This window comes from Quercus suber, unplaced genomic scaffold (assembly GCF_002906115.3).
Source record: "Quercus suber isolate HL8 unplaced genomic scaffold, Cork oak 2.0 scaffold_695, whole genome shotgun sequence".
Taxonomy (NCBI): domain Eukaryota; kingdom Viridiplantae; phylum Streptophyta; class Magnoliopsida; order Fagales; family Fagaceae; genus Quercus; species Quercus suber.
Genome location: NW_027070136.1, coordinates 269,637 through 341,725, shown reverse-complemented (window position 1 = coordinate 341,725; position 72,089 = coordinate 269,637). Strand labels below are relative to the sequence as shown.

General features: G+C 34.0%; 2 protein-coding genes and 1 long non-coding RNA gene across 4 annotated transcripts; 2 read left to right on the top strand and 1 right to left on the bottom strand.

Annotated features, from left to right (window-relative positions):
* Window positions 1–1,952: 1,952 nt before the first annotated feature.
* Window positions 1,953–2,423, bottom strand: LOC112040240 (uncharacterized). Its single transcript, XM_024066306.1, has one exon. The coding sequence runs from the start codon at window positions 2,421–2,423 to the stop codon at window positions 1,953–1,955; it is 471 nt and encodes a 156-aa protein (XP_023922074.1).
* A 29,718-nt stretch (window positions 2,424–32,141) lies between these two features.
* LOC112033541 (probable LRR receptor-like serine/threonine-protein kinase At3g47570) lies at window positions 32,142–36,999 on the top strand. Of its 2 annotated transcripts, XM_024066315.2 has the most exons (4): window positions 32,142–32,693; window positions 32,823–32,912; window positions 33,642–35,126; window positions 36,341–36,999. In XM_024066315.2, the coding sequence occupies exons 1-4, from the start codon at window positions 32,189–32,191 to the stop codon at window positions 36,694–36,696; spliced, it is 2,436 nt and encodes an 811-aa protein (XP_023922083.1). In that variant the 5' UTR covers window positions 32,142–32,188; the 3' UTR covers window positions 36,697–36,999. The 2 variants fall into 2 exon arrangements, with proteins under 2 accessions (XP_023922083.1, XP_023922082.1); XM_024066314.2 differs by having other exon boundaries at window positions 32,142–32,912.
* Window positions 37,000–59,776: 22,777 nt separating this feature from the next.
* On the top strand, window positions 59,777–63,711 carry LOC112033530 (uncharacterized). The gene is made up of 3 exons (XR_002885256.2): window positions 59,777–59,943; window positions 60,394–60,468; window positions 60,950–63,711. It is a non-coding gene; the product is annotated as an uncharacterized LOC112033530 (long non-coding RNA).
* The last annotated feature ends 8,378 nt before the right edge of the window (window positions 63,712–72,089 follow it).

The following is a 72,089-nucleotide window of genomic DNA, read 5'->3' as shown; positions in this document are numbered from 1 at the left end:
CATTCGTTGCGTTGGAATAAAGTAGCAGTATCTTTCAACAGTTTCCTTAGCAAAGTATTAGATGACCTAACTAACTATACAACTAGACCCTATTCTGCGTTGGAGGGTGGACTTCCTTCATTGTTCACTTCCGTAGAAGGTATCTCTATTTCTTGTTACAGAGACACCCCTTGGTCTAAGGAAGAACTTTCTTTTGTTGCTTGTACTTTTCCTTCTCATTTTTAGGCTTGCTCTTAAGATGTGTATGAAACTCAAACCTACAACCCCCATAGGTTTGCCTGCCAACTTAGTTTTGACCAAGGCATTCTGGGACATCTTTCTATCTCAGCTTTGCCTGCTGTGGTAGGTTCTTTAGCCTTTAAGAAGTAAAATCTCATCAAGATTTTAGTATCAAGCCTTGAGATTCCCTTCACTTCCCCTACCAGAAATGAACTTCCTTCTCCCAAGTTCAAGTCATGGTGATCAGACATCAAAGAACGTGTTAGGAATTTTAGGGAGAGTGGTGCCCAATGAATGGACGTTCCACCTATCTTTTAGGGAGACTTGACTTTGAAGCCACTTCCAAAAGCCAAACCTTCAAGCACTAAGAGAAAGAAGAATGTGAAAACCCCTTCTAGTAAGAAGCCCAAGGTATATTCTTTTCTCTATAGTGACTGTTTCTTGTAACCTCTTCTTTTATCCCTAAACTCAAGTAACATTTCTTCTTTTCTCTATTTTTGACCTTTGACAGGTTACATGCTTTGTTCCTCAGGCTCACCCCAAAGCTAAAGTCACTTCTTCAAACCCAAAGGTTTCTGTACAAGAAGTGACTTGCAATGAAGAGACAGAGTCTAACACTAAAATGGAGGATTCAAATCGGGTGTACACCGAAAATCCTCAAGATAAAGAAGACTTAACAGAAGCTACTTCCAAGGAACAAGAGGGTGAAAGCACTTCGATAGCATCTGATCCATTGCTCTCATTGGTTTCTCCCAATCTAAGAGTAACTTGTTCTCTATTACTCTCCAAATATCCCAAAACCATGAGGGATACTAGCAAGTGGACCCTGGCACTTAGAGGCTTTCTCTTACAGCAATTTGAGTCTATCATATCCCAACTGCAATGAAAGGGTAAAAAGGAATGTCTGGCTCTCCCCCTCACCAATTTCCTTTCCACATTGAGTGAGGCTGAGAGCCTAAGTCAATGTTGGTTGGTTAAAGAGCTGTGTAACTGCATTGAGGGGCTTAAAAAAGGCATGACCTTCTGTTCATACTTCCTTGTCCTCATTTCCTGAATTTAAAGTTAAAGAGAACTCGTGTATTAACAAAGCAAAGGAAGCAGAATCAGCGTTACAGTTTCATGTCACTTCAATCACTCAGCTCCAGGAATCAATCAACAAACTTCAAGTGGAATTGTCATCCCAACAAGAAGCAAGTCCTGCCCTTCAAACTCAAATAGAAGGTGTCACCGCAGAACATAAATCTCTAAGAGAAGTGATTGAGAAGTTGGAAAGCGAGCTAGGAGCTCTGAGCAATCCAGACTTCTCCCTTGAAAATTTTAGTTTTCACACAAACATTCTCTAATTTTCAAGTGGTAATATATTTTTTTTTGGTCTTGAAAGGCCATGGGGTTGTACTCTAACTTTACCATGCCTTATTTCACCAACAATTTAGACTTTGCATGCATATTATGAACACCATCATATGAGATAACTGCATATAAGTCTTTGTTTATAATAGTATGGGTTTTGCAAAACACAAAATCATTGTTTTTAACACAATGGCCACAAAAAAAAAAAAGTTTTTACAAGGCTAAGCATGATATTTCTTAAGGTGAGCTCTGTTAACGGGGCTATACGCCTTTATACCTGCTTAATCCTTCAGCCAATAATGTCTTGTTGCATGTGCTTCCTCTATTATGTATGGTCCTTCCCATTTTGGAGAAAACTTATGCTTGACAGCTCCAACAACTCCTCATACATGTGGAGCAGCTTTCCAAACAAGTTCTCCCTCTTGAAACTTTCTTTCTTTGACTTGGCCTTCATGCCTAGCCTTCATGTTAGCTTGATAAAGATGGTTATGAGATGTAGCGTTGTCGCGCATTTTCTCTATAATTTCCAAAGTGTCTTCTCTGGGTATTCCTGCAATCTCTGCCAACTTCACTGCTAGCCTTACTAAATCTATTGGGATAACAGCCTCTGTGCCATAGACTAAGGAAAAGGTTGAAACTCCTGTAGCTTGTGATTTGGTCGTTCTATGAGCGCATAGAGCTGTAGGAAGCTTCTCCTTCCACCTTTTTCCATTCTCCTTAGTCATTTTTCCCAATATCTTCAGCAATATTTTGTTGGAGGCCTCAGCTTGACCATTTCCCTTAGGATAATAAGGTGTAAATGTCGTGTGAGAAATGGAGTACCAATTTGTTAAATGGTGCACATTCTTGTTCATGAATGGTGTACCGTTGTCAGAAATAATTTTGTTGGGTACCCCAAAATGACATATTATATTCTCCCTTAAATTAGCCACTGAGCTACTTGTTACCTTCTTTAAAGACACAACTTTTACCCACTTGGTGAATAGCACAATGACTACTAGTATCCATGTACATCCTTCAGGGGGGGGGGGGGTTTATAGGTCCTATAAAATCCAGCCCCTAGCTGTGGAATAGATATGGAGCCATAGTTGGATGAAGACTCTAATGGCTAGTGTGTATTTCATCTTCCCGCCTTTGGCATTCTTAAGACTTCCTTGCGAAGTCTTGAGCATCCCTTTTCATTGTGGGTGAGTAATATCCTTCGTGCAAAGCCATTTGCCACAGCTTTCTCCCACCTGGATGTCCTGCTGGTTCTCTTTCATACAGGTTTGAAAGAACGCCATTGACTTCTTTAGCAGGAATACATACCATCCATCTCCCTTGGAAACTTCTTTTAAACAATTTTCCATCTACTACTCTAAATCTGGTCACATATCTTTCCAACTTCTCCCTTTGTACATGATCAGTAGGCAAAATACCTTGTAAAAGGTACCTTAAGTATGGTTCTTGCCAATCTTTTCCCAGCAACTCGCCATTAAGCACTTTTGCTTGATCTAGAGGAATAACAGAACAAGTTTTATAGCTTTGTTGTTCTTCCTTATCATCATTGGCCATCTCTGACCAGAAGACTCCTAGCCTTGGCAATCTTCTATAGAGGCTAACATCAAGATTTACACCATAAACATCATAAGTGTGTGAAGTTTACTTTACAAGTGGTATTATTAAGGACATGAAGATTGATCCAAGAAACAAGAGAAGAAAAGTAGTTTCAGTAATTCTCGACACTAGTTTTGACACTAGCATTTGTTGAGAATTAATGAAGAAGCTCGACACAAGCTCGAACTATCGAGCTGACGGATTTCAAAATATAGCCAACAACGTTTTATTCAAAGAGGCTATTTGTTTATAGGTTTGTATAATCCTAATAGGACTACGAAAGCCTAAGGTTTGTGTAAACCTAACAGGAATGGGTGAGCTATTTAAAAGGCCCATTAAGCTCCTATTTAAATAAAGAGGTGGAGAAAGAAAACCCTAATCCTAGAAAACTTCATAAGGTTTTCTTTCTAAAACCTTAGCCTCCTCTTACAAAAAAGAGATATTGTTGCATTTCTTGTACGCCTTTAGCTTCTGTAACCAAGTAAAGTCTCTAGCACCAACATTGAAGATCTTATTAGTGTTTTTATGTGAAGATGTTGCAAATCAACTACCATAATCAAAGGGTTGCTGTAGAGTTAGTCACATACTAGGAACTGTGCAAAGGAAGAAGTTTTCTACCAGATCAAGTCCAATTGGGGATCGGAGTAAAGGTTCAACTGTAGGTTGGTATTTTGGGATAGGTCTGGTAGTGGTAAAATTCCTTATACTTGTAACTGCTTGTTCTTGATTAGTGGATTCTTGGGAGTGGTGACCTGAAAATCTCCCGGTGGGAGTTTTTTCCTAGCAAGAAGTTTTTCCCATTTGTTAACAAATCACCGTGTCATTTAATTATTGCTGCATTTAGTTTATTTGGTGATTTGTTAGTACCTTCACAATTTGCTTGTAATTTGACCTAATTAATCAACTTGTGAAATTGAATTAATTAACCAGGGTCAATTTATAACCCAACAAGTGGTATCAGAGCGGGCACACTCTGATTAGGTTTTAATCTCTACTATGTGATCTATTGACCCTTGTTGTCATGGAAATTGTTGATTGTTTTGATTTGCATGATCTTGTGTTGAATGATGATGATGATATTCAAGATGCCTATTGTAAGCTTTATAAATTTTGTATGAAATCTCTTAAAAGTTCTACAAAATTAAAGGCTAAATTTAAGAAGGCCAAACTTGAAAAAGATTAATTGATTGCAAAATTGGATGAAGCCAATAATTTGAATGAGAATTTAAAAAATCAATTTTCATCTCAAGTGGACAAAATTAAGAGTTTGGAAGAGTAACTAGTTGAATCTAAAACTAAATTTGAAAAATTAACTAGTGCCAAACTTATTGTTAAGCCTAACTTAAAATAAAAAAGATTTTTATATTCCTCCATTTAAAAGGAATAATGAAGAGTTGAAGCCTAATATTGCTAGGATAGACAAAGGTAAAAAAAAAAAATCTGATGTTAACGTTAAAGTTTCTAAACCTATGTCTAAAACTCTTCCTAGGATTAAAGAAAAATCTGGATTTGTCCCCACTTGTCATCATTGTCATATTATTTGTCATATTAGGCCAAATTGTCCTAAATTAAAGTCTTTATTTGTTGGGATTTGTGCCCTAGAATTCTATTGTATGATGCTATGTATTATATTATTTATGACATTATATATGACATGATGTATGACTTAATATTGTGATTAATAAAGTTGTTTTATTATCATCTAAAATAATGGTAACATGAATATTCGGACATTATCATATAGTCCATGAGTGCATAGTATGTGAGTTATGTGATTTAGTCACAGAAGATATAAGTCACAAGATCTTTATAAACTCAGAATTTGGTTCGTAATCAGTGATGAAATTGGGCATTTCATCTGCGAAGACTATAACATATCAACTAAGATGATTTGTCTTGATCACGGAAGTGGTAACTTCTAGTTGATATGTTGATATGTTTTAAGAGTTAAGACATATTGAACAGGACTGCTGTGAGATTTATTATTCTCTTAAAGACTGTCAATAGAATAATAAATCTCATGACTTATATTTGCATAAACTCTTAATCCTAAGAGAATAATGGACCTAATCATGAAGTGTAGGTTACTTTGATATATCAGGGGTGAGATCTAAAGTAACGGTCAAAACCTCAGTATGTTGGGCAGCCACATTTAGTGTTTATAGAACATATATTCTTAAGATGGAATTCATAGTCTCTTAACGGAGATACAAAATATTCCCTTGAGATAAGTTTAGTAGGTTTGTTATTCAGAAAGTTAGGCTTAACCACTTTAGTAAGACTAAAGTATATATTTATGAAATTGGATTTCATAAATATATGATGAATAATATTAAAAGATTAAACCGGGTACTCAAGGATTAAGATGTAGTAATTCACAAAGTGGCAGTCTTCATTCATGATTTTGTGTTACTACGAATATTTTATGAAGGGGTTGCATGTACAATAAAGTCTTGGGATATAATTTATTAATAAGGCCTAGAGTGCAACTATATTTATATAGTGGTATTAAATATAGTTAATGGTAACTTTGGATTTGTCAAAAGTTGACGAAAAAGCCCAGGCCCATTGGAGCTAGAGTCTTATTTGTTCCCTTTTGGTCCCACTCCAAGCCGCACACTAAAGCCTAATTGGAAAGGCCCAAAAGGCTAGCCCAATTAGATAATCAGTTATGTAGAGAGAAACATACAGAATTTTATGTACAATGAAATAGAATGTATGTGAGGAAAAGACTCTCTTTTTGATTCTCTCTAGAACACACACATATAATTGATTGAGAGACCACACATCTTGGGCATCAAGTGAAATTGGAGTGAGGATTAAAAGTATTCCCAAGTGCTTCTGATTTTCGGTTTTGAATTTCATCATACCAAGGTACACTCTCTTATTCTCTAATTCTGAAACTTATATGGCACATGTTAACAATTGCGAATGAAGTAGATTTGTTAAATTTTTCCGCTGCGCATGCTATTTTCCTACATTATCAACCTCCAAGGTTAGACCTCCTTCTAGTAGTTCTAAAACTACTCATATTTGTCACCATTGTGGTGCTTCCGGTCACACTCGCCTTAATTGTCAAATAGGTCTCATCCTTTTTCTAAAGGCTTTGTACCTATTCTTGGTGATTTATTAAAAGCTTTAAGCTTTTTAACTCAATTTCAAGGGAATTCAAATTCTTCTATATCCTTTAGTGATCATACTAGGACACGTGCCTTTTAATCTTCACGGTCAAAGACTCGTGCTATGTGGGTGATATCCTAAGACTTAATTGTCTTTTTGTTTGTCCTCTGCTTTAAATCTTTCTATCTAAATTAGGACTTTTATGCTTGATTTCTTATTTGCTTTTGGAATTATACTTTCATGCATTGCATTGTTTTTGCATTTATTTATTTTCACCTGTGCATTTTTTCTATTTCTTTTATTGCTTTAAAAAAATGAAAAAAAAACAAAAATAGTGTGTATTTGTGTATACTGGTACTTGTGTACCTTAAATGGTCAATGAAACAAGGTTTCTTAATTTTGTATCTTTTTTAGCTTGGATGAGCATTTTCATGCACAACTAAGCAATGTTAGCTTCGTGGCTTTTTGTTTGATTTGTATGATTTGGTTAATCTTTTATCATTCATATCTTTATCACTCTTTTTGACAGGAAGGACTAGAAAATCCTACAAGAAAGGCATAAATAACCATCTCACTACTAAAACTTGTCAATCATAAACATCTGTGTGCAATTCATAAAAGTCATGCTCGGTAAGGTGTAGCACTTACGCAGCAAGAAAATGATATTCGATTAAAAATATAAGGGTATTTCTTTTCTCTCTTATATGCATATGCATGGTATGCTTCATTATGCTCAAAAGAAAAATATGCAAAGAACATGAAAAAAGCAAAAAGAATCAAAATACTTTTATATATGGTTGCAAGTGTGTTTCTAGGAGATGTAGGAGTTATATGATGTACCTCAAATGTGATGTTCCCCATCAAGCAATTATGATTGTGTGTGAATGTTCTTGATTCTCTTATATCATTATTTTTATATGATGAGACACTTATGATTTCTTGCAAAAGTTTCACACACAAAATGCAAATTATTTGCTACTCTTGATAAAGTGTACTGGTACAATGTGATTTGGCCATCTAAAGTTACTCTTGTACTAGTGTGAGTATAATTCTTTTTTAAACAAAATTTGCGTTTTTTCTTTAAAATTAATTTGAGCATTTTGGAGTTTTGCATTGTTCTTTCACATGTTTAAACTTTTTTTTAATCTGGGTTGATTAATGGTGTTGATTTTTTTCATGTTTTGTGCATCTCGATACCTTTTGACACCACCTCAATACATTGAGCCTATTTTCTCACCATTCTATTTGCTTGATACTAGTGTTGATCTATCAACATCTTCCTCGAAACCTCCCTCGATACCTCCCGATAGATCGAGCTCCTCTTGCATGAATTTCATATGTTTTCATGTTTTGCATTTCTATTGTTCCCTTTGTGTCCATTGCATCTTATTTTCATGTTTTTTCATGTAGGTCCGTGGTTCCTTGTTCTCCCTATTCCCTCTGTGTAATCAATTGGGGAGACTATTAGTTTAATTTTCTCTCATAGTTGAGCTTGTGGTTTTGTCATTGATTGCCAAAGGGGGAGATTGTTAGGGTTATATTTTCTATGTATTGGCTTCTCCTTTGACAAAATATACTTTACTTGTAATTGGATAGATCTAAGTTGGGTTTAATATATCAACAAGTATGTTAAGTTTACTTTACAAATGGTATCTATTGAGATTTAATGAAGAAGCTCAACACAAGCTTGATCTATTGAGCTGACAGATTTTAGAATCTAGCCAACAATGTTTTATTCTAAAAGGCTATCTGTTTATGGGTTTGTATAATCCTAATAGGACTAGGAATGCCCAAGGTTTGTGTAAACTTAACAAGAATAGGGGAGCTATTTAAAAGGCCCATCATGCTTCTATTTAAATAAGGAGATGGAGAAAGAAAACCCTAACCCTAAAAAGTTTCATACGCTTTTCTTTTTGAAACCTTAGCCTCCTTCTACAGAAAAAGAGATATTGTTGCATTTCATGTACTCCTTTGCTGCATTTCTTGATGTTTCTATGTGAAGTTACAACAAATTAACTACAACAATCAAAGGGTTGCTGCGGAGTTTGTCACATATTGGGATCCGGGCAAAGGAAGAAGTCTTATACAAGATCAAGTCCAATTGCGGATTGGAGCAAAGGTTCAACTGTAGGTTGGTATTTTGGGATATGCCTAGTAGTAGTAAGATTCTTTATACTTGTAACTACTTGTTCTTGATTAGTAGATTCCTAGGAGTGGTGAATTGAAAATCACCCGTGGGGTTTTTGCCTTGCAAGAGGTTTTCCTCATTTGTTAACATACCACTGTATCATTTAATTTCCACTGCATTAAGTTTATTTGATGATTTGTTGGTAGCCCCACAATTTGCATGTAATTTAACATAATTAATCAGTTTGAGTAATTGAATTAATTAACTGGGGTCAATCTATAACCCAATAGAGATAAGTTGTTTGGGCCGGACTCGACCCAATATGTTTGGGCTTCATCACTGACCACCACTCCATAGTGGTTTCAGCCTTCAATACTCTACTTATCTCTATCTGAAACTCAAACTCCAATCTTAGCCTTTCTCTCTCTCTCTCTCTCTCTCTCTCTCTCTCTCTAGAGACCTTGATTTCATCGATCCAAAGGAAATGGAGCTTTCGAGCTCTACTGTCACTGGTTTTACGTTGTGCCACTACCAAAACTGATCTTAACATCTCTCTTTAACTTGGATTAAATCGATATCAGCCTCTCTCAATCTCTAACCCAGATCAAACCCATAAAACCAAGATCCAAAATCCTTTGAGAGAAAAAGTTTCGGTCATCAGTTGACACATAAAGAGAGAGAGAGAGAGAGAGAGAGAGAGAGATACCAAAATTAGAAAATGCAAGTGTGGCTGTGTGGGGATTTTTGGTGATTTTTGTGAGAGAGAGATACCAAAACCAATCTCAGCCTCTCATTTTTGTGATTTTTGGTTTTTAATATTGTTTTTTTTTAATTTTTTTTAATTTAGTTGTTAGAATTAAGAAATTAATATTTTATATTTAGAAACTAATGTGGATTTGATGTGGCGTTTTTTGAATGCTAAATAAAAAATTTTATTATTATTTTAATGGCCACGGTAACATTTACTGTGCCAACAAAGCACTTCGTCTTCCACGTAGACTATTTCCATTAGTGAGATGATGGTAAGGACATAAATGAAACCGCTTTTATTTATTTATTTTTATTTTTTAATTTTAGGGACTAAATGTGGTAAAATTAAAATGTATGGACCAAAATAGAAATATGATCAAAATGTAGAGAGAAAAAAAGTGTTTCCACTTTTATTAAAACTAGTAAGTTGCTCGTGCGATGCACGTATAATTTTGTAATATTTTTATATAAGACGGTTTTGGATAGTGTTGTACATATATTATAAAAAAAAGTAAACTAAATTAGAGTAAATAAACATATACATTTTTAGATATTAAAAATTAATTTAGTAGTTTCACTGCATATTTATAGCCTTGTCAAGGTAAGATTATTATTATTATTATTTTTTATATTTTAAATCATAAAACCAAAAATAAATGCAAAGGAGTAACGGCACCATGAAAATCAACTAATTTGTGTTGTGTTCACATATTTAATACTATGAAATAAAAGTATGTCTAACTCTCTCATTGTCTTCCACTCATCGATAGTGCGACGTTAAAACATGATGTGGGCAAGTGTGTATGCATGGTAGAATATGGCTTTACATTGCATACCAAGTATTCTCTCTACTTATATACCCAAAACAAAAATTATCCAATCAAATAACCCAATCCTAAATCATATTTAATCTCCTAATTTAAAAAGAAAATAAAAATACCCATAGAGGTTTCAGAGTCTTAATGGTGGTGGGAGGCCAATATGACAGGGGCGACAACCCCTTAGATTTCTCTTTCTCTCTCTTTCAAATGTTTTGTTAGTCTCAGGTCTTTTATTTTGGTAATATGTAGTGAAACAATATGTTTTATTTAACAATCCACAACATTTTTGTGTCTCTCTATCTCTCTCCAAAGCGTTATCTGGTTATTTATTACTATTAGTCCTTAATTATTATTTTTTTGCTTTTTTTTTTTTTAAAAAAAATATTAAAAAGGTGGGTCTGCTAAAAGACATGAAAAAGAAAGAGAGGTGTGATGTAAGCTTAGGCAATAAATGAGAGAATAATGAGATAACAGTAAAATAAGTTAATGTAAACTTTTTGAGTAACAGTAAAAAAAAACTTAATGAAAGAGGTTAAAAAATGCTAAATGCAAAATTAGAACGTCACTTGGCAAGACCTCATTCACTCCCGCATGAGATCTCTACTTATATATATATATATATATATTGATGATTATTCCTTTATAACTCCTAATTACTAATCAGCATGAGTCTCAAAAAATTTTGTGATAGGACTTTATCATACGTACAAAATAAGCATAGATTTTTTTTTTTTTTAAATTTTTTTTTATCTTTATTTATTTTTTAAAAAGGATTATTATTGTGTTCATCCTTATAAGAATTTAAGCACAAATTAAATTTTCATTATTTTTGACAAATTTTCTTTGATTCCTTTATAATTTATATATTGTGTTGGTTTAAATGATTTTTTTCTCAAGCTTTTAGAGGATGGACTTTAGATAAGATGTTCAACTTTTATACGCCAAGCATTGATTGTAAGTCTTGTACATGGAACAAATTGAGATAAGAAATTAAGAATATGGTCCATTTTGGTCGGCCTTGGATTGATTTGTCTAGACATCAATTTTCTCTCTTGCCAAAAGTCTAGGATCATTAAAATGGAATAGGTCCCTTACTGACCTAACCAATTGAAATAGGATGAAATTTCTTCCCATCCACACTAAACGTTGTGTACACTCCAATTTTTTTTTGTGTCTCATAATGATACGTTGTGGAAAGGTGTCATCCAAGTCTAACATGATTGAGAGTTATAGTTGAGACTATGGCCTAGAAGCTTTACCATTCGATAATTTGCTAGAAAAATTAAACAGTCATTTGATGTAACAGGAGACTTGGAATTTGACACTGTATACACTGGGGTTTGTTCTTGATGTTGTGAAATTGCTGTAGGTATTAAAAACTCTAGTTTGATTAGTTGGCAAGTCATGTTCTTTAAGAGTGAAAAGTCTACAATGGAAAACTTTTATGTTTCTACAATAAATGTTTTGGAGAGAAAATTGTTAGCCCCCCATCCCATTGCGACCCCCCTATTTATACAAAGGAAAAAAGGTCCAATACTACTGAGTATGACTTAGTTACATGGAATTTTTGTTCAATTGTGCCTAGATTTCTTTTAAAAATTTAATTATAGTTTAAACTCTAATTTGGTAATTTTTATATGATTTTTGTGGTTTAATTTTGATATAATTTCTTATGAGTGCTAAATGCAAGAGGTAAAAAAACTTAATAAAAGAGGTAAAAAAATGTTAAATGCAAAATTAGAGCCCCACTTGGCAAGACCTCATACATTTCCGTATGAGGTCTCTGCTTTTATATATATATTGATATTAAAGATACAAACTGATGTGTAACTATAACATATAAGCTATTTTAAAGAAAAACTTATAGGTAAATTTTAAGTTAAGAATGTATTCATATTTAAAATGTAAACGTAAAACACCAAAATATTTTGAAAAAAAAAAAAAACAACCAATTTTCACTACCGACGTCTCTTCAGTGACCAGCCACCCAAGCAAGCTGGACCGTCCATCTTCAGTGACGTTCTACCAAAAAGTCAAAAACTACCCAGATCTTTCTTTCTTGAAGCGCGAAATTCTTTTATTTTATTGATAAGATTTGGATCTTTTTTTTTGGGGGGGGTAGATTTGGATCTTTTGGGGGGGGGGGGGGTAGATTGTGAGCAGAGGAGCACACACACACACACACACAAATACATACACACACTCATATATATATTTTATAAAAAGAAAATGAAAGAAAGAAAAAAAAAAAAGAATCAAAGTTTTTTGTAGTATGGTGTGCAGGTTGTTAGGTTCTAAAGACTTAGGATTTAATGTATTTAGAACTCTAATTTGTATTGTTGGCAAACTATGATCAAAACAGGTTGTTTAGTCTTGTTTAGACTTGCTTAAAGTTGTATTATTTATGTAAAGTTGGAACAAGATGATGTAGGAATTAATAGTGCTTCTCGGCCTGGTTCGATCGATCGAAGCTTAGGCTCGATCAATCGAAAATCAGGTCAGATGCGTTTTTTCTGCAGAATTCCAACTCAGCCCTAACTCCTAAAACATTTAGGATTTTATGTTTTTGCCCTAGGTATATAAGGCAAACCCTAGCCACGTTTTAGAGGTGGCTTATATTGCTGTTTTGTGTAAATCTTTTGTGAGATCTAGAGGAGCTTGCCTTTACACAAAGCTTAGGGTTTTCAAGGAGGAGATGTTAGCTACACCTTGATGATCAACTCAGTTGTTGCCATTGGAGCTTAAAGATACACAAGCGAGTGTGCTTGTCTTGCTGGAGAATCCAAGAAAGAAGGAGTCCGTGGTCTCGAAGCTTGCACGTGGTCATGTCAATAAGTTCTACTGGTGGGTAGCAATAAGAAGTCAAGCGTGGGGGCTTGTAAGTCTTATTGTATGAACTTCGATTCTTTCAAGATAGTGGATTCAAGTTTACCTTGAGGATAGCTAGGTTAAATCCTCCTTAGATTTTTACCGTGTGGTTTCCTGGTTCATCATATTTTTGTGTTATTTATATTTTCGCTGCTATATACTTGATATGATTGTTTGATTGTGATAACCTAGATTTGCATAATTTGACTAAGTTAATCACTTGACTAATTAACTAGGTTAATTCGGTTGTGTTAAGGGGTCTAAAAACCATTCACAGGTGAAGGAAGATTTTTTATGGACAACGAAGAAAGTTTTTGTAATTCAAAATGGCCATTATTCATTGGCTTCTAAGAAACCCACCACTTCTTCATTATCACCATCATCTCCTTTTTCTTTCTCTGGTGCTTGTCTAAGTGTAGGTGACTGGAGATTAGAGCTTGAAGCAATACTGACGGTGAGAAAAAGGAATTGACACTAAACAAAAAGATTAGTATTTTAATAAAAAGAAACGCCACACCAATTAAAAAGATGTTATGTCAATGTATATCAAATAAAAAGATGTCACGTCAATGGTCTGTTGGCCACATAGACATTAACACTAACAAAAGTTAATATAAAGATTAACATTGTTCATTTTTTAAACTTGAGAGACTAATAGTATTCACTTGAAACTTAAGGGACCAGATGTACTCACAGGGTAAACTTCAGGGACCAATAATATAGTTTTCCCTAAATTATATTACTCTTTATCATCATTTCAGTATCTTTCAATTTCTTTAGGACTAGATAATATTTATGATCACATTGAAAGTGTAAAATTAAATTTTTTATCTCACTAGTTAGGGTGTAGCCTAGTGATGGGAGGTCTGGAATAAAATATTAACCTAGATATTTTAGGTTGGAATCCCTACTAGTAGTTCTCCTAGCACTTTCACTAAAACCATAATAACCAATGTGCATATCTTTTGATCCTTACATGTTTTGCCAAACTTAATCCTTAAATACTAAAAATCAAATTCCAGAACTTATTAGAAACATTGGATTGGAGAGTGGGACACCCAAAAATTTATCAAAACAATGTCTTAGTAAACCAATACATATGTGATAGGAGCCCAATCCATACTTTATGCTCTGTATTAAGCAAAATAAGGCCAAATAGTGCAACCAAGCCCAAACCATTATGTGCATTTTTAGGTTCTATATGTATAGGATAATTGGCAAACACATGAACACAAACTTGTCTAGATATAGATCAGCGTCTATAAGATAGATAGACAATGCTCAAGATGCTGTAAGTCAGAATACAAAACAGGGAAGCTGTAGATGTAAGAAATTGAACAATGACAGTTTTGATCAATCGAAGCTCTTGTTTGACTGATAAAAACACAATTCTGCAAATTTTAAATTCATCCCATTAAGCCCATCAAGTGATTAGGGTTTCAATCCAGATTCACTAAGTATATAAAGAAAACCTCAATGCACATTTTTCAAGACTTGGAGAGCTACTCTTTTGATATCTGAGAGGTTCTGTGCCTGCTACTCTTTCAAGCATCTATCATAGATAACATTCACACTTTTGGAACCGGTGGAATCAAGTACAACCCAAGCTTCAACTATCAAGTGTACTGTAGATCTAAAGCATGAATTGGAGGTTCATATTGGAATAGATCCATATTAGAGAAGTTTGTGGGATTCAGAGCTAAGTTTGTTAACTCTAGTTAGGTTTACTATGAATTAAATATTGTAATTCTAAAATTTTATCTTATAGCGGATTGTTCTTCTTGGGATTGGTCCCCCAAGTTTTTTCCTTTGGAACAAGTTATTTCATAAGATTTCCATGGTCATCATATCATTTTGTTATTTACTTTTCTACTATGCACGATATGTTTGATTTTTTTTTTTTTTTTTTTAAAACCTAAAGCTTGCATAATTGACCTAATTAATAACTTGGCCTAAATTGGTCAAATCACAGTTTGTCTCAGGAGTCTAAATCTAACATACATTCAAGCCTAGCCTATGTACCATGTGCAACCAAGTCAAAAGCCAAGTGAAGACACATGTGCAAGGCATGTGCGAAAGTGGTAACATGATTATGTGAGGAAAGCAGGCAAGAGAGCTAAAGAATGATTGTCATTAAGTAGTTAGCTAGAGCAACTTTGAAGGTAGTTTAGGCTAATCTTGAGCGTATCTTGATTAAGGCTTTGTAAAAGAGCATGAGTAGGGGTGTACAGTGAACCCGCAAACCTGCCAAAATCAACCCGATCCAACTCAACCTACTGGGTTGGGTTTGTTTTAAGGGTTGGTGGGTTGTGTTGGGTTATGATTTTTTTTTAATAATGGGTCGGGTTGGATTCGGGTCATAAGATTCATATATCCGCCTAACCTAACCCGACTCACCTATATTTAATATACATTTAAAATTTTAAAAAATATATTAAAAATATATATTACACAATTTTGTTATTTACTTTTTTGTCCATCTTCCTAAATAAAACCTAAACCTTAAGTTCTTCTCATATAGTTTGTGTTTGTTTGGTGTTATGCTCATGATTATTTGGTTATAAATTTGTTATTATTTGTGGTGGTGTTGTTCTAATGTTTAATAATAATAATAATTAAAAAAAATTGTCCAACCCATGGGTCCAACCTGATTTACGTGAGTTGGGTTGATTCATGCACACCACTAAGCACGAGTATGAAGGGAACTGTGTACTTGTAATTGCTTATTATGAGAATATTAAGCAATTTCTCTAGATTCTCTTGGAGGTCTGGCTACCTTAAATTTTTCCATCCTTTTCTAATGTATAAAGCTTTTGACCAAACGCTTTGACTACAATCACAATTATAAATTTATATATCTTTTAACCAGGGACGGACCTAATTTTCAAGCTAGGGGAGCCGGTGTATAAGCAAAAAAAAAAAAAAAAAAAAAAAAAAAAAAAAAAAAAAAATTCATATATTATTAAAAATTTATCAACCAAGACAAATACATAAAATCATTGCTTCTTAATACATTAGATGCAATCATCTACCAACAATGACAATACACACACACACACACACACACACACACACACATAATAATATTTTTTTCTTAATAAAATTTGAATCAAACAATGCAAAATAGAAAAAAAAAAAAAAGAAAAAAAAAAGAAGGGAGGTATCAATTTTACACATTCTACCTCCAAAATCACCCACATTAGTCAAACTAAAAATATGTTAATTTGCAAAGTTGCTACAGTAACTATGTAAATTTACACCGACATTACTCACTTTGCATATAGTTTTATTTATTTATTTTCTTTATGTATTCTAAGGTTGGAGAAAGAGAGTGGATGATAGTTATTGTGTGTGAAGAAAGAGAAACAATTAAAAAAATCAAGAAAAATTGTTATTTTAATGTAATGTAGTGTAAAATAGACAATCTGATGTGAAATATTTTAAAAATGAGTATATAAAATAAAATGTGGTGGTGTTGTTCTAATGTTTAATAATAATAATAATTAAAAAAAATTGTCCAATCCATGGGTCCAACCCGATTTACGTGAGTTGGGTTGGACCCCTATGATGGGTTGGGTTGGGTTGGATTTTTTTTAATCCACCATTGTGGATTAGGTTAGAAAAACTCCTAACCGATCCAACCAGATTCATGCACACCACTAAGCACGAGTATGAAGGGAACTGTGTACTTGTAATTGCTTATTATGAGAATATTAAGCAATTTCTCTAGATTCTCTAGGAGGTCTGGCTACCTTAAATTTTGCCATCCTTTTCTAATGTATAAAGCTTTTGACCAAACGCTTTGACTACAACCACAATTATAAATTTATATATCTTTTAACCAGGGATGGACCTAATTTTCAAGTTAGGGGAGCCGGTGTATAAGGAAAAAAAAAAAATTCATATATTATTAAAAATTTATCAACCAAGACAAATACATAAAATCATTGCTTCTTAATACATTAGATGCAATCATCTACCAACAATGACAACACACACACACACACACACAAAATAATATTTTTTTCTTTATAAAATTTGAATCAAACAATGCAAAATAGAAAAAAAGAAAAAAAAAAAAAGGTATCAATTTTACCCATTCAACCTCCAAAATCACCCACATTAGTCAAACTAAAAATATGTTAATTTGCAAAGTTGCTACAGTAACTATGTAAATTTACACCGACATTACTCACTTTGCATATAGTTTTATTTATTTATTTTCTTTATGTATTCCAAGGTTGGAGAAAGAGAGTGGATGATAGTTATTGTGTGTGAAGAAAGAGAAACAATTAAAAAAATCAAGAAAAATTGTTATTTTAATGTAATGTAGTGTAAAATAGACAATTTGATGTGAAGTATTTTAAAAATGAGTATATAAAATAAAAAATAAAAAATTAGGTTCTTATGTTAAAATAGACAAAAATTTTTGCATGAGCTGATATGAATGCTCTTATATTGGTTTGGCTAGGATTTTAAAATTTTTTTTTTTTTAAGTTTTGTTTTTCTTAAGTTTTTGGGTTAGGTAGTTGCTAGATGAGTTGGGCTAGCTAGGTTGATCGGAGGAGAGGAGGCCTAAGGTTTTAGAAGAGGGGGGCCCAACTACCAAAAAAAAAAAAACTAGTAGAAAAAAAAATTTCTTAGGACCAAGTGGGCCCGAGCCCCTTTGGGTCTGTCCTTGCTTTTAACCCTTACATGCTCGGCCAAGCCCACTCCTTAATTCCCATGTATCAACTTCTAAGACTAATTTGAAAATTTGGATTAGATAGTGGGATATGCAAAATTTTGCAAAATTACAATTCTGAATCACAACTTGTTAGGTTTCTAGTGTGTAGGTACATTCCGTGCCAAAGTTTTCTTATAATTAAAAAAGCGAAATATTTTGTAATTTTGTATTTTGTGGGACTATGTGTAATTGGGTTGAAGTTTCAAATGCAAAAATTGAAGTTGTAAAAGCTAGAGTTTCGGTTGAGCAAAGTGGAGAAGTTGTCTAGCAAAATGGCAGGTGACAGCATTTTGAAAAGCAATTAAGGCAATGAACTCTCATGTTGACACTTATTTGATTGAAATTGCAAAAACTGTAGAGAATTCTGTAGTGAACTCTCATGTCTTTCTAGCCTTTGCCCAACTTATATATACCTAATTTCCCACTAAATTAAAACCAAATTCCCATTTGAAGGTGGAGAGAAACCCAACAAAATTGAGAGCCAAACACTATCCATTTTCTCTACCTTTTCCTTCTCACCATTGCCAAATTTCAAGAAAGGAGATCATACCCGTCACACCCATCGCTACCTTTGATTTGTGAGTGTTGATTGGAGTTTTGGGAAGCATTGGAGCCACCATAGAATAAGCCATGGAAGCTTGAAGTTGCAATTGAGGCTCAATTGCAGATCTTTATGCTAAAGTAGAGAAAGGACTTGAGGAGTCAGTTGCGAGCAGGAGTTTTGAGGGTTTGAGTACATCTTTGCTACATTATTTGGAGGGTTTTGTGAGCAAATTGTACTGCAACTATCTACTATGATGGATTGGTTTTGGTGGTGAGGCCAGGAAGAGGTTCTTAAACCCGGTAATCAAGTTTTCCTTTTCGTAAACACTGGTGTCTTTGTGAGTGTTTATTTTCTATAGTTGTGTTGATTTTTTTTTTTTTTTGTTTTTGTTTTTTAATATGTTATTAGAAGCATGATTATGTTAATCGGTTAATCATTTACATGATTAGACCTTAAATTGATAGATTTGCCTAAAAATAACACTAACCATAATTGTAACTTGGGATCTAAATCATAATCAAGTTGACTCCGATTGTTCTCACAACTATATATGCTACAATTGATGTTGTGGAAACTTGAAGAAAGCACACACGATGCTATCTTTGGTGGAATAGAAACTAAACTTTTAGTTTCTGGTAGTAAACCTTGAATTCATAAGGGGTTCCTTGAATCCATAAGGTGATAGAGCTCTTGAATCTACCAGCTAAAACAATAGACAAAGTCTGTATTTTTATTGATAATAAATTCTAAAAACGTTTACAGACTTAGGGGCCTATTTAAGGACCCCATAAAACTTGACAAACAAGAAGATATATTCTAAAATAAGTCTTAATTAATACCTAACCATAATAGGAACCAAAATTGACCTAAAAAGAATTAAAAGTACCTAAAAACACGGAAATAAATGCTCTAAACCTAAAATAACGGAAATTACATAAAAATACCAAAAATAACAAATTACATAAATTAATTTGAAGATTCTATCCTACATCAACAATACATTAGATGCTATTAAATTGATTCAATTTCAGAACTTAGTGGTGAGGGTCCTCATTCTGTTGGGGGATATGGGAGAGGAGAGTTTGAACTAAAGGAATGTAGCAACAAAACAATTCAATTGTTTGGGACCTTCACCAACTATACGTCTTGCTTTTCTAAGACATCCATCTCCTTCAAATATAGAGAAGAAGGTAATTACGATAACTCCTTCTCCTGTAAAGGATTGGGGGTATGTGGGTGTATGGGTTGCATTTATCATGCTAGTGTCTCATTCAAATCAATACATATGATTTTTTTTTTTTAAATAATTCATGGGGAGGGGAATTTGAACCCCTAGATCAAGTGACGTCGATGAGTTACAACTTATAAGACTCATGATCACTTATACATATGAATGTATGATTTTATATAGAAAACAAAATTTAGATACACTTTTTTTATTTGAATTCAACCACATGAGTATATTGTCTGATTCTCAAAAAATTAAGTGTTATCTTTCCAAAACAATTAATTTTAACCATATCATTATTAAATTTTTAATTTTTTTTTTTGGAGATGAACTACCATTATTAATTGGTCAATGAAGTAGCATTCCGTTTTGGTGTTTTAGTGTGCATTGGGATGTATACATTGTATAGTCAAACATTTGGTTCGTAGTAGTCCATGCATGATTTTGAATCGTCTACCATGTTGTCGGGGGCTGTTTTTGTTCTTAGCCCCGTGTCTTCCGCTGGAGGGGTGACTCTACTAGACTCAGATTTGTTTTAGGGAGTTCAACTCAGAACTCGACATTGGGATGCATAGACCAATGGCTTTCGATGCATTTTTAAGCCTACAAAAGAGATAAAACCCAAAGTCTAAGAATTGCGATAATAGTTGAAATAAATAAATAATATATTTAATTGAATAGCTTTGATTAAATGATTAGTTGAACATCATTATTATGTATATTAAGTGATGTTCAATATTAGAAAGTGATTAATTAAGTGTCATATGTCCAGTAATGGGATGAGTCCAAAATAGTCCATATCCAATTGCGGTACATGTCCAAATAATATATGTCCAGCGGTGGTTCATGTCCAAATGATATATGTCTAGTAGTGAGATAGATTCAATTTATCATTATATGTGTTCATTAATGAAGTATTAGTGAATACATGCTTATTAAATAGTAAGACAATATTAAAGTAGTTTGCATCCAACGGTGCAATAGTGAGGAGTTAACGCATACTTAATAATGTAATCTTGAAGATAGAGAAATATTGACTTATCTTGTATGTTTCTAGCTCCAGCCATATAGAATCACTTTATTCTTTATATGATTTGTGACTCCAGTCGTATAACATTGGCAAGTTGATAACATTCCAGTGGCATAATAATATGAGTACAGCGGTACAATGATAATGAATTAAAATATACTCAATAGTATAATTTTAGAGATAAAAATATAATGACTTATCTTCATAGTTTGTGGCTCTAGTCGCATAACATCAGTGGACTTATAACATTTCGGCAGCATGATAAAATGAGTCTAGCGGTACAATTTGATATTATGAGCCCTTTCATGGTGACTTCACAATTGAAGGGGAAAAATGGGTGCAACTGGAGGGAGAGAGAATATGTCCAGTTGTGTGCATAGGTTGGTTAAGTTTATCCTTTTTATCATGCACTTAAATGATTTTCCCCATGTAATACTCTTTTATTTTTTAGTCAAATATAAGTGATATTTCCTTCCATAAGAAGGACTCTTAGTATTAGAAATTTATATCTTTCATGAGAATGACTTTAATATGAAATCATTGTGCCTTCTAGGAGAAGAACTTTTAGTCTTTAATGTTCATATGCCTTCCATGAAAAGGGCTTTTGTAATATGTTCTTGGAAGAGTGTTTGATGTCTTTTAAGGCAAATAGAGATGAAAAGAAATATATATGTTTTGTGAGAAATGGTGTTTGTAATATGTATGGGAAGTATATGTAGACACTTTGTTGAATATGGATCTTGTATGTATATATTTTGTGAGACATGGAGTTTAAAGATATATGAGAAGTATGTGTGGATATTTTGTGAGGCATGTGTTTGTAGAATATAGGGAAGTATGAGAGATATTGAGGTTAAATATAGTAAAGACATGAGATTATAGCTGTTGTTGGAGTGGTTTTTGTGTTATGTCATGGGTTATGTTGCCTTCAAAGAAGAGAGATTTTGTGACAGAGATGGAGAAGGAGATGAAGATGTGTTTATGGGTAACAAAATGATGAAGTTTTAGAATATTGAGGATGAGAGAGTAAGTATATGATGGGTAGTGGTGTTGTGTAATAGGTGTGTTGTAATGATGTTATCTAAGAAGAGAGATTTTGTAAGAGAAATGGAGAAAGATACAAAGATGTGTTTATGGGCAGCAAAATGATGAAGTTTCAGAATAAGAGAGTGAGAGAGAGATGGATAATGGTGTGTTAATGTGTGGCTTGGTCCTCTTTATATAGAGCCAATTAGTTTGAAAGGAAATTTAGCAAATAAGGAAAAATCTTTCACAAAGTAAGTGATTTCATTAGTGGGTTTTTGGTTTTTAGCCAAAAGAAGAAAGTTTGAAACTTTAAGGCTATTGTTACAGCTCTACAGTAGCTGACACAGCAATACAACAGTAGCTACTACAGCTGACAGCTTTACAACAGTAGCTACTATAGCTGACAGCTTTACAGCAGTAGCTATCTTGACATGATGTCAGTTGTGTGAGGTCTCCTGCTAAAGAAAATACTTTGCATTAAATTCATGGGTTTGGCTAAAAATGGTAATTTAACTTTTATGGGATCTTCCTATTTCTAGTATTGCAGCTGAAGGCTAAGGATCTTAGTTTAAAATGGTATAATTTCTTTTATAGGACCTTTGCTTCTTTGGATACGGCTTCAAACTGCTAGGATTGGGCATTAATGGATTAATGATGTCACTTTTGGACATGTGTTAGTTGCTGGAGCTATTGCAGCTTCTGTAGGAGTTAGGGTAGTTTTTGCTGGAATTGTTGCTGGTATTTTTGGCTAAGTTTTCTCTTTTGGAAAATTATATATTTATTCCATGGTTTTATTACAATATATGTAAAGTTGTAATTTACAACTATGTGTTTTATTGGCTTTTATTTCATGTCAAATTTGATTGTAATTTTATTCAATATTTTATACCTTATATTTATTGTGGGATTTAATTGTAAGGGTTGTGTGATAGAGAGAGAGTGTGTGAAGACTCAAGCAATTGAAGATTGAAGAATTTTCGTGGGTAGCTCATGACTAAGCATTCCGCGAAGTGAGCCATATGATCTGCACATGTTGGAATGAGAAGAGTCAGGATAGGATGGAGACAGCTGTGTTTCGCGAGTAGCTCGCGAGTAAGGACTTTCCGCAAGACACTCGCAAGACATTCTATTTTTCTAGACTGTGCTATCTGATACACTTTTTGTACCCACACTGTATATACCCACATTACCTACAAATGTTGAGGAGTACTTTTGAGAGAAAACCCTAGCCAAGTACCTTGAGAGTTAGAGATTGTTATACCCACAATCTTCTACACAATTGCTTGTGAAATTTCCTCAACTCCTACCTCTTAATTTCCATACCATTGAGAGGTTTATAGCCCAAATACTTACCACACCCTTTCAAACTGTGAAGTGAGGTTTTGGAGCTACTGGGAAGTATTGGAAGAAGCCAAGGATGGCAGATGCAACATGGAGCTTGTTGCAGGATCTGGAGAGCTAGACAAGACATGGTTTCGAGAAGCCTTGTTGGAGTAGGAGCTTGGAGGGCTTAGGTACATCAAGTAGATTAGGCTTGGAGGGTCTCTTGCTGACCCATGTATCCCAACTGATTGTCTAGTGGATTAATTACCACTTGGAGGGTGGCGGAGAGGTTTTTTGCTGAGTTCTTCAATTTCCTCTTCGATAACACATCGGTGTGTTATCTTGTGTTTGCATCTTTCTTCCCTACTCTTTTACATTCCATTTTACTATTGTGTTGCTATGATTATGGATTAGAGTAGCTTGTTTGTTTATCCGCTTGCATTTACACTATTTTGCACTTAGTATTAAGTTAGTATAAAATCAATCAAGCTGTAACTTTTATTTAGGGGTCTAAACTGCTCTTGTGTTTTCAACACATTTTCGAGCTTTCAATATAATTTTGGTATTTAATAGACTCATTGGTTTATATTTGATGAAGTTTTAGAAATGTAATTATGGTCTCTTTGTATTGTGACCAAATCTTGGAGAGCAAGGAGGACATTTAATGTTGTTACCTACTGCATACTGACTCATCAGAGTTCAGGGAATTGGGGAAGACATGTCAAGTAATATGTTTCCTTTATCAACTTTGAACCGTTGGAGCTTTACTGAACATACTTCTTGGCCCTCCAAACTATGACTCCCAAAGTTCCTCCGATGAGAATTATGAACTAGGATCATGAGCCGAAAATGAGATGTTGTGCCATGAGCTTGAACTATGGGTTTTGATGAGATAATATGGCCATGGGTTTTGGACCATGGGCTTTGGCGCCATTTTGTGAATATGGGTTTTTCTAGGCTTTAAAAGAGGTTTTCCCAAAATCAATAATTTGTTGATGTGGTGTGGGTTACCAATGAAATAAATTCCATGTGGTGTGAAAATTTGTGCTCAACACAAGTTATTATTATTAGCAGTTTTTTTTTTTTTTGGATAAAAAGAGGATTTATTTAATAACTAAGGAGCATTGTTACAAGTATTGTCCATTGGGCACATGTGAGGAGTGCCTAATTGCAAAATATCACACACATATTTTACTTAAACAAAGTTTGGTCATTCATTATATTCTCTAAAATTGCATTAGTCCTCCTGTTCCCTCTTTGCTAGTTCATCTTTCATGCCAAAGGACAATCCATTCTTGGTTGAGCAGAACACCATATATTGTTAGCCAATTGAGGAGAGTCTGAGAGTTAATTTCTAGGTTTATATGTTTATATACTGATTCCCAAGCAACTTCTAAACTATATCAAATAGCCCATATTTCTGTAATAATATTTGAGGAATTGCCATTGTGAATTGCGAAACCTTTTATCCATTATCCCTTGTTGTCTTTTAATACACCTCCACTTCCGGTTTTACAAGGGTTATTTTTAGAACTACCATCTGTATTTAAAGTAACAAAAGGGGGTTGTGGAGGACACCAAGATATTATTTCAGTGACTTTTGTTCCTTTTGTTTTTCTATTACATGCAAGATGATAAAATTCTGCGGTCAAATGTAAAGTTTTGTGCATAAGCTGATTTAGTGTTTTAGAAGGAGGGTTGAATATCCTATTATTCCTAGATAGCCAAAGTTGCCAAATTCCATAGGCAAATAAAATATTCCAATGCGTCATTTGAAAAGAACTGGGAGATATATTAGTAAAATTTTCATGTAAACATTCTACCAGTGATTTATGGAAAAAAAGATATTTCTTGTTGTCTTGGGAGAGCAATCCAGAATTCCTTTGCCCAAGGGCAGTCTTGAATGACATGTAAATTACTTTCAAGATTTAGATATCAGAGACATTCAAAGCCAATACCATGTTGGTGTTGAGCAATAAAGGAACGTGTTGGTAATTTGTTATGGGTGCATTTCCATATAAAAATTTGAATCTTTTTTGGACATGGGATTTTCCATATCCAATTCCATAGAATTTTATCAAATTGAATCCCTTCATATGTGTATATGAATTTGGATCCTTCTTTCACAATGCATTGGTCATTACTATCTTTACTCTTTTGCTCCCTTGTCCCGTTAGTCTCTCCTGTCCTATTATGGGTGCATTTCCATATAAAAATCTGATTTTTTTTTTGTGGACATGGGGTTTTCCATACCCAATTCCATCAAATTTTATCAAATTGAATCCTTTCATATGTGTATATGAATTTGGATGCTTCTTTCATAGTGCACTGACCATTACCCTTTGTATTCTTCTGCTGCCTTGTCCCGTTATATATGGATGCATTTCCTTATAAAAATCTATTTTTTTTTGGGACAGGGGGTTTTCCATATTCAATTCCATCGATTTTTATCAAATTGAATCCCTTCATATGTGTATGTGAATTTGGATGCTTCTTTCGCAGTGCACCAGCCAATTTCGCACTCTTCTACTCTCTTCTCTCGTTAGGCTCCCTTGTCCCATTTTGGGTGCATTTCCATATAAAAATCTGAATATTTTTGTGGAGATGGGGTTTTCCATATCGACTTCCATCAACTTTTATCAAATTGAATCATTTCATGTGTGTATATGTATTTGGATCCTTCTTTCACAGTGCACTGGTCATTACTATTTGTACTCTTCTGCTTCCTTGTCTCGTTACTCTCTCTTGTCCTGTTATGGGTGCATTTCCATATAAAAATATGATTTCTTTTTTTATTTTTTTATTTTTTTTATTTTTTATTATGGAAATGGGGGTTTCCATATCCAATTCCATCAACTTTTATCAAATTGAATCCCTTCATGTGAGTATATGAATTTGGATGCTTCTTTCACAGTGCATTGGCCATTACTATTTGTACTCTATGCTCCCTTGTCCCATTATGGGTGCATTTCCATATAAAAATCTAAATTTTTTGTGGACATGGGGTTTTTCATATCCAATTCCATAAAATTTTATCAAATTGAATCCCTTCATGTGTGTATATGAATTTGGATGCTTCTTTCGTGGTGCACTGACCATTACTATTTGTATTCTTCTGCTGCCTTATCCCATTATGGATGCATTTCCTTATAAAAATCTAAATTTTCTTTTGGATAGGGGGTTTTCCATATTTGATTCCATTGATTTTTATTAAATTGAATCCCTTCATATTTGTATGTGAATTTGGATGCTTCTTTCACAGTGCACTAGCCAATTTTGTACTCTTCTACTCCCTTGTCCCATTAGACTCCCTTGTCCCATTTTAGGTGTATTTCCACATAAAAATCTGAATTTTTTTTGTGGACATGGGGTTTTCCATATCCAATTCCATCGACTTTTATCAAATTGAATCATTTCATGTGTGTATATGAATTTGGATCCTTGTTTCACAATGCACTAGTCATTACCATCTGTACTCTTCTGCTCCCTTGTCTTGTTGGTCTCTCTTGTCTTGTTATGGGTGCATTTCCGTATAAAAATCTGATTTTTTTTTTTTTTGTGGAAATGGGGGTTTCCATATCCAATTCCATCAACTTTTATCAAATTGAATCCCTTCATGTGAGTATATGAATTTGGATGCTTTTTTCACAGTGCATTGGCCATTACTATTTGTACTCTATGCTCCCTTGTCCCATCATGGATGCATTTCCATATAAAAATCTAAATTTTTTGTGGACATGGGGTTTTCCATATCCAATTCCTTCAAATTTTATCAAATTGAATCCCTTCATGTGTGCATATGAATTTGGATGCTTCTTTCACAGTGCACTAACCATTACTATTTGTATTCTTTTGTTGCCTTGTCCCGTTATGGATGCATTTCTTTATAAAAATCTAATTTTTTTTTTGGACAGGGGGTTTTCCATATTCGATTCCATCGATTTTTATCAAATTGAATCCCTTCATATGTGTATGTGAATTTGGAAGCTTCTTTCACAGTGCGCTAGCCAATTTTGTACTCTTCTACTCCCTTGTCCCGTTAGGCTCCCTTGTCTCGTTTTGGGAGCATTTCAATATAAAAATCTGAATTATTTTGTGGACATGGGGTTTTCCATATCCAATTTCATCAACTTTTATCAAATTGAATCATTTCATGTGTGTATATGAATTTGGATCCTTGTTTCACAGTGCACTGGTCATTACTATCTATACTCTTCTACTACCTTGTCTCGTTAGACTCCCTTGTCCTGTTATGGGTGCATTTCCATATAAAAATAAGATTTTATTTTTTATTTTTTATTATTTTACTTATTTATTTGTTTTGTGGAAATGGGGGTTTCCATATCCAATTCCATCACCATTTATCAAATTGAATCCCTTCATGTGAGTATATGAATTTGGATGCTTCTTTTACAGTGCATTGGCCATTACTATTTGTACTCTATGCTTCCTTGTCTTGTTAGGTTTCCTTGTCCCATTATGACTGCATTTCCTTATAAAAATCTAAATTTTTTGTGGACATGGGGTTTTCCATATTCAATTCCATCGACTTTTATCAAATTGAATCATTTCATGTGTGTATATGAATTTGGATCCTTCTTTCATAGTGCACTGGTCATTACTATCTGTACTCTTTTGCTCCCTTGTCTCGTTAGTCTCTCTTGTCCTGTTGTGGGTGCATTTCCATATAAAAATCTGATTTTTTTTGGGGGGAAATGGGGGTTTCCATATCCAATTCCATCACCTTTTATCAAATTGAATCCGTTCATGTGAGTATATGAATTTGGATGCTTCTTTCACAGTGCATTGGCCATTACTATTTTTACTCTATGCTCCCTTGTCTTGTTAGGTTCCCTTGTCCCATTATGACTACATTTCCATATAAAAATCTAAATTTTTTGTGGACATGGAGTTTTCCATATCCAATTCCATCAAATTTTATCAAATTGAATTCCTTCATGTGTGTATATGAATTTGGATGCTTCTTTCACAGTGCACTGACCATTACTATTTGTATTCTTCTGTTGCCTTGTCCTGTTATGGATGCATTTCCTTATAAAAATCTTTTTTTTTTTTTTGGACAGGGGGTTTTCCATATTTGATTTCATTGATTTTTATCAAATTGAATCCCTTCATATGTGTTTGTGAATTTGGAAGCTTCTTTCACAATGCGCTAGCCAATTTTGTACTCTTTTACTCCCTTGTCCCGTTTTGCGTGCATTTCCATATAAAAATCTGAATTTTTTTTGTGGACATGGAATTTTCCATATCCAATTTCATCGACTTTTATCAAATTGAATCATTTCATGTGTGTATATGAATTTGGATCCTTGTTTCACAGTGCACTGGTGATTACTATCTATACTCTTCTACTCCCTTGTCTCATTAGACTCCCTTGTCTTGTTATGGGTGCATTTCCATATAAAATCTGATTTTTTTATTATTATTTTTATATTATTTTATTTATTTATTTATTTATTTGTGGAAATGGGGGTTTCCATACCCAATTCCATCACCTTTTATCAAATTGAATCCCTTCATGTGAGTATATGAATTTGGATGCTTCTTTCATAGTGCATTGGCCATTACTATTTGTACTCTGTGCTCCCTTGTCTTGTTAGGTTCCCTTGTCCCATTATGACTGCATTTCCATATAAAAATCTATTTTTTTTGTGGACATGTGGTTTTCCATATCCAATTCCATCAAATTTTATCAAATTGAATCATTTCATGTGTTTTTGAATTTGGATCTTTGTTTTACAGTGCACTGGTCATTACTATCTGTACTCTTCTGCTCCCTTGTCTCGTTAGTCTCCCTTGTTCTGTTATGGGTGCATTTCCATATAAAAATCTGATTTTTTTTGGGTGGAAATGGGGGTTTCCATATCCAATTCCATCAACTTTTATCAAATTGAATCACTTCATTTGAGTATATGAATTTGGATGCTTCTTTCACAGTGCATTGGCCATTACTATTTGTACTCTATGCTCGCTTGTCCTGTTAGGCTCCCTTGTCCCATTATGACTGCATTTCCATATAAAAATCTAAATTTTTTTGTGGACATGGGGTTTTCCATATCCAATTCCATGAAATTTTATCAATTTGAATCCTTTCATGTGTGTATGTGAATTTGGATGCTTCTTTCACAGTGCACTTACCATTACTATTTGTATTCTTCTGCTTCCTTGTCCTGTTATGGATGCATTTCCTTAGAAAAATCTAAATTGTTTTTGGACAGGGGGTTTTCCATATTCGATTCCATCAGTTTTTATCAAATTGAATCCTTTCATATGTGTATGTGAATTTGGATGCTTCTTTCACAGTGCATTAGCCAATTCTGTACTCTTCCACTCGTTTGTCCCGTTATGGGTGCATTTCCATATAAAAAATCTGAATTTTTTTGTGGACATGGGGTTTTCCATATCCAATTCCATTGACTTTTATCAAATTGAGTCATTTCATGTGTGTATATGAATTTGGATGCTTCTTTCACTGTGCACTGGCCATTACTATTTGTACTCTTTAGTTATTCTTTCTCATGTACCATATAAGTCTAATGTCATGGCCAAAAAGATCATAACTTATTTGTGGCAGATTATGAGTGGTAGAAAAAAAAATATTAGATCTATAATTAAGTGATAGACAACCACTCAAAACATGCCACATTAGTGTTGTGATTAAAAAAAAAGTAATGTTAAAACTATGGTCACAAATTATTTTACAACAAGTTAACATTACTTTTTCACTTACCAATAACTGTTTATCACATAAACAATTTGCCGGACCGTGAACTGTGCTATTCCACCTCAAAACCAATTGGTGATCAGGAAGGCACATTCAAATCTTTTATGGCATTTGACATCACACTACGCAGACTTTTTTTTTTTAGAGTGGTTGTAGGGATTCAAATTATGGTCCCCCCTAATAATCCCTCCCCCACAATGACACTCCTGTGACTCGAACCCATGACCATGGCTTTGATACCATTTGACGGACCGTGAGCTGTGCCATTCCACTTCAAAACCAATTGGTGATGAGGAAGGCACACTCAAATCTTTTATAGCATTCGACATCACACCACACGGACTTGTTTTTAGAGTGGTTGTAGGGAATCAAATTGTGGTCCCAACACAATTTATAAAAAAAGTTAAATTTTAAGCATTTTCAAAAAAATAATTGTGTTCCTTAAGTTGTTGGGGTTGACCCTCTTGTTTTCTGTTTACTTGAGCCAAGGGGCGGAGGGAGGGGGTGGGCTCCTAGTTTGACAAAAAAAATCATATGCACTTATAAGTTTGAGAAAAATTAAAGATATAATACATTTAGTTTGGCCCCATGAGAAAAATTTCTTATCTACCACTGCGTGCACCATATATTCCTAGTCATGTGGTGGAGCCGTGGAAGTCTGGTATGATAGCTCTTTGTTTGTTAGTTTGTTTTTGTGTTTTTTTAGTTTTTAGTTAGTTTTTGTTTTTCGTTTACAGGAGTGGAATTTGGGACGCGCAAATTACATTTCGGACCTACCCCAACTGAGAATGAGATTGCCTCTTATTGCGCGAGTACCAAATTACGACCACAAATTTTTTTTCCTGAAAGTCAGAAAAATAATCAAATCTTGTGCCTGTGTTTTGTTGTTTAGCACCCTCGCCAGTTGCCACAAACGACCAAGTCAACAAAACGTAGAACATATGAGATTATTAGAAGTAAATCTTACAATCTTGTGCCCGTGTCACCCGGCGCAAACCAATTCTCTATTGATGAATTTGTTTTGTTGTTTAGCACCCTTGCCAGTTGCCACAAACTACCAAGTCAACAAAACATAGAACATATGAGATTATGAGAAGTAAATCTTACGGGCCATTGCCTCCACAAGTTAACTCAAAATAATGCTTAGTTATCCAATAAAAAAAAAAAAATTGCTTAGTTACATAATAATTTTATTATCTTTTTCACAATTGATGTGATTATTATTATTATTATTATTTTTTTTTTGAGAAACACCAATTTTTTTTTTTTTTTTTGATATGATTGAGAAACACAATTGATGTGATAAATTGTAATATTACTAATATTACTTTTACAATGGTTCACTATTTGAGCATCCACATCAGTCCATGGATAGTCTTGCAAAATACATAAAGCAGTCATTTTTACACATTTTGGCTAAAAAAACACCCACATCAGTGAGTGTAAAATTGTGCAAAATATATACTCGGCTGTGTAAATGAACAGTAACCGTGTATATATACATGGTTACTGTTCACGTGTAAACGATTTATTTTATTTTATTTTCTCTCTCCTCTATCAAACTACTCTTCCCCAATCATTACAACAACCCAGCGCGCTAGAATAACCACCCAACCACCAAACCCAGTGCCACCACCAAACATCGCAACCTAGCACAAAGTATTAACCAAAATCAATTGAAAATTAACCCAAAATCAACAGAAAATTAACCCAAACACATCCACACAAACAAATCAACATAGAGATACACTTACTCAAAAAAAAAAAAAAAACACAGAGATACACAAACACACCCACACACAAACAAACCCAAATAGACAAACAACAAAGAGAGATTGATGCTTCTCGGAACGATCAGTGCTTGACTAGAACGATCGGAGCTCGTGGGTCTTGCTTGATCGGAGCTCATGGGTATGGGTCTTGCCTGATCAGAGCCTGATCGGAGCTAGGGAGATACACTAACTAATCGATGCTTGTGGATTGGAGCTAGGGAGATCTCGGTCAAATCTGATTTGGTCGGATTTGATCGGTGCTTGTGGATTGAAGCTAGGGAGATCGGTGCTTGCTTGATTGGAGCTGTGGATCGGTGCTTGTGACTGAGATAGTGTGGATTAGACCGAGAGGGAGAGTTGATTCAGAAATGGGTCTAGAGATGGGTTATGGGTAAAGAGATGGGTATAGAGAGAGAGCAACAAATCAGAAAAAATGGGTTGAGAGAGACAGAGAGAGCGCGCATATAAAAAGGGGTTAGTTGAGGAAATAATAAGAAAATTGAGAAAATTGATTATTTAAATAAAAGAGGCGATAAAATAGATGAAGTGATGTGGGTGTTTTGTAAAAGTGGATGTGTAAAATAAAAAAAGTAGGTTTTTAGTATAAAAATAGATGTGTAAAATACACGGGCTGATATGGTTATGTCATTTTGATTAACACCAATTAAAATGTTCCGGCTCCACAGTTTAAAATATATAAATATATATATATATATATATATTTTTTTTTTCTACTTCTCTACACCCCACTTATTTATAAATATATATATATATATATATATTTTTTTTTTCTACTTCTCTACACCCCACTTATTCATGATTATGGACCCACATCTTTTCTTTCTTTTATATATTAAAAAGAAGGCCAGGCATTTACGATCCTACATATAATTCCTATCCCAACTCGACTCCAAAGTGCCTCGTCTGTCTCTCCGCACACTCATGATGCTAGTACTAATGATGCTAATAGAAAGGCCATCCATTCTCCTACTGTTGACTTTTTTGTTAGCGCAGCCATGCATACTTCACTTGACAGAATCCTCTAACAACTTTACCGATCAATCAGCTCTCCTTGCCTTCAAATCTAAAATCAGTTTTGGTCCAAACGATACTGTCTTCTCTGCTGGTAACTGGTCCACAATAACAAACTTCTGTGAGTGGTTTGGGGTCTCTTGCAGTCGACGCAGACAAAGAGTCACAGCCTTGAACCTTTCTTACATGGGTATCCGTGGCACCATTTCCCCTCATATTGGAAACCTCTCCTTCCTAATCTCACTTAATCTTAGAAACAACAGCTTCTATGGTTTTCTGCCACATGAGATTAGTCATCTGCGCCGCTTAAGGAAACTTCAGTTGTCAAACAACCTATTGGAAGGTACTATCCCTCCAACTGTACATAATTGCCAGAAGCTTAGATATTTCTCTCTTGAAGGAAACAAGTTAAATGGTACAATTCCTTCGTCCCTCAGCAATATGTCTTCATTAGAGTTCTTGAATTTGGAAACCAATAGCTTCACTGGTCCATTTCCTCTTGCCATCTTTAACTTGTCTTCTCTAATGGCTATTTTTATTACAGAAAATCATTTTTCAGGAACCCTTCCAATAGATCTTTGCAGCCATTGTCCTCATCTTCGAATACTGTATATTTCCTTTAACGAATTTAGCGGTAAGCTCTCCTCTCATTTTAATCACTGTACAGAGCTTTTAGAATTATCTCTGTCATACAATAAGTTTGATGGAAGTATTACAAAAGGTTTTGAGAGTTTAGAAAAGCTTGAAGTGCTATATCTTGGAGGTAACAACTTAACTGGAAACATACCTCCTATCATTAGCAACTTGTCAATGTTACAGGAGTTTGCCATTGAAAATAACCACATAGAAGGAAGCATTCCAAGTGATTTAGGGTATCATCAAAATCTGAATTTATTGTTTTTTCTACAGAATGATCTCACAGGGAAAATACCCCAAAATATTTTCAACATTACCTCTCTACAAACGCTCAACTTGTTTGGAAATTCCTTGTCTGGAAATCTTCCTTTAGGTACTTGGCTCTCTTGCTCTAATCTAGAACGTCTGTTTCTTGATTCCAACAAAATTAGTGGTCCTATCCCATCATATCTTTCAAATTGTTCTAACCTCATTCGGGTAGAATTTTCTGGAAATTTACTCTCTGGACCTATACCCAGAAATATGGGAAACTTAAAATATCTCCAATTACTTAATCTGGGTGATAATCAGCTGACAGATGAACCTAGAGATCAAGAACATAGTTTCCTTTCATCTTTGACTAGTTGCAGAGTTTTGGAAGCACTATCTTTATGGTCCAATCCCTTGAATATTGCAATCCCGGATGTCATTGGAAATTTTTCAGTTTCACTTGAACTCTTTATTGCAGATCATTGCCAAATAAAGGGTCAAATTCCAATGGGAATCGGTTCACTGAAAAACTTGAACACTCTTTTGTTGAATGGTAATAGTTTGACCGGAACCATACCATCAACAATTGGGGGATTGGAGAGCTTGCAAAGATTGTATCTTGATGAAAACAAGATTGAAGGATTCATTCCAGAACAACTGTGTCAAATAAAGAACCTGGGAGAATTGTCTCTCTCAAATAACAGAATCTCCGGATACATCCCAGATTGCATCGGAAATCTCAATCTTTTGCAGAGGCTAAACCTTAGTTCTAACCAACTGTCATCATCAATACCATCAAATTTATGGAGTATTGAAAATCTGTTGTTTTTAGATTTATCATGGAATTCCCTTAGTGGGCCTGTGTCTCCAAATCTTAGAAATGTAGATGTTATTGAATACATAAATTTATCCCATAATCAAATTACTGGAAATGTTCCAAGTATCATTGGAAGTTTTGAAAGCCTACGTTATCTTGATTTGTCAAAGAACTCATTTCAAGGAGACATTCCACAATCTTTTGGACAATTGAAGGGATTGGATCAGTTGGACCTCTCAAATAATAATCTCTCTGGTGAAATTCCTAAGTCTCTTGAGGCAAATCCATATCTTAAGTATTTGAATTTGTCCTTTAATAAGTTATCAGGAGAGATTCCATTCAATGGACCTTTTGCAAACTTCACGGCAGAATCATTTATAGGTAATGAAGCACTTTGTGGGAATCCAATTTTTGGAGTTCCACCTTGCACAAGTCCAAGTTCTCATGGATCAAGGGTAAAACAAATTTTGCTCATATATATTGTTCCTGTCATTGCATCACTTATAATCTTTGCAGCACTAGTCACTATGCTGAGAAGAGATCGACAATGTAACATGCACATTCCAAGTTTACCTATCACATTGCCTGAAGTGGATCATAGAATGATATCATACCAAGAGCTTTGTCATGGGACAAACAACTTTTGTGAAAGCAACTTGCTTGGAATTGGAGGTTTTGGTTTTGTGTACAAAGGGATACTATCTGATGGTACAATTGTTGCTGTCAAAGTTCTTAATCGGCAATTAGAGGGTGCTTTTAGAAGTTTTGATGCTGAATGCAAGGTATTGAGGTCAATCCGACATAGGAATCTAGTTAAAGTCATTAGTACATGCTCCACCCCTGAGTTTAGAGCTTTGGTGCTGCAATACATGTCAAATGGTAGTCTTGAAAGGTGGTTATACGCTCACAACTACTGCTTGAATCTTGTTCAAAGAGTAAGCATTATGGTGGATGTTGCATTAGCGTTAGAATATCTCCACAATGGTAGATCAGAATCTGTGGTGCATTGTGATTTAAAGCCTAGCAATATCCTTTTAGACAAAGACCTAGTTGCACATGTTGGTGACTTTGGCATTGCAAAGATTTTAGTTGAAAATGACACAACCCAAACCCAAACCATCGGGACAATTGGCTACATTGCACCAGGTATACATGAATTCACCTTTGTTAATTTAATTAGTAGTCTAATTTCATGAATAACATTAATAATTGCTAATTTTAGAAATAACAATGTGCATGGCAGTTATCATCAACACAGTAATGTAATTGCATTAGATTCTGATGAATTTACAGTTAAATTATTTGTTTTATATGTCATGCTCACATGTCAAATACAAGTTAATTCAGTAGGTAATTTAATATTGGACTTGCTAAAGCAACCATGGTTTTGATATGACTTGCCTTATCCCCACGTATAGCATATTTTATAGCCATAGACCGTATACATGGCAGGTCTTAGTAGATCGTTATCCTGAAATTGACTAGAAAAGTTCTAGCTATGGTGATTAGTCTCCAAGTCTTATACAAATCATTTCAAAGTCTTATCTTTAAATGAAGACATAAATGAATATGTAGGTATGCGTAGGGGCTTTCATATTCGGCTTGGAAGTTTGGAGCTGAAAATAATTACAAAAAAGTGTATACGCAATATTTTGGGAAATAACTTATTTTATAAAATTTCAACTTTACTATCACATGTGTAGCTTTGTGGATTAATTGGTCGGTATCTTTTGGTATTTTCAATAGAAACATCCAAGGTTCAATTTTTAATTTCCCAACTATCAAGTTATAAAATAAAATAATAAAAAAATTTATTTTTACATAGATTTGCCATTAATATCACTTTTATTATTCATAAATTACAATAGATCTATGATTTTAAAAATCGGAACGGTTAAAAAACTGAAGAAGGAACAGTTTCCAATTTTTCCTGTTCTTGACCGCTTTTTATTGGACCAGTTTTGAGTCTGATTCCTAGTTCAACAGATCAGTCTCATCTAATATAATTTTTAAAACAGTAAATAGATGATAGATTATGTCAACAATTGTAAAATAAGTAACATTACATCATGCTTTTAAGTTAGATAATCATTCCCAGTAACATAAGTAAAATGAAAGGACATAATAGCAAGTAGACAAAGAATTAGTCATGGCACAATTGAAGATTATATATATATATATCTATAGTGTACATATATACATCGGTAGACGAATCATGGATGGATACAATGAACACTTTCCTTAAAAAAAAAAGTATGAATGTGTAAAGATATTAGTGTACTACTAAATTTGAAAGAAAAAAAAATTGACAAGCGTGTGAATCTAACTTAATAATTTCTTGACAAATGTGAGTATGACAGAGTATGGTTCTGAAGGAAGAGTATCTACCAAAGGTGACATTTATAGCTATGGAATAATATTGTTGGAGGTTTTCACAAGAAAGAAACCCACTGATAAAAGTTTTGTTGGAGAATTAAATATGAGGCAATGGATTGCATCATTTCCTGATCGAATGAAAGTTGTGGACGATGGTTTGCTTAACATTGAAGATGGAAGAGATGTAACTGCCATGAAAACTATTCTTTCACCTGTCTTAGAATTAGGCTTAAGGTGTTCTGAAGAATTACCAGATGAAAGACTTGACATCAAGGATGTGGTGACCCAGATTAACAAAATCAAATTGGCAATACTTGGAAACAGAAATAATGGTGTCTGATATCTGTGTTATTATTCAAGTTTCATATCATGCAAGTACCTTGTTAAAGCTTGTTCTCCTTTATTATTATTTCTAGTTATAATTTTGTGACCCTTGCTTTTGTATGTCCTATGATTCTGTAAACTACTTATAAGTGGTATGTTACTTAGGACCAAAATTATCCCAAGTTATTAGTATTTGAAGTTAATATGTCGGGCTTTTAATTTCTGGTATAAAGATCATTCAGATTGACGTTGTGAAATCTTGTATGAACTAATGTATCTGGGATGTTATGCATTTAAAAATATATACTCTTAGTATCAATAGGCAAAGAGTGACTAACGAAAATTTTTGTACTCCATCAGCCCAACAATGATTGGGGTTGTATGTATCTATAGCAACTATATAAAGGGGATAAATAACAACTATATGAAGAATTGAGTATTGACACATACAATTATATAAATATATGTTCTCAATACAAATACGTATAAACATTTCGCATAAAATAAGTTGTGCACTCATTTTTTTTGCTCAATAACCTAAGCACGATTTGAAAGAAGGTTCAACTTGAATTTGATCATCTAGAATTTAGCAGTAGGAAACCCCTTGGTAAAAATATGAACGAATCGGTCTTTTGTGGGGCACATAGCATACACAATGCCACCATGCATTGGCAACCGTTTTCTTAACATATTAAAAAACCAATATTAACATTCTTCCTCCTAGCTCGAAACAGAGATCTTTATAGACATATATATGTTCCACCAATATAATATATTAGGTTCTAAAGACTTAGGATTTCATGTATTTAGAACTCTAATATGTATTGTTGGCAAACCATGATCAAAACATCTTGTTTAGTCTTGTTTAGACTTGCTCAAAGTTGGTTCTTTTATGTAAAGTTAGAATCGCGCTGATGCAGTAGTTATTGTGCATCTTGGCTTGGCTCGCTTGATCGACACTTAGTCTCAATCAATCGAATCTCGGGCAGAATGTGTTTTTGTTGCATAATTCCAACTTAGCCCTAACTCCTAAAACGTTTAGGGTTTTATGTGCCCTAGGTATATAAGGCAAACCCTAGCCATGTTTTAAATGTTGCTCATATTGTTGTTTGTGTGAATCGCTTGTGAGATCTGTGAGGAGCTTTCCTTCACACAAGCTTAGGATTATCAAGAGGAGATTTCTTCAAGAACTTGATGATCATTCAGTTGCTGCCATAAGAACTTAAAGATACACAAGCGGAAGTGCTTGTACTGTTGGAGAATCTAAGAAAGAAGGAGTCCATGGTCTTAAAGTTTGCACGTGGTTGTGTCAGTAAGTTTCTACTGGTGGGTAGCAATAAGATGTTAGTGGTCTAAGTCTTATTGTAAAACTTCAATTATTTCTATAGTGGATTCAAGTTTACCTTGAGGATAGTTAAATCCTCCTCAGGTTTTTATCGGTATGGTTTCTTGGGTCATCATATCTTTGTGTTATTTACTATTTCGCTACTATGCATGATATGATTGTTTGATTGTAATAATCTAGTTTTGTATAATTTGGACTAAGTAATAACTTGGTTAATTAACTAGGTTAATTCGGTTGTGTTAAGGGGTCTAAAAACTGTACAAGTGGTATCAAAGCGAGTAGCTCTCTGTTTGTAGATCTTTTGATTTCTGAGCTGATCCTTGACCCCTGTTGTCATGGAACATAGACACTCTCTAGCTATTCCTTCTCACTTTGATGGGAATAATTATGCTTATTGGAAAGTAAGGATGAAAGCATTCCTAAAATCTATTGATGAGAGAGTCAGGAACTCCGTTGAGTACGGATGGGAGAAGCCCACTACTCCTGTGAATGAGTAGCAAACTTCTTAAAAAGAAGCAGCTGGATTCAATAGCAAAACTATGAATCCTATCTTTAACGCTGTTTCTATGGAGAAATTTAAGAAAATCTCTAATATTGAGGTTGCTCACACTGTTTGGAAAATCCTCCAGACTATGCATGAAGGCACTAAGGTAGTTAAAATTAATAAGTTGCAGCAGTTAACATCTAGATTTGAAAGCATTAGGATGTTTGATGATGAATCTTTTAATGAATTCTATGCTAAACTAAATGACATTGTTAATTTTGTATATAATCTGGGTGAAATCTATGATCAACCTAAAATTATTATGAAGATTCTTAGATTTTTGACTAAGGACTTTAGACCCAAAGTGACTGCCATAACTGAGAGCAAGAATGTGGACTCCATCCTTGTTGATGACCTTGTAGTATCTCTTCAGTCCTATGAGTTGGACCTACCCAAAACTAGCAAATCCAAGTCAATGGCTCTTAAGTCAGTTGATGATGTTGAGGTTGGTGGATTTGATGATGAGCTTTCTGCTACAGAGATTGCTTACCTTGCTAAGAACTTTAAAAACCTTCTTAGGAACAGTAACAGAAGGGCAAGAGGTACAAACATTGCTGAACCTAGAAACTTTAGGAAGAATGATCCCACTAAGGTTAACAACAATGAAAAACCTAGAGAAAAAGTTGGTCAATTTTCAAACAATTCTTAGGGTCCTCAGTGTTTTGGATGTCAAGGGTATGGTCACATGAAATCTGAATGTCCCATATACTTGAGGTTTAAAGGTAAGGCTATGACTGTAACCCTTAGTGATAATGAAGTTTCTGATGATGAGTTCGGATGTGACGAGGATGGAAACTTCATTGCTTTCACTGCTATTGCTCTAGTCAATGAAAGTGTGTCTGTTGAAGAGAACCCTTCTTATGGAGAACTCTCTGAGGATGCAGATCTTCATGAAGCCTACAATAAACTTTGCAAAGTTGTTGCAAAGGATGCTATGAATATTGAATTAGGCTTAAAGAAAATTGCATCTCTTGAGCTTGAAAAGAAAAATTTGCTTGTTAAATTGTTTGATACTAATGATCTTTTGAACAATGTGAAAACTGAGAATATGCTCTTTCTTGATAAAGTTAAATATTTGGAACATGATTTATCTGTTGCTAGATCTGCTAGTTTTAAACTTGATCAAATGCTGAGTGTTCAAAAGGCTCATTTTGACAAATCTAGATTAGGTTTTGTTGAAAGCATCTCTGTGATTGCACCAAATTTCACAAACTTTGTTTTTTCTTCTTCCTCTGAACACCTTGTGAGTGAGGTTGTGAGTGAGACTACTAAACCTGTAGAGGTCACACCTCTTAGGAAGATTAAGGTTGATCTGAAAGAGTCTAAATCTAAGGAGTCTACCCCTTCTAAGGACAAGATGCATGGTAAGCCTGTTTGGGTTTGTCATTTTTGTGGAAAGTCTGGACACATTCGTCCAAATTGTTACAAGCTGCAAGTAACTAAGCGAGCAAATAAGCCAAAAGTATCTGTGTCTCAAGCACAAGATCCTATGGCACTTATTAGTGAATTGGTAAAGGCTCTAAACCTTTATTCCAATCCTGGAGTTAGAAATCACTCTAATGTGAATAAGAACTCAAATACTCGTAGTGCATCTAAAAGGTTTTGGATGCAAAAGACTCGATCTAATTGAGTCTTTTTGACATGGTCCTTATGCTTCGTTGCTCTACTCTTTGTGACCATTGTCCTTTGGTTTCTGGGGTTTTTTTTTTTTTTTTTTTTTTTTTTTTTTTTTTTTTTTTTTTTTTTTTTTTTTTTTTTTTTTTTTTTTTTTTTTTTGTTTCTTCTTTTCAAAATAAAAAAAAAAAAAAAGGAAGCAAATTGTGTTATGTATTTACTCTCTTAGTTTTTGAAAACAAGTTTGGTCAATTTATTTTCACATAACATGTCTCTGTACATTGTTTAGCTTGGATGAGCTTATTTATTGCACTTTACTAGTTAAAGCTTTGTAGTGCATGTTGTGTGGGAAAGATGTTTATGGTTTTTGATCACTTTGTCTTGATCTTGAAGTCACATATCTTTGATTGTCGAACTTGAACCTTTTGAGAAAAGCATAAATAATCATCTTACCACTATTCACTCAAATCATGAACACCTTAGTGCATATTGTAAAATTTTGTGTTCAAGAAAGTGTAGCTCATGCACAAAAAGAACATAAGGTGTAGCCTCGGTTTAAATGCTTAAAATTGGTGTGTACATTATTGGACTTAAAGCTAAATCAAAGAAATAAAATTGGTGTGTACATTATCCCTACTATTTTATTAAGTTTCTGAACAACTAAAATTGGTGTGTACAATATGAGGCAAATTCAAGAAACTTACATGATTGCAAGCTTATGATCTAGGAGATGTAAGAGTTATATGATGTAACTCTTTAGGTGATAGTCTCTTTTAAATTCTGTATGATGAATTTTGTAAACTTTTTGTTTGATTTCTATTCACATATCATCTCACATGTATCTCAAACTTTTGCTAGTTGCACACACTACACGAGTTACTCTTTGCTAAACTTTGTACATGTTATTGCGTGTGTTTTTAGTTTGACCAACCAAGTTTGAAAATACTTTGAATTTTATGCAAAACAGAGTTATTACTTGAGAATTCAAAGGGAGTTTGTTTGAAAATCTTAATTTTGGAAAACTGGGTTTAAATATTGGGTTTGTGAAAATCATTTCATCTCATACTCATGCATTTTATACATAATATTCAATGCTTTGAGGAGAGTTTGCATCAAATTCTGTTGTTTTTCAAAAATTCATTTTTTTTTTTTTTACAATTTCGATCGATCGAACCTGATCTTCAATCAATCGAAATTGCGATTGAAAATTAAAGTGAGCCTCTGTCTAATCCGATCAATCGAAACTGATTTTTGATAAATCGAAAATCGTGAATAAGGTTTTTAAAAAATCTGGGTTTGACTTGTTCAACTTCACTTTTTCAAAAGTTTTTAAACTTTTCTCTCTCTCTCTCTCCGATTTGGACTAGGCTCCACTTCAATTTTTTGTCATTTTCCTCCGGATTTTTTGCAAAGTTATCCTCTCCCAAGACCGGTAAGTCCATTATACCCTTCCTTTTGCATTTTATTTCATGTTTCATGCATTAATTCATGGTTTTATGGGTGAATTTTCGGACCTATGGAAAATTGAGATCTTTGATTATTCAAGCTTTATTTTCTGAAATTGATCAATGGGTTTTTGTGCTATGATGTTATATACATGATCTATGTTGGTTAATTTGATCAATTTTGTGATTTGTGAGAAATTGAAATTTCTAGGACTTGTTCTAATCTGATTTTAAAATTGATGAAATTGGCTGGTTAGATTGATGTAATTGATCATTCTAATCTATTTTCTATCTTGTGTGATGATCAATTGATTAAAGTTTTAAAAAACAAACAAGTGGTTTTCAAATTTGCGGGGTTTTTTTTTTGAAACTTTATGCTTAAGCCAATTTTGTAAATTTGAACTTAAATTGAACTTCGTTTCACTACATTAGAGCATGCATCATCACATTTAAGCTGTTCATGCATCATATAGATTTTTGTTCTATATTTGTTTTATGGTAACTTGCAGTCTGCTCTTGGTTTTTCCTTTTTGTTCTTTTTGGTTCTGCTTTGTGTCTTTGTCCTTTCCTTAGCACCATGCCTAGGAAGACTAGAGCCTATAGGACTCCCTCCACTTCTGAGTCTCCCTCTAGGAGTGAGATGTTTAAGGATGCCAAAAGCAGAAAGGCCTATGATAAGTTGAACAGTAAGAGGAAAATTTGGGCTGAGTGTTCTGTTATGCTAAATGAGTTAGATCCTGCCATTAGGGCAAACTTTGAGAGTCGAGGCTGGTTGTCTTTGTTGGAGATAGATCATCCACCCCCGATAGCCCTAGTTAGAGAGTTCTATTCGAACCTCTCTTGCCACGTCTATGATTCCAACACCCTTGTTCGGAGATGGATACGAGGTGTTGAGTTCACCATTACCCCTAGGGTAGTGGCTGAGGCTTTTGGGGTTCCGGTCGTTAGGCAGCCTGTCTATCCTTATGAGGAGTCTCCACCCTTAGATGATGTCATGTCATATATCACTGGGTCTTCTATCCAGTGGGGTCTAATCCTCAGATCACGTCCGCTGAATTTTCTGAGACTACCTATCTTTTTCTTAGGATAGGATGTCATTCTTTGTGGCCTATCTCTCATCTCCATACCATCCCTATTGAGAGATGTGTGTTTTTATATGCCATTGTTTCTAGTGCTTCTATTTCTTTTCCTCATCTGTTTCTTCGTTCTTTGAACGAGATTCATAGGAGTAGCGTTGTTGGTCACGCTCTTGTCTATCCTATTTTCATTCATAAGATTTTGTTGTTTTTAGTTTTAGATGGTTTCCCCATGTCTGAGCCCGTCCATATTACTGGTCCCATAGGTGCCACTTTCCTTCGTCAGAGGGCTGCACATTTGATACCTCCTCGTGTTCAGTCTTCTAGTGCTGTACCCCTTCCTTCCTCTTCTACAAGTGATGCACAGGCTGAGGTGTCTGGTGCTGCTGCTACTGCTGATGTTCCTTCATTGACTACTTCGGATGATTTCGACATACGACGTACATTGGATCATGTCTTGACCGTTCATGCGGCTCAAGGACAGGTTTTGGTGGACTTGCTCAATGAGGTTCGTGCTATGCGTGCAGAGTTGGCGCATTTTAGACGATCTCCTACACCACCTCCTTTTGATGATGGATTCTGATTGCCCTTTGGCATTCCATCACAAAAAGGGGGAGTAGCATTTTGAGTTGTTTTTTGTGTAGCCTGTAGGTTTCTGATGATAGGGGGAGTTTTGTTTGTTTTGGAGCCCTGTGATGATTAGATTGTATCTAGGAGCTACATCTTGTATTTACATTCTTTTGGCTTTAGATGTATTTTTGTTGGGCTATTCATGTTAAGGGGAGATACATTTATTTTTTATTCTTGTTTCATTTCTTATTGACTTATATTTTTGAGTTATTCATTTGATATATGTTTTTATTTTGTGTTTTAGTGAAATCAAGAATTTATTTTGTTTACTTGTATTTTTCACACATGCGTTTATGTGTTTGTTAATTATTTCAGGAAATACAAGTTGATTCAATTGAGTTGCTGTCTACACTTGCAACTGATGGATAGTAGTTAGGATTGGATTTGTTATGTAAAGGGTTTTATTTTGTAAACTTTGAGCTTTTAGTTTGTGTTTTGTCACGGATTGTGAAAGGAGGAGTTTGTTAGGTTCTAAAGACTTAGGATTTCATGTATTTAGAACTCTAATATGTATTATTGGCAAACCATGATCAAAACAGGTTGTTTAGTCTTGTTAAGACTTGCTCAAAGTTGATTCTTTTATGTAAAGTTGGAATCGAACTGATGTAGTAGTTATTGTGCATCTCGGCCTGGCTCGATTAATCGAAGTTTAGGCTCGATCAATCGAATCTCAGGCAGAATGTGTTTTTGCTGCATAATTCCAACTCAGCCCTAACTCCTAAAACGTTTAGGGTTTTATGTTTTTGCCCTAGGTATATAAGGCAAACCATAGCCACGTTTTAGATGTTGCTCATATTCCTGTTTATGTGAATCTCTTGTGAGATCTGTGAGGAGCTTTCTTCACACAAGCTTAGGATTATCAAGAGGAGATTTCTTCAAGAACTTGATGATCATTCAGTTGCTGCCATAAGAGCTTAAAGATACACAAGAGGGAGTGCTTGTACTTGCCGGAGAATCCAAGAAAGAAGGAGTCCGTGGTCTCGGAGTTTACACGTAGTTGTATCAGTAAGTTTCTACTGATGGGTAGCAATAAGATGTTAGTGATCTAAGTCTTATTGTAAAACTTCAGTTCTTTCTATAGTAGATTCAAGTTTACCTTAAGGATAACTAGGTTAAATCCTCTCCAGGTTTCTACTGGTGTGGTTTCTTAGGTCATCATATTTTTGTATTATTTACTATTTCGCTACTATGCGTGATATGATTGTTTGATTGTGATAACCTAGTTTTGCATAATTTGGACTAAGTAATAACATGGTTAATTAACTAGGTTAATCCAGTTGTGTGAAGGGGACTAAAAATCGTACATAATCGCAATGAAAAAATTATAGACTTGGAAAGAAAACATATATGTGAGGTAATATTAGGTGAACCTAAATTGTATCCCAGATAAGTTACACTAAATGCTAAAGAGTAATGTATACCAACAAACTCGTTGACAATAGCCACTTAAAAATGAAGGGAGATAATATATTTAACTACTGTTGTTGAAGCCATAATCTCACCATTTCTACTCTAAGCCAAGAAAATTAAGATTCGTTCAAAGAAAGGTGAAACAAATCGCACAGAAATGGAAATTTTGAAATCAATGGAAAGTGAAAATGGGAGATGTTGTAATTCCAGGACAATAGGAAAGTGTTTATTTTAGATAATAAAAGGGTAAAATTGGTGAGAATTTCTATTTGTTTCTTGAATTGAAGACAAGGGTTTTGTTCAATTATCGAGGAGGCAAAATGGGTTAGGATTTTTTCACACTATAGATTCGAAAAGAAATTTGCAATAAATTAGCAATAGCCAATCTATGATGGATTAGGGGAGAGTTGAGGAAATAGAAGGAAAAGTTGGGTAACGGCTAGATTTTTGTTTTCGCTGGGAGTGGATGATGAATTTGTGCACACGTGTTTGTAGGCTTCTTTAAAAGTTTCCAGCACGTGGCAAACTCATCACATGGGCAGTTAGGCACACTGTACGTGATTATCTCTTTTTATGAGAGTTCAATGATGCATGGATATTGGAGCATTTATTTTGTGTCGTCGTAGAAATTTTACTGAAGATAATTGCGATCTGATGTAGGGACATCTGATGAAGATGGTGCATTCTGTGACTGCGACCTTGGAGATTAGGCACTTTGTGAAAGCCAAGAAATTGATGGCATTCCACGGCAGGAATTAGGGAGGAATAATAAGAGGCCAACATATCTAGAATATTACGTTCCTTATTTAAAATTAATCAGCCAATCATGCACAAGTCCTGCTTGAGATATTGTAGTATGTTCAGTGGAATTATTTAGAAGTTTGCAGCAAACTTAGGCTAATGATGATGTTTGTCTTCAGCAGTAGATCACGCGTAGAAGTTGGAAGGAAGCAAATCACATCTCTTATTAGTATTTTAGTTGACTTAGGAGTTTTATTTGTATTTGAATTTGAATTAGGATTTAGATTTATTTGCTTTCTTAATTTATTTCTATCTTTATTATGTTTCCTAGTTTAATTAGGAAACCTAGTCGTAAGTTAGATGAGGTTCTATTATAAAAGGGTGTAGGGAGACTTTAGGAAAAGGCAGCTTATGTTTTATCAAATCTATATCTATATATATCTAAAAGCTGAAGTGTAGCATTTATTGTTGCTACGCTCCAGTTAAGCCACGTTAGCATCTACATCATTACTCAATTTCTTTATAATTTTTTATATTTCTTTTTAATATTTACTCATTTTTTTAATATTTACATTTTCTCCCTCCTATACCTTTTCATATCCCCATTACCTTCTAATTTAATACCACTCTACATCTTTCCCTTATTTTGTCTCTTCTTATTCACACTATTTTACTATAAATTTGTTATTCTCTCTTCCATTCTTTGCATAGTTTTCCGTCACAAAAGCAAAAGTTCTCTCTCTCTCTCTCTCTCTCTCTCTCTCTCTCTCGGTTTATTTTTTGTTTTTATTTTTATTTTTCTTGCATCTCTACTTTAGGTTGATAAATTTTTGTATTCTTTAGAACTCTACTACTTTTGGTTGATGTGATTTAATTTTATATTTTGAGTTTTTTTTTTTTGTTCTCTTTGATTGTTGATCTACTCTAATCGATTATTTTAAAAAAATAATCCTAATAGATTAATTTAGTACAATAACAACCTACATATCTAATGATTGTTAACTATGTTTTAATTTTAATCTTCTATCATGAAAGAAATGTGGAAAATACTTGAACTGATGGAATTCCTCTACAATTCAAGGAGGAAATACTGCTTGAAAAAAGAAGGAAAATCAAGCAAATAATATCCTTGGAATGGGAGTCAGATGATCAGGTACTCTAATTTTTTTTTCAATAACGGTACACCAATAATATATTTAGTTTTCAATAATCTTAACCAAAAAAAGTAATTTTTTTTTTCTTTTATATTGTAGGATACTGTATTCACACGCCTTGCAACAACAAAAAATTTTGAAACAAACTTTGGATGGTACTATATCGGATGCTCAAAGTGCAACAAAAAAGTTAAATCTAAAAATGAGTTTTGGTGCAACCATTGCAAAAGTAACTCTGATTTTCCAATTCCAAGGTAAAATATAAATTATCAATTTTACAATCATACAATATATGTATAATAGATATTATAAAAATAAGTTACATCTTGATGTAAAAAAATTAATAGAAAAAATAATTACATGGAGAATAAGCTCATTTCATTTTTTTTTTTTTTTCTCTTTGTCTGTTTCCCCATGTAAGATACAACCGTTTAGACTACCCATTATATATATTTTTTTCTTTCTTCTATTAGTCTTACTCTTTAATGCCTTCTACACTCCTCCTCTCACATGAATGGTGGGTCCCACCAAGTGGGATCCACCATTCATGTGAGAGGAGGGAGTACGCATTTATAGTACTCCAGGAGTACCTAATAATTTTCCTATTAAATGTTATAAAAGTAATGGGATGCAATCAATTGTCAATACTTTCACATGAATGCGAAATAAATATATTAAATATTTTTAAAGCAATGGGATCAGTTAAAAGATGAGGGAAAAAGGGAAAAATAGTTACATGGACATGCTCGGATAACAAGAAAAATGCACTTTCACAGTTGAGCCTAAACCTATTGTCTAAAAGATAATTCAGCATATGAAAAAATAAACTGAACACAGAAAGTAATAACATTGATGAAGCCAATTAATTTCTCCATGCAATGTAAGTTGAGAAGTCATAAGCTTTGTTGTATAAAATCACTTTATATCACCAGCCTCTTGAGTATTCAAATTGATAAAGGTTGAAGTGGAGCACAAATTGCAAATTACCCTTTAAATCCACGTTGAACAGTACTCAAGATTGTAAGAGTTTTTGTCTTTGCCTCTCTCTGTTAGGACTTCCATTCTTTTACCAAAGTAGACGAGGATTACAATATATGAATTTGTCTTAAACATTAATAGAGGTACTCTTTTATCAAATTTAATTGTGTTCCTTTCGATCCTTTTAAGTTTTTTTTTTTTTTTTGAGAAAGATTCTCCTTTTAAGTCATACTATTAAAATATGAACATTTTTTTGATGAAAATTAAAATATGAACATTGATAGTTTTAGTGACATGTAATGCATATTGTGATATTGATATGGGTGTTTTTTATGAGCCTCCAAGAATTGGCCCTACGCTATAGGAATAGGCAAATGCCAAACAAATATAAATGCAAATGCAAAAGACTGGTGTCACTTTATTTTTGTTAGCAATGCACTTTCTTAATTTATTGTTTGAATTTTCAATCTTTATAGTTTAAACATTAAGATCATATGGTGATTTGCTCATCACATGTTTGATGTTTTATTTATACATTTTTGTTTATAGACAAATACCATAACTCAGGCTTTAAAATACTTTTGTGTAAAATTGACACCATCAATTGATGGCCATGATTTTTGGTTCATGAGTTTTGGTTCATTAGATTGTCTGCTTTTAAATAACAAGACTTCATATTAGTTTCATAAGCAGCAGCAGCAACAACAACAACAACAACAACAACAATAATAAGGCGAAAAACACATTTTAGTCCCTACATTTTAAGGTGATTTCCGTTTTAGTCCCTAAGTTTTATTTTTACCGCTTTTAGTCCCTATCCTGAAAAACGGTTCCATTTTTGTCCCTCCCGTTACATCATAAATGGATTTTGCTGACGTAGCAAATGGAATTGATACAAAATGATAAAATAATAGCTATAGTAACCTGATTGGTCACTATTAGTTACTCCCTGCCTTAGTAGTCACGTGTCCCTCACGTGACCCTCCCTAACCTCCCTAACCCAAATAAAACCCCAAATCACGCCAATACCAAATAGAAATCCCTAACCCCCAAGTTTCCTTAGCTCCTCGCTCATCAGTCACAACACAGATTGAAGTTCCTCAGCTCCTCGCTCCTTGCTCATCAGCTCCTCGCTCACCACACAGCAGAAAACCATCTTCAAATCAACTGCTTTCCATGGATTCAAGCTCGATGTCGTCGAGTGGAAGCTTGAGGAAAAGGGGTCCAACCCGATGCTTCTGCTCGGAGAAACCCGTTTTGGTCGTTTCGTGGACACCTGACAATCCTGGAAGAAGGTTCTACGGGTGTCCAAATTACTGGGTAAGATAGTGATTTTGTCTGGGTTTTAAAATTTTTTCTGGGTTTTAATATTTTTTCTGGGTAAGGTCGTTTTGTGTAATGTTTTTAAATTTCTATATAGTTTCTGGGTTTTAAAATTTGTTCTGGGTAAGGTCGTTTCATGTAACGTTTTTAAATTTCTTGTTTTTAAATTTCTATATAGTTTCTGGGTTTTTAAATTTCTTCTTTTCTTAAATAAATAAAAAATTAAAAAAAATTAAAAATTGGTTTTCTCAGCTGACAATATAAATTTGGTTTTCTTGTATTTTGCTAATACAAGTGTTGGAATATTGTGCTAATACTATTTGCTAATTCTATTTGTTCTTGTTTTTCATGATTTTGGTTGAAGATATGATGGGTTTTATTTGCCCCTTGGGTGTCAGGTTGGACGTAAGTGTAAATTTTTTCAGTGGCGTGATGATGAAATCTGCGAGCGTGGCAAGGTGCTGATTTCGGAGCAGAGGCAACGGATTTTGACCCTTGAAGCTGCCATTGTAGGCTACAGGAAGAGAGAGAAGAGGCTGCTCATTTGCCTGGGGCTGTCTCTGGTGATAAGTGGGATGCTACTCTGTATGGTGCTTCTTTTGGTTGGCTAAATAGGTGGGGGGGGTAGAGAGAGAGAGAGAGAGAGAGAGAGAGAGAGAGAGAGAGAGAGAGAGAGAGAGAGAGAGAGAGAGAGAGATTTATGGTAAAAGTATATGTTTTTAATCATCTAAGGAAGTAGAATATATAGTCCTAAATAACTTATAACTCAAAATCCAAATCCATAATAGAACTATACAACCAAAGCATGAACAAACAACATCAACTATTTTTTGAATTACTGCTTGAAATTTACACAATTGTTGGAAGCTCTTAAATTCAAATATTTTTTCTTTTAAAATTCCACACAAAGTGTTCTTATGAGACATTACAGTGCATTATAAAAAACAATAAAAACAACATAGCTACCTAAGATATGTCCTCTGATAATAATGTAAATTACATAAAAAAATAAAGTAACCCAACTTAAATATCCCATTTTCTAACATTTCATTTCACCTTTTACTATGTGAAGGTAAAATAAATGATGTGAATATTAATAACTTTTCTGCTGCTTCAAAATTATTAATAATTAATTTGCATAAGAGTTTTGATAGTTTAGATATACTGTCTTTTGATTTTTTTTTTTTTTTTTTTTTTAAGGAAAGTGGCAATTAAATAGTTATGAAGAAGTAATTCAATTAAATAAAGAGAGGAAGAGTCGAAGAACTAGATATTAATGATTGTTTCAGCTGTTCCAATATTATTAATAATTTAATTATAAGAGACTTTTGATTGTTCATCTATATATATATATATTTTATACAAGATAGAATTTCTATTCTAGCATAATCTAAATGTACATGTGTGTGAAGCTCCCTCTTGGAGACTTGAACCCGGGCCCTTGCTCCCTATACCCCACAAGTACTTGTGGAGTGACTACTGCACCAAAGGTGTGCAGTAGTGAAAAATATATTAAATATTATAATATTTTTATGGGAATAGATTTTTTATGTTTATTTTTTTAATGGAACTTCAATTTTTTTGATAGTTGGAGATTATTGGATTTGAATCTTAAATGTCTCAATTGGAAACACGAAGAGGTGCCAATTAGTTAAATTACAAAGTTTGTGGCGGATTTTGCCAATTTGAGTTTGACTCAATCTTAATATCTTTAATTGTAAATTTATTAATATTAAGATGTCAGCGCAGTGGTATATTTATTTGATTTACTGATTCTTTTGTAATACTTATTAAACCAAATTGACTCTAAAAATAAATAAATAAATAAATAAAAACTTATTAAACCAAATGTAAGAGCACATTATGATTATTATAATATATTATTTCATAATATTTGTATGTATCTCATTTTTAATGATATTGTGTAAAATTTTGACTGTTTCATTACAAGAAATGTTCAAACTACATTTTTCATCTTATATTGGAGATGATAGCTTTCAATAGTTGAAATTTAAGAGATGTTTAAACCTTAACATGTTAACATTTGATCTAAAATAATCTCGTGCAACGCACGGGTTAGCGACTAGTTTTATATCTAAAAGCTGAAGTGTAGCATTTAATGTTACTACGTAACCTACGCTCTTATTGAGCCACCTCATCCTTAACGTAATACTTTTTTTAAAATCCTTTTTTCCTTTATGATTTCTCTCTATTTTTTTAATAAAATAGTTAAATATAGATCATGAACAAACATATTGATGCACTCTATTACTATTCAATTGTTACTATTTATTTGCCTTAAATGCTAATGTTTTGTTCCAAATTACAAACATTACTATATATTAGATACAAATGTTTGACCATTCAACAACCCAAATTGATTTTAACTTTTCATTTTCTTCTTTCTAATTTCAAATAATTGTTAAAATTGAATACTTCATCATTGTTTAGTGGATAGGATTAAAATTTCAAGTATAATGTCCAACCCAAAGATAAGTTTTATGTCTTTTCATTTATCTACTGTTACAGCGTTTCCTCTTCCAAATTTTTAGTTTTTCACAACCTTATCTATCTCTCCCACTCACACTTCAATTATCTATTTAAGCTTTACAATGTTATATCTACCAACTTACATTCTAGATACGATCACCCCATCATCTACAACAAAAAAATTAGCTCAATACTAATTGTTCTCCACATTTTTCAATCAAGCTTTAGCTTTCACCATTTTGAGAAGACATTGATTGCTTTTGTCAGAGATTTTCAAAGTTAAGTTAGCAATAAGATGACCACTGAGGTGAACAAAACACACAATTAGAAATGGTCTTTTTACACTTTTTTTTTTTTTTTTTTGTATTTATTCTTTGTGAAGTGATTTTGTTGTTCTCCTTCCCCAAAATTTTAATGGTATTGACTTTTGTTATTCTTAATTGACTTAGAATTGTCAAAGTAATTTTATTTGGCCCATTATTGTTGTGGAAATTCTTGATGTTGATATGAAACATATTGATAATGATTTTTTTTTTTTTTGGTTTATTTGTAGTGTATCAGAAAAGTAAAAAATATATTCAGTGTAGTAATTTTGTTATTATTGCATCCCATGTATTTGGTAAAATTCATTTTAGAAATCTTATGTGTTATTCTCAAATACGTTTGTCATTTTTATTTTGGCCAGTCTCTTTGTGATTTTGAAGTTACACAAATTCTATTACATAGCACTAGATTAAGCTTATGTTGTGGAAACAACAGATGCAATGCCTAAGGTGTTCCCACTTTTGCCCAATTAAGCATTACACCACATAAACTTCTCAATAGGGTTGGTTTTTATGATGAAGTAATTGGTGTGTAATGCAAGTCTTAATGGAGAATGAACTTTTAAATTCCATAAGTATGTATAACACATGGAGCAGGAAAATAAATTTCTCTGTACAAAGTTATGAACAATAGTTTTGAATAGCTTTGTATAACTACTCTATGATTGTTGTAGTTTAAATATGTCAATACCATCTTCATTTTGAAAAGTGAGAAACCATGAAAACCAAAGAGCAAACTAACATAGTTGATAGTGATTAAAAATTCGTTGATTAATTCCTCTTGGTTGAACGTGTACACTCCCTATAAAACAATATCTTAATCTCGCTAAGTTGAAGGTAGTATACTATTCAATCATTTTACCAAAATTTTGTATTAAAGTTATAGATTCCATCTTCTAATAGACGTTTGTGTTGGATGGTTTATATATATTAGTATGTAGCCTCGTGCATATGCACGTATACAATTAAAAAAAATCATAATTATATGGTTCAAATTATACTTTTTTTTTTTTTTAAATGTTCAAATTATGCATGGTATTAGCTTACACTTTTTTAAAACCGTACATTTCTAAAATATGAAATAGTTTCTCATTATATATATATATATATATGATTTGGAATTTAATTGGTTTTAAACTCTTTAGTTTTTGTACACAATAATTTACTTGTCACAAAAATTAAGAACTTAGATGGATACGTGGCAGAAAATTGGATTTCAATTGAAATCAAATTTAGAATCTAACTGGATTTGAACTTTCAATTTTTACACTCAATAATTCACTTGATACAAAATTAAAAATTAAATGAGACACGTGGCACAAAATTGAGAATCCAATTAAAATTTAATTGAATTTTCTCTGAGTTTTGCCTATTAATATATATATATATATATATATATATAAATAGATAATCGCTCAGACTGTAGGTGAATTCATAGAGGAGTTTGATCTTCTGACCATGCGATGTGGCTCGATATTTGGATGGCTTGTGGAGAGACATCTAGGATGTGGTGACATTACAACCATTCAACGGTTACAATGAAGTCTACAAACTTGCTGTAAAAGTTGAGAAGAAACAAAGACAATGTTTTGGGATTTACACTGGTAGTAATGGATATGGTGCTGAATCTGCAGAAAGTGAAGAAGGTAAGTAGCTTGCAGCAAAACAAGATTTTGAAGTGGGCTATGCACAGTTTTGCAGCAACAAGTTCCACCATAACAACACTGTCAGCCATAGAGATATTCTGCCATGTAAGCCATATTATTCAAGTTATTATCAACAAGTCTTAAAAATTACTTCGCACCGAGTGTAGGGTGAGAGATTTTTCAGATGCAACAAATGCCTTAGGATATGGTCACATCACTTGTGATTGTCCAAATCGTAGGTACACTAATTTGCCTAAAGTATCACTCAATGAGCAGTGGCGGAGCCACACACAAGGGTGGGGNATATATATATATATAAATAGATAATCGGCTATTTAAACTAAGAATTCCCTGTCATATGTTACTTGTAAAAATCTTATAGATAGTATTTTTGGTTAATGAGACAAGATCAACAAAACGTGATTTTTATATAATTAAAACTAAATGATCTACAATGTCATGATGGATAGGTTGGTCTTATTTTACTATATAATCTAACTAATCCTACGGTTTATGAATTTGAAGAGTAATATATTGTGGGATTTATTCATATTTTCATATAATGAAAAAGAAATCTTGTTTTTTGCATTGTATTTTATTTTATATTTCTACTTTATGAATATGATTTATTGATTATGAGAATATAAATAAATGTTGATCTATGTTTTGGAATAAGAGATAATTTTTTTATTGCGTTGTGTTTTTTTACATGCATCACATAGGTCTATGATTAGTTGATTATTATAATGAAACATATAGGTTTTCATCAAGAGTTGTTGTAGTGCTCTTCTATCTCTTCTCTTCGTCTTGATCATGACTTGACAAACCATAGATTGGAGTTGAGTCGTATCGCTGACTTCTATTTCATACATCATTCTGTGGCGTTGTTTTGCTATAGTTGTGGGGCCCTAAACTGTTTCCCATTAAGTGGCATCAGAGCCAGTGCAAGCATGGTGACATCTAGTGCTTCCAATTTTATTTATTGGATGTAGAGCATGGTTAATCGTGGTGGAGTTCCATGGTTAATATTCGGCGGAATCGTGGTGGTTTCCACATGGAGGCTTATCGTTATGATGATCATGCAAATAACACAGAAGATTGCAGACACAAGTTCAGCAACTTTCGGAGCATCTAGCACGCTACAAGACTTGAGGTCGTGATAATAATCTCGGCTTCCACAATGTCAACCCTTTTCATTTTTGGGCTCTTATGGGTGAGCCGGGTGAGAGGGAGTTCGTGGAGCGGCCTCAACAAATCAACAACCACGTGATGTTGATTTGAAGGACATTCCAAAGTTCGAAGGAAGATTCAGCCAAATAATTTCATCAATTAGTTGAATATGAAGGAACCCATTTTTGATATTGAAGAAGTCTCAGATGAGAGGAAGGTGAAGGTTATTGTGCCAAGGTTGAAGAGACATGCTTCGGCTTGGTGGGAGCAACTTAAGGTTCGTTTGGAGCGCATGGGAAAGCCAAAAATTGAGACTTGGGAGAATATAAAGAAGGAGCTTCAAAGGAATTCTTGCTAAGAAAGCCAAGGCCCCCAAAATCTTAAAAAAATTATTTTATAGTATTTATATTATTTACATTAAAAAAAATATAGAAATTGAAGTTGACCTCCCAAATTTTGAGTCGTTTCAATGGTGCTCTTAAAAGAAAAAGAAATTATATTAAAATCATATAATTTAAGAGGTTTAACAAATTAAATTATGTAAAAAATAATAAATTTTTGTACATGTCTAATAGAAAAAATATATGACTTATGTAAACTCATTAAAATTTATAAGAAGATAAATTCTCTTAGTAAATTAATTTATATGTGTGTGTGTAAAGGTTTGTCTTAACTAATATATTAGCATCACAACTTGGCCCCTCCAAACCAAAATTTCTAGCTCCACCCACTTCAATGAGCACCAAAAGAATGATGAGTTAGCAAGCACTATTTGATTTTGTGCGTCATGCTCCTTGTCCCTAGGTGCAGCCATTAGTCCATCCTCCTTCCCAGATTCATTGGCAACCTCCTACCGCTCCCTTTTTCAAAGTCAATTTTGATGGAGCGTTGTTTAGAAATTCAAAGGAGGCAGGTTTAGGAGTAGTGGTTCAAGATTATAGGGGAAGGGTTCAAGCTTTTCTTCCGAAAAAAGTCATTCTTCCTCCCTCCTCCACTGATGTTGAGGCCTTAGCGGCAATGCAAGCCATTCTCTTTGCTCAAGATCTTGGCCACTATTCCATTATCATCGAAGGCAACTCAGAGGTGGTGATCAATTCTCTGAAAAGTGAGGATGAGTCCCTAACTTCCTTTGATCATCTCCTTGATTCTGTGTAGCCTACTATAGATGCCTTCAGTAGTATTTCTTTTTCTCATACTCATAGATTAGACAATTATGTAGCTCATAACCTAGCTCAACATGCAAGACATGTGAGTGGCTTATTAGTGTGGATAAAGGATGTTCCTTTCCACCTTTTTGTTGTTCTTTTAGCTAATCATGACTAAGTTTTTTGAAAAAAAGTTTGCGTTCTTTCTTCTATTAAAAAAAAAAAAAAAACTTTTTTTCTCTAGTGGCTAAAATGTAAAGTGTATCTTCCAAGTTTGACTGAAATTCATTTCAGTTCTCTAATTTTACTTTTATTTGATTGAATTCTCTAAGTTTCAAATTTATTCAATTCAGGTATTTTTTTTTTCCAATTTTGTTGAAAAATTACATTAAGTATGCAATTAACTAATGAAAAATTTACTGGAAAAAAAAAATCCCTCATAAAAAAATTTATAAACTATTTTTATTAATTTTATAGATATTTTCTTCATGTGAGTACAATATTTTTTTAATGGAAAATTTTTAATGAAATTGGATAGAAAGCCTGAATTAAATAAATTTGAAATTTATTTAAAGAACTTAATTGAAAGAAAATAAAGCTAAAAGAATGAAATGAATTTCAATCAAACTTAAAGGGTTCAATTTGTACTTCAGCATATTTTTTAACTAACCATTTTTTCTAAATACCCACATTGTACAATTTATTATATACTATATTTTATTAAAATATCAATTTTCTACACAACCACCACTATTTACTCTCTTCTTCCACTCTCAAGAAACACAAAGAAAGAATTAAAAGTGAAATCTCATTTTACACACTACATGTATAAATTAATGTGAGTATTTTTTTTTTTTTTTTGGGTTCATTGGGAAAATTAAGGTTAAATGTTATTTTACCAAACCTTATGCAAATGTTCTGATCCTAAAAATGTGATTCATTTTCTATTAAAGATAAAAAATAAATAACCACTCAATTGAGACATTTTCTGACTAGCACACTTTTCTCATGTATTACATTCAACTAGTTGCAAACTTGTGCATTGCGCATGATAAAATTTTTTTTGGGTGTTCTCATTAAAATTTTATTATTATTAATATTATTGTTTTAGTTATTAATAATTGGTTTTCGTTATCTTTTAGGTTAATAAAAACCTTATATATAACTTTAAAAAAAAAAAAAAAAACTTTACATATTATATATATATATATATATAATGTGAATCTTTACATATACCTTTAAGCAAACTCTATATATCTCACTTCTTTAAATGCATAAAACCATAGACTATTACTCCATAATGATAGTTGCTAATTAATTTTATCATTTTTTTAATGATCTCATTTGCAATGCTTCTTACCATTAGCATATATTTATTGATGATTTTCATAATAGAAAAGTTAAATGAGAGGTAGCAACATTCATTAGATTTTCAAAAAGTAATAGTGTATGAAAATTATAAATATAAATATATATATATATATGAAATGTGAAAAAAAAAAAAAAAAAAGGATTTTAAAATTTTCTAACTTGATTTCTTATAAAATTTCTATTATTACTAGAGAACAACTTTTTTTTAGCTATGATTGGAAATATGGTTTCCATTGTTAAAGTTTGATTAGTTTTAAATTTAAATTTAGTACTTGTATTTAATTTTTGATTATTGATTTAATTTTTTAAGTGAATGTAACGGTTTATTTTACTACACTGTAAAGTTTTTAATATTCTCCATACGGTCATCTCTATTTTGTTTTTTACTTCTCCTTATAGTCTCTTTGTTTTCTAATTAAAAGTTACTAATGACGTTTGATTCTCTCTATTTTTCCATTGGCAAACTATCGTTTTTCAAAACTTGATGAAGATTCTATGGCAATAAATATGCATTATTAGTTTCTTTATTTTATATTTGGTTTGATATCCTCTTTTTTTTTTTTTTTTTGTTGTATTCCATGTTTCCTTTAATGTATTGAATGTGAGAATGAGTGTTTCTCTAGCATTACTCCACTTTATGAGAACAATTTCTTTTTATTAAATCTAAGTAAAATATTATATGTTTAATTATTTAAAATAAATAAAGAGAGGAAATATAAATAATATAATGATATGGAGGCCGTGGCTAAATTTATATGTTGTATAAAATAATATGAGAAGAAAAAAAAAAGTAAAAGTAAAAGACAAACCATTTATCCCGAATTTTTTTTCTTTATCACTTTTAAAGAATGTAACCATTAGTTTCTTTTTATTATGGCTCTTTTGTAATTTGAATAAATTCCTATGTAGCTTTAGTTGTTATTTGTTTGAAATATTATTTTCTTCTTGATTTTAGAAGTGATCAATATTGAGAAAAATAATGATTGTTTTCTTTTCATTAAAACAACTGTGTAATTTAAATAAGTTCTTACCTAATTTTGTTTGTATACTATGTTTTCATATATTATATATTTTTTTGATTCAATGATGAAATATTAATTTTTAATGACTTTGCATCCGTTTGAGATTGCTTTTATTTATTTATTTTAAAAAAACTATATAAGAGTAGAGTTGCACACCCCATAAAGAAATAATTTGAGAAGTATTCATATATAAGTTGGATTTTAATCTTTTCCAAACCCAAATTTAAAGTGATTGAACAATTATTATTTGTAGTATAATCTATGCAATGCATTGAAAAGATTTGCAAAAATGTGCAACATATAAACACTTGATCATTGATGAAACAATTTCTACATTGTTAAAGTGAAAACTAAAATAATAAGAAGACTCCATATATACCATGTAAAGATCATTAGCATCTATCATCACAAAAACAGGTCATGACCCAACTTAAATTCTGAATTTGCAACCATCTCCGACATGTTAATAACTTAATACCAAGCCTAGTCTAATGTTGAATAAAATAAGATGAGAAGAAAAGAAAAGTATATATATATATATATATAAACAATAAGCACTAAATTATCCAAATCATGCTATATAATATAATAATACAATGTTTTTATTTGCTATCTTTAATTCTTTATAATGCAATAGGATAACATTTAATAATAAAAAAAATAAAAATAAAAATAAAAAAACTTAAAACACAAAACTATATCGCATGATTCGCATCAACTCAAATTAGAGTTTTGAAAATCAACCAAAAAATTGAGAGAGAGAGAGAGAGAGAGAGAGAGAAACCTTTTTGTGAGAGAAAACTATGTAAAAAAATGGAAGAGAGAATGACAAATTTACAATAAGATTGTGTAAATAAGAAGACACAAAATAAAGAAATATGAAGGGAGAGATAAATAGTGATATTAAAGTAGATGTTAGTGGAGAGATGAAAATGTAAGGAAGGGAGAAAGGTCAGAGAATAAGATGGTGTGAATAAGAAGAGACAAAACAAAGAAATATGAAGAGAAAAATGAATAGTGATATTAAGGTAGAAGGTAGCATTGTATCCTGTTACTTGCAATTTCAAACTTCAAAGGACCTACTAGAAGTTAATTCAAGTCAGTGCAGATTCTCTGTGTTTTTGTATTTACTCAATTTAAGAATAAAACTCGTTAAATGATACAATGGCATTGCAATGACATCTCTATGCCTCTTCGGTTTTGGTACAAATGGCCTTGAATGAATCCACATGAGTTCACATGTGGATTTGTTTGCTTTGAATAATTTCTTCGTTTCTTACCATTTACCACTTACCAGAGAAGTTAAAATTCGTCTATAATTATCAATCATGTTATGTAACTCAGCTGCCAAGGTTGTTTGGTTGCTCTCAACTTGGTAAGAAGTTAACTATTGCTTTAGCTCAATGTTTTTTATGCACTAAAGATGCTTATCTTTGATTGCACGTGATGCCCACAATGCTGAAGAGGATGATAGTGACAATCCTTCATTATTTAAGTCAGTTGATAAGTTTCCAGTTCATTGGAGGATTAGTCTTGAAGGATCAGTTTCCAGTCCAAAGTTCTTAGCTTGGTATGATCAGTTTCTGTTCGAGTAATTTAGTTTCACCTGGCTTTACTTATTTTTGTGCCTGACTCTATTCTATCTCATTTTGTTTCTAGTACATGTGATTCAGTGGCTGTGCTGGCATCATCTGGCATATAGTAATCTTTAAAGACTTATGCAATGACAAATCAAACCAAACAAGCCTATGTTGCTGCTCATGAACTTGCAATCGAGGGCCTTGATGCCAATTCAGCTGGACGATTTGGACGACAAGTTCACCAATGGCCTTGCTGGTAATTCTGAAACTTTCTAATTTCTATGTTGGCTTTTTTATTTCTTGTGGATAATTTGGTTTCTGATTTTTTTTTTTTTGGTAGCTTCTTGTTTGGGATAAACAAAATTTTTGTTTTTATTTTAATTCTTTTAATATTCTACCAAGTTGAAATTAACACAATGTTTGTATTCTTTGGTCTTTTCATTTAAATAGAGACAATTAATTAATTTTTGAACAATTGCTAATCGCTTATTTTTTTGTTAACAATTTTTTATAGCTATTTTTTCAGTGAAAAGGATGAAAATTTAAAACTTATTTTTTTGGGTGTGATGTTGATTTTGATTGGTTTAAAGCTAGATTTTTTTTTTCTTACTATAAATTAAACTCTAAAGTGCCCATGTGTGTAGCAAGTAGTTTTGATTGTAATGGTCCAGGTTTCTAATATGTTTTTCTTATGGAAAAACCTCAGCCAGTTATCCACCAATGGAAAATTGACCAACATTAAGAGGATGCATTATGTGGATCACAGGTCTGAGCTGTTCAGGTTCGATGCTATCATTCATTCATTTGTATTGACAAATGCTGTTTAGTGTGGCTATGTATTTAGGTCGAACTATAAATACAGAAACACATGTAGATGCTAGTAAGCAAGCTTATCTGATATTCCATATTTTTGTTAAAGATTGATAATGTCCCAAGGAGATTGAATCTATCCATTGTGATTCACCTTATATTGGAGACAAATAATGAATGTTATTTGTTGCTTTCAACAAATTTTACATCTCTTAATTAGAGCTTGTTTGACACAAGAACATTTTCAAATTTCAATAAATGACCTTCTTTCAGTATATTTTGATGACCTTGGTGATTTCTTTGCCTTGCATCACCAACTTGTGTGCTTAAATTCCATCTAAAATGAGATGGATTAATATGATCTTCTTGGATATCCAACTTACTGTATTGAATTTAGTGAAAATAAGTTTAACAGCAGGGTTTGAAGCATGTTGTTTATTCTTGCACTGCAGACATATGGATCGATCATATCAGGAATGCAACAGCTGTTATCTAAGGTTTCATATGGTCTATGGGGTAAGTTTATTTGACCAGGATGAAGTATGTGTGTCAAGAAGGTTTATTTATTTATTTAATTTACCGTGGCATTAATTTTATGGAATCTGGACAGACACTTGTATATATTTTAGTAGGTAATCAGAGGTGATGAACTTGTAATGTTGAACACAGCAATATAAACGTTATTTTAATGTTTAGGTGTAAAAAAAATTCTTTGAACATAAATCCTTATATTAATTAGAGTCATCAAATGTTATATCTTCAGCCACTTATGATAAATCTATTTTAATTATAGCAACATGGTAAAAGGACTAAGGAAAATGGTGAAAACATACTCTTTACTGGCAATAGATTGCTTATTCTACTGGAAGCATGTTTACAACGCTGTGACAATGAAGCATTGTGAATGGTGAGAGGCTAGTTAATTCTTAGTTTACATGGCTTTGAACTACACTCCATGCGTATGAGCTTTTGTGCACATCTTTGTTTATCCGACTTTGATGCCAATACTGATACTTATATTCAAGCATTTATAGTCTTCCTTGTACAGTATCAATGACTGGACATTGAAAATAGATGTTTCAATGGTTTCCATAAAGGCCAGGAACAGAAAAGCTGTGTCTTCATGGTTGTAGGTGTGATACTCAATGGCAGGCACTCAAATAATTCTGTTTGTATATGCATTTTTTGGTCTGTGGCTCCGTTTAGGGAGAGAATGAGGATAACTGTTTCCAGATATTGACTTCTTTTCCTTGCAACCAAATGTGGCTTTCTTCTTTGTTTCCTACCTTGCAACAAAGCATGGCTTTCTTCAGCCTTTCTCCTGATAGATGCTTGTAAGCAAACTTATCAGACATTCCGAAAGGAAACATTTGGGGTTTATTTCTTTCAACAAATAATTAAGTCTGAAAAAATAAGTATATAAGATTATCGTACTGAACGTAAATGTCTCATCATCAGATCTGTAACAATTCATATTATTTTTCTAAAACTTTAAAGTGATATTAGTATATAAAATACTATGGCCATGATCGCTGTAATTTTTAGCACAAACTATATGGGCAAGTCCACAATTTTTTTGTGTGTGTTTTTCCATAATTAAGAAATATCTATAATAATATGTAGTTCCACATGAACTCAATAAAATGAAGCCACAACAATAATATGTTTCATCCTGTATTTTACAAACACGGTGGATGGATTCATTTACTGAAAGACAATGGTATTATGGTGCTCATCACATTGGTATACGGGTGGCTTCTTACGCTGGTTTAAGAAACAGTAAAATCATTAGTTTAATCAATATGGATGCTGAAAAAATTGGAGGCTTCTGCTCGTAAATCCATGGAACTTGGTTGGTTGCTTCCTGGCCCTAATCATCTTCAGAGCAAAATCAAGCCTCTCTCCAGTAATATATATCCTTTGCAACAGCACTTGGATAAAGACATTTGGAAGGTTAGAACTAGACATCACAATTTTAAAATAATCATATGAACCTTCTCCCTCTTGCATTTTTTTAAACTAAGATAACTTGATATGTCTGGATCTCAACAAGTATAATCTCACAATGATAGTGAATCAAGATCAGAGGCTTCTCGGTGCACCAGGTGTAGAAATTAGTAAGACGTTGCAATATAACTCCTAGTTTCTTTTACTCTCTCCTTATCATAATTTACTATCTATCTTTTATTTCTAATTGGGTTTTTCATTCTGGAATCTGTGCAAGGATGCAGTTGCGGAAGATAGAGAAAATTGGAGCATTGGACAGCTCACAGCTGTACCAGTTCTAGCTTCAGAACTAGGACATTTTTCTAAATCTCACAGACCCACAATGTGTAAATCACCAATGCCTCCTTGTCACCACCTGTAGTGTCATCATCTCAATTTTGAACCTTGGTTTTGGTTTTTATGAATACTGGAATCATAGATTTATCACAAGCAATCTGTGTTCTTAGTCATGACTTGGGTCTTAGCAACTTTAGTTAGTCTTTTCAAAGAATAGAACGCTAAGTGAAGACATAAGGTGGCCATTAATCCTTATCCTCTTGTGGATCTTTTCCTTCATCTTTGATTCTGATTATCTCTTTAGAAAATCACCCATTTCAAATCCATTGATTTGCCAAGTCCTTTGCCAGAACCTAACATATTTGATTTTGCTACCTTTCCTTTGGCAATACTGCTTTGTTTCAATGCTTTTCCTACTAGTTGTACTAGGAAACACAATGACAAGTAGAACCTTTACAGCAAACAGAAGTTGAAAGTTCCTCTGGTGATGATGATGCATTCTTTAATTGAAATCCACTTGGTCTGATTCATGCAACCATTTTCTTCTTTGCAAAGACAGTGGAGTTCCTTACTCAAAGATAATGGACTATCAGTGCTCAGCACATCGGTGTATGAGTACGAGCAACTCTAATGGTATTGATTTACAAGAAAACTCTATCAATTAAGCATGCTGGTTCAAGCAATGACAAAATCATAAATTCAATCAACTTGGATGCTGAAAAAATTGGAGACTTCTGCTCATACATTCACGGAGTTTGGTGGCTTCCAGTCCAGGTCCTTCTGGCCTCAAATCATCCTCTATAGGAATCTAGGAGGTGCCCCCTCCACGGCTGCATCTTTTGCGACAGTTTTGGTGATGGTATGTAACACACCTTTGGCCAAAATGCAAAAAAAGGCTTCACTCGAAGATTATGGAAGCCAAGGATGCAAGAATCAAAGTGAATTCAGAAACTTTGAAGAGTATGAGAGTGTTGAAGCTGAATTCATGGCAATCCAGTTCTTGAAGAATCTCCTTCATCTGATGGAAATTAATGGTCCGTTTGGATTGAGGAGGAGGGAGAGAGAGTAGAGTAGATTTAGTACAAAATTAACTTATTTTTAGCCAACTCTACTCTACTTCCCTCCACTCCCTCTCCTTCCCCCCTCCATCCAGACAAGTCATAAGAGAAACTAGCTAAAAAGATACCCCTTTGCAAGCTCAGCAATGGCCTTTCTCTTCTGGGCTTCACCAACTTTTGTTTTTGTTTTCACTTTTGGCATATACATGGTATGGAACGTATCATTGACAGCAGGAACAGTCCCTACTTTAGCCACTTTCCGTGTTTTATAAGAAACCATCTACATCCTAACAAAGTTCATTTCAATGGTGGCTCAACCAAAGGCCTGTATTTATCCTATCCAATAGCTCATGGGGGAAGTGACGTAGGACAACCACAAACAACAATAGAACAAAAAGATAAACCCCCAGAGTCAGTACCTAAGGGTTGCTTGAAGTCAACACCAAGCAAAACTAGAGTCAGCACCAGTGAAAAGAAAACACACGCTTTGAATAATTCTCAAAACTGTTTTACAATAATATGAAAAAAGTGCTTAAATAGCTAACAATAAAAAATGCATAAAGAAATCCTAATTATTAAATGCTCTGGCTTGCTTAAACTCAAGCCCATTAACTAATAGGCTCCATCCATAAGACCATAGGTTGGGCGGTCTTCTTTTTGCTCTTTCTCCTATATGTGCGTGTAATTAGGGGCTTGTACCTCGTGTCTGCACCAGGAAGATCATAAGAAGATAAATAATCATACCTCCATAGCTTCCAACATTGCTGTTGAAATTTACATTGGGGAATATGCTTGGGAAAGTGACGAAAAAATACGAAGACCGATAGTCAGAATTATGGAGGAACATGAGAATTTTGAAAGGTGAAAAGGTTGCAGTACGTGGTTTTGTTGGATCAGAAAAGTCTAGCATTCTCTCTACAACACTAGGTGATATTCCAAGGATTTCTAGTGAGGAGTAACAGTTTATGGAAGAAAGGCCTATGTGCCCTAGAGTGCTTGGATTCAAACAGGCATGATTAAAGAGAATGTGTTGTTTGGCAAGGAAATGGACAAGCCATATTATGAGGACATACTGGAAGCATGTGCTTTGAACCAGGACATAAAGATTGAGCTAGGCAGATATTTGAATGTAGTTAGAGAGAGGGGATGAACTTGAGTGGAGGACAAAAGCAGAGGATCCACTGGCAAGAGTTGTATATACTGATGCCAGTGTTTATTTCATAGATGACCTCTCAGTCCTATTGATGTGCAGACCAGAACGAATTTGTTCAAGGCAAGTGACATTTCATCATTGTGTCTTAACTTGATTTTTGTTGTGCATGCATCATTAGATGTATTTCAATTAAAGATAGAATGCTTTTTGCAAAAGTGTTTCCTGCAACTATTGTCCCAAGAGCCTATGCCATCTATGCTACTCATCAAGTGGAATTTTTAGTTGCTGTTGACCTTGTTCTGGTAATTTATTGGAATCCATGGCCAACCCCTACTTGAAATTTCCTCTCAAGCTACTTATCACTTGGTTTTAAATGCACATTTTGATAGGTGATGAAAGGTGAAAGTATGAAGATCTGATTGCAGATCCAGATGGTGAACTTGTTAGACTAGATATTATGCACAGTGGTGGTCTTGTGGTTTTTGCAGAGGGTCTTATCCATGAAATGGGATCCCTTTATGCACATTTTTCTGCTTGATGAGATTATTCAGGTAATGAGTAAATGTGAATAACCATCTTCAATTTGCTATATGTCAGATTTATTTGTCTTTAGGCTTCTAATGTATATTTTCCTGCGAAAATAGACTCTCGAACAACTAGAATTAAAAAGTTCCGAGGTAGGTAGCTTGGGGAAAGATTCTCACTATATATAATCTAATTAGAAGAAATGGTGATGGGTTCCTCAAAAAAATAAAAAAAATAAAGAAAGACAGGGTGATGGATAAATGGTGTCTAATATGTAAAAATAGTGATGAAAATGTAGATCATTTGCTACTTCATTATTGTCCGGTAGCTATGGGTTTATTGAAATTTGTATTTGTAGCTACTAGGGTGAAAGGGTGATGCCTAAGATGGTGAAAGGAGTGCTTCAATGCTAGCATTGAAGTTTTAAGACTTTTAGAAATAGAGCATGTAAATTGCTCTTTGTTTAATGCATGTATGGAGGGAGAGGAATAGGAGGATGTTTGAAGAACAATATGACGCAGGACAACCAGAACGAAAACTAAACAATAGAAAAATAAAGGGATATGACCTAGGAGTCAGCACCTAGGCCTTGCTTGGAGTCAGCACCAAGCGGAGAAACCACTAGTAGTCAGCACCTAGGGTAGACCTGGAGTCAGCACCAGACCAAAGAAAGACCAAACGGCCATTTTTTTTTCATTCATCAAAATATCAGCTATCTCCTCAAGGAGTACAATAAGTTGCTTATAAAGGATTGCTAAACCCTAGTTCTAATTGGCTAGGAAACCCTAATTGCCTTATTACAAAAATAACCTTATTTCTAAATCAAAATACTAAAAGTCCAATAACTAAAAGCCCAATAAACTAATAGGACCTAAAACATAAAAATACAATGGGCTTGCAAACATAAATAATACTAAATAATAATCTTCTTGTGTCTCCCTCATCATTCTTCTCTGGTTGGAGAAAACTCGACCTCGAGTTCTAAAGTGTTGAAGGATTAGGATGCTGACAAGTAATGCTTGCTTCAAATCTAGAATCACCTTAGGGAGCACAGGGAAAAGAAAAACCTTGAATTCCACCACATCAAACTCATTTGGAATAACAAAATCAATGTGTGGAATCAGTATAATCTCGTCTTGAACCTTATAAACCATAGGAAGCACTGTAGTTTTAACCTCTTCGACTTCACCAAGATGTAGATCTTCAAGGACTGTGGAGGGTTGATCAGAAACACATTCAACAGCTTCAACTTTCACATCATGTGCACCCTCTAATGTAATACTCTCTTTAGGCGCCATCTCTTCACCTTGCTGCTCTTCAATAGATTCATTTCCCTGCATGCATGTTAAAGTAACACTTGTTGAGGCATGTACGTTTGTGTCAACATTAGACTTTGGTGTTGCTGGAGGATTCTCAATGACCAAGATATCATCATCAATGTTGTCTCCTATTGGGGCAGCAAGAAGTTCATTGTGATCTAGTGTCCTTGGTTTCCCAGTTGAATCGGATTGAGTCTTCTCGTGTTGAGCAATCCTATCTCAAATATCTTTCATGATCTTTACAGTTAATTCCGTTACTTCCCTGGTAGATGATTCCTTGGTAGATTGTTCAAAAGTGCGTTGAGGATATGAAATAGGATGAGGATGAGAATTCATCGTATTTGCTTCAACTGGAAAAGTACCACATTGAGATTAGGGTAGATACTTAGCTCGATAGTATGGTGACAAATACTCATCACAAAGCTTTTCTTTCATGTCTTCCCACTCACTAATGGCAGGTTCATAATCTAGATAGCGGAAATATTCAAGCTTTTCCCAAAACCTTTATGTGTGACCTCTTAACTTCATCTTTGCATACCTAACTTTTTTGTTATTTGCCCAATTTGCTTGCTCAAAGAATTGCTTCATCCCATTCATCCAGTTGATAAAATCTCGTGGATAAGTAGTATCACCATCAAAATAAGGTGCGTCAGATATTACCATAGCTCACCTTGTCAGTGGTCAACTTACTGCACTTGATAGTTACGGGCTTAGCTCCTCAATTGAGTGGGTCTAATTGGACAAAATGGATCTGTGAAAAAATAAAAACAACTTAAGGCCCATACGTGCAATGGGCTGACAGCAACCACAAGTTATCTCTTTTCCTTCCTGTTGACTTTTCTTTTCTCTTTTTTTTTTTTTTTTTAGGATTCTCAATGACCAAGATATCATCATCAATGTTGTCTCCTATTGGGGCAGCAAGAAGTTCATTGTGATCTAGTGTCCTTGGTTTCCCAGTTGAATCGGATTGAGTCTTCTCGTGTTGAGCAATCCTATCTCAAATATCTTTCATGATCTTTACAGTTAATTCCGTTACTTCCCTGGTAGATGATTCCTTGGTAGATTGTTCAAAAGTGCGTTGAGGATATGAAATAGGATGAGGATGAGAATTCATCGTATTTGCTTCAACTGGAAAAGTACCACATTGAGATTAGGGTAGATACTTAGCTCGATAGTATGGTGACAAATACTCATCACAAAGCTTTTCTTTCATGTCTTCCCACTCACTAATGGCAGGTTCATAATCTAGATAGCGGAAATATTCAAGCTTTTCCCAAAACCTTTATGTGTGACCTCTTAACTTCATCTTTGCATACCTAACTTTTTTGTTATTTGCCCAATTTGCTTGCTCAAAGAATTGCTTCATCCCATTCATCCAGTTGATAAAATCTCGTGGATAAGTAGTATCACCATCAAAATAAGGTGCGTCAGATATTACCATAGCTCACCTTGTCAGTGGTCAACTTACTGCACTTGATAGTTACGGGCTTAGCTCCTCAATTGAGTGGGTCTAATTGGACAAAATGGATCTGTGAAAAAATAAAAACAACTTAAGGCCCATACGTGCAATGGGCTGACAGCAACCACAAGTTATCTCTTTTCCTTCCTGTTGACTTTTCTTTTCTCTTTTTTTTTTTTTTTTGGATGAAAAAGTAACAACACACGGACTTAAATGAAACTCAAAGTACAGACTCTAGAAGGAACTCAAGCCACGGACAAAAAGAAAAACTACAGAAACTAAAAGAGAATGGCGATGGGCTTACGGTGCTAGGGATCAGCAACAGTGGCAGCGCAACGATAGGGAAGGTAGCGGCAGCACAATACATGGAGGAGTGGTGATGATGTTGTCGGCGGCGAAGGCTGATGTGTGTGTTGCTAGTGTCGGCAGCGGGTGGCTGGTGGGTCGGCGGCAGCTAAGTGCTAATCTGTGGGTCTCAGCGGCTGGGTCTTGTGGCGGTGTTGGCGTCGGCGGTGGTGGTTGATGGGTTTGCAGCTGGTGGTGGATGGGCTGCGGTGGCTGAGGGTTGATTTGTGGGTCTTGGCTGGTGGCTGTTGGCTTGCGTTTGGTTTCGGCAGCTGGTGGGTCAATATCAGAATGATGAGATTACGGCGGCGTGACAATGGGCAAATCTGACTGTGGACGTTTGTCGGTGGTGGTGTGGTGCGACGGCAGTGATGGGCTCGTATCTCTCTTCTCTCTTTGTGGTTGTAAGGGATTTGGAGGCTTGATTGTGGGTTTGGCTTCAAAATCTGGGATTTTTTTTTTTTTTTTCAATGGGTGAGATTTTCTGGCTTTTTCATGTAGTGATGCTTCGATGGATCGGTGTTTGCTCTGATACCAAATATGACGCAGGACAACCAGAACAAAAACTAAACAATAGAAAAATAAAGGGATATGACCTAGGAGTCAGCACCTAGGCCTTGCTTGAAGTCAACACCAAGCGGGGAAACCACTAGGAGTCAGCACCTAGGGTAGACCTGGAGTTAGCACCAGACCAAAGCAAGACCAAACGGCCATTGTTTTCATTCATCAAAAATATCAGCTATCTCCTCAAGGAGTACAATAAGTTGCTTACAAAGGATTGCTAAACCCTAGTTCTAATTGGCTAGGAAACCCTAATTGCCTTATTACAAAAATAACCTTACTTCTAAATTAAAATACTAAAAGTCCAATAACTAAAAGCCCAATAAACTAATAGGACCTAAAACATAAAAATACAATGGGCTTGCAAACATAAATAATACTAAATAATAATCTTCTGGTGCGGACACAAGATACAAGCCCCCAATTACACGCACGTATAGAAGAAAGAAGATGGCCCAACCTGTGACCTTATGGCTAGGGCCTATTAGTCATTGGGCTTGAGTTTCAGCAAGCCCAAATATTTAATAATTAGGGTTTCTTTAGGATTTCTTTATGTTAGCTATTTAAACACTTTTTGGGATTATTGTAAGACAGTTTTGATGATTATTAAAAAAACGTGTGTTTTCTTTTACTAGTGCCGACACCAGTTTTGCTTGGTGCTGACTCCTAGGGTTTTATCTTCTTATTCTATTATTTCTATTGTGTTTGTGGTTGTCCTACGTCAGTTTTGGTATCAGAGCAAACTTCCGATCCATTCAATACAACCGTAGACAACCACGTGAAAGCCAAACCATCAAAAGAGCAAAACAGCCAAGGATGACATTACCTTTCAAGTATTTGCCTCATGAAATCTTGAACAAGCCCAAACCAGCCCCTGCAATCCGCGTATATCCCGCAGCCCCACACGAGTTTTTCATCCCCAAGCCAACAGAGAAGCCAGTGACACCTCCCAAGCCAGTGACCACCATCCGTGCCCGCCTCTGATCACAGAACCCACACCCACAAACCCAAAAAAAAAAAAAAAGAAAAAAAAAAAAGAGAGACCCATCACTCACCAGCCGCCGAAGCCCACAAGATCAACACCCACCACCCCAAACCCAACAGCCACTAGCCGAGACCACAAATCAACCCTCAGCCACCGCAACCCATCCACCACCAGCTGCAGACCCATCAACCACTGCCGCCGACACCACCTTCGCCCCTGACCACCGCCGTTGAGGACGTACGCCATCGCCGATGCAAGACCTGAGACAGGCAGTTGCCACTCTGCCGCAGTCTTCCCCGTCTTGCGCTGCCGCCGCAGTCGTCGACCACTAGCACCACCGTCCATCGCCGAGCCGATTATGTCGTCTCTTTTAGTTTCTGTTGTTTTCTTTTTAAGTCTGTACCTGAGTTCTTTAAAGCCTTTCATTTGAGTTTCTTTTAAGTCGTGTCTGTAGCTCTTAAGGCAGCAGCGCATTTTATTAGTTTGCAAAAAAAAAAAAAAAAAAAAAAAAAAAAGAAGAAAGAAAAGAAAAGAAAAAAGAAGTTATTGTAAAAAAAAAAAAAAAAAATTTGTTACTGTGATAGCCCACTGCATGTATTGGGCTTTTTAATTATTCATGCACAGGTACATTTGTCCAAGTAAGATCCAGTCATTTGAGGAGCCAAGCACATGACTATCAAGTGCAGTTAGTTGGCCACTGACCAGGGTACAACTCTTACTTTCTTTTTGGTGGATTCAACTTTGTCTCATTGAAAAAAATATTATCTTTATATTTTTTATGTGCATGTCCCACCATATCCCACTGGCCTACCCATTTTGTGCTTGAGTTCGTTATTTTATTATTTGTGCTTTCTTTCAGTAACCATTCTAAAAAAAAAAAAAAAAATCTTTGAAATATCTTATTCTCTTTATTAATTGTGGAGCTTATTGGAAATTGACGTTTATTTGGGCTATCTTTCAATATTGTGAATACTGTCACTACTTGACTGCAATTTATTCCTATGATTCATTGATCCAATCCCTACATACACTATTGCTTGACCTTAATTTTACATTGAGAATTGGTTACTTGAGTTTTTGTGAATCTCAATTGCATTCATATATATAGTGTGCATGCATCTACGTAGTGGTCGCATCATGTCAAACTCTGAAAATCAATCCACTTCCGAGTCTAGAACCTCCTTAGAGGAAACCATAGCTGAACTAGCAAAAAATGTCCAAAATTTAATGGATAGGGTTGGACAAATTGAGGCATCTCAATGGGAGACCATTAACTATGAAGGAGATAATATGCTTAGGCAACATAACTTCGGTTACTTTAATAGGGCTCCAAACTTTGAACCTGATCACTATAATCACAATGGCCTTAGGGATTTTGATGATAGGATGTTTAAGGACAAGATAGATGCGCCCACCTTTGATGGCTGCCTAGACCCATGGGTTTTCACTGATTGGTTGCGTCAAATGGAGAAATTCTTTGACTATTACCATTGGGCTGAAAACAAGAAAGTGAGGTATGCTAGGATGAAGTTAATTGGTAGAGCTGACCTTTTTTGGGAAGACTTGGAGGAACCCTTAGGCGACGACGTGAGGCCCCATTACTGATTGGCTTGAGATGAAGAATGCACTCTCGAGGAATTATCTTCTTCAACTTATAGGAGCTCCCTTCTTGAGGAATGGGATCGCCTAAGGCAAGGCAATACTCCTGTGGCTGAATATATAGAGAAGTTCATGGAGTTTAAGAGACGTATTCAAATAGTCGAGGAAGAGGTTGTTACACTCAATAGGTTCAAGAAAGGTTTAAATGCTAGCCTACTAGGAGAGATTATCACTCGAGGAGTCACTACCTTAAGAGAAGCATATGAGCTTGCTAGGAATTGTGAGTTAGCATCCAAATCTATCTT

Excerpts from the sequence above, each read along its gene's own strand:
- LOC112033541 (XM_024066314.2), top strand. The coding sequence starts at position 32,189 with ATGATGCTAGTACTAATGATGCTAATAGAAAGGCCATCCATTCTCCTA. Across the intron at positions 32,913-33,641 it reads TTCCTTTAACGAATTTAGCG|ATCATTGCCAAATAAAGGGT; the intron begins GTAAGCTCTCCT and ends TCTTTATTGCAG. Across the intron at positions 35,127-36,340 it reads AATTGGCTACATTGCACCAG|AGTATGGTTCTGAAGGAAGA; the intron begins GTATACATGAAT and ends TGAGTATGACAG.
- LOC112040240 (XM_024066306.1), bottom strand. The coding sequence starts at position 2,423 with ATGAACAAGAATGTGCACCATTTAACAAATTGGTACTCCATTTCTCAC.